Genomic DNA, 72,089 nt, shown 5'->3' on the forward strand with positions numbered 1-72,089 from the left:
GTAAGTGTCATTATTGTCATATTGATTACTGTGCTGATCCTAAAAAGAATGGTACGGGCACACTTAGATATCATATGGTTAGATGTGCTCAAAATTCACATGTTGAAGAAACAAAACAGACACAATTAAATTATCAACCAGCCTTAAAAAATGCAGAGGGCTCAGAGGCAACTCTTACAAATTGGAAATTTGACCGAGAGGCAATTCGAAAGGCATTATCTTACATGCTTACTGTTGATGAATTGCCTTTTAATTTTGTAGAGAATATGGGATTCAAACATCTTATGAAAGTTGCATGCCCTCGTTTTCGAATTCCATCAAGATGGAAAATTTCTAGGGATTGTTATGACCTTTACATGGAAGAGAGGTTAAAGTTGAAAAAGTTTTTGAAAACCTCCTCTCAAAGGGTTAGTTTCACAACTGATACATGGACTTCTTTGCAAAAGGTCAATTATATGTGTTTGACTGCACACTTTATAGATAATGATTGGAAATTGAATAAAAAGAACCTTAACTTTTGTCCAATTTATAGTCATAAAGGTGAAGAGATAGGTATGGCCATTGAGACGTGTTTGCTTGACTGGGGAGTTGCTAATGTGTTTACAATGACTGTAGATAATGCAAGTTCAAATGACGTTGCAATTGCCTACATAAAAAAAAAAGTTTCAAATTGGAGAAAAGACATTTATGGAGGCAAATTCTTGCACATGAGGTGCATTGCACATATAATTAATCTAGTTGTGCAAGATGGTTTGAAAGAAATGGGGGATTCAGTTGCTCGTGTTAGAGACGCAGTCAGATATGTTAGGCATTCACCTGCGAGGTTGAAAAATTGCAAGCGTTGCGCAGAAGTGGAAAAAGTAAAATGCAAAAAGATGTTATGCCTAGATGTTAGCACTTGATGGAATTCTACTTATTTGATGCTAGACATAGCTCAAAGATATGAAATGGCTTTTGAAAGGTTTAGGGATGAAGATCCTTCATTTAGAATTGAGCTTGAGACTAGGGATGGCATACCAAGTAGTTTTGATTGGGAACAAGTTAGAAAATTCGTGATGTTTTTGGAACACTTCTACGAACTCACTATACGAGTTTCAGGTTCTTTGTATGTTACAAGTAATACCTTTTCTGATGAAATTAGTGGGATTGATTCTCTTCTAAAAGAGTGGGAAAATAGTGATGACCTGGAGTTGAGTTTAATGAGCATGAAAATGAAGGATAAATACAACAAGTACTGGGGAAACATTGACAAAATGAATATGTTGATTTTTGTTGCATCTGTTCTTGACCCTAGAAGTAAGTTGGGATTTGTACAATATGCTCTTTCTACTATGTATAAAGGTGACAAAGGTTTATTGGTCGGAAAAAAGGTTCAGGATACAACAATGGAATTATTTGCTGAGTATAAAAAATTGTCACAATCTAAAAATGAAGAATCAAGCAGAAGTGAAACTTCAAGCTTGACTTGCTCCATTGGTCAAGGTGAAGGAGCAGAACGAAAGTTCAAAGTTTTGTATCAAAAGTACAAGACTCAAATTGGAGGTGGAGATAATAAATCAGAGTTGGATAGGTATTTGGGGGAGGATTGTGAAAAGGACGTGGAGGGTTTTGATATTTTGGAGTGGTGGAGGTTAAATAGTCAAAGGTTTCCTATCCTTTCATATATGGTTCGTGATGTTTTAGCAGTACCCATCTCTACAGTTGCTTCAGAGTCTGCTTTTAGCACAGGGGGACGTGTTCTCGATGCCTTTAGGAGTTCTTTGACTCCTAAAATTGTTCAAGCTCTTATCTGTACACAAGATTGGATGCGGGGTTCACATACTCCAATTAAGGTTGAAGAAGACATAGATGACCTTGAAAATCTAGAAAAAGGTAATATTATATTTATATATTGTCAAAAATTTTCATTTGTTCATTGAATGATTAATTATTACAACTTACGAGTGCTTCTATACAATTTTTTAGAATTGTCAAAGGTTGCATCGGAGTCCATAATTGGTGAATAAGACAAAAAAAGAAAGACAAAGGGTTAGTTTCATACTTTCATATTGAGATTATGCTTTAGTGTTTTGTCATATAAATTCCATGCTATCAATTATCATTATTTTGGTTTGTTGCAGACTTACAGGTGAAATAAGCAGAGAAATTGTGCTTTGTATTTTGCAATGTAAGAAGCTGAAAAGTGGGAGTTTCTAATACAAGAAACCATGAAATTGTAGCTGTCACTTGTCAGCTGATGTATGAAGCATTGAAGTCCTAGTTTTTAATTTTAATTTTTTAGAAACAATTTATATTTTATGTTTGTTCTTTATTTTTATTTTGCACAAACTATTTACATTGGTCTGTAATATAATATTATGAACTTTGTACTCTTGAACTCAAATCCAAGTAGACACTGCAGACCTTTAAATTTCATGTTTGGTCTGTGATTATATTTTTTTAGGAAGATTTTCTAGATTGTTTTGGTATGCAGATGATTTTATTTTTACATTTATTAGATTTTATGTAAACAGGGTTCTATACTTCTATTTTTACATTGATTATATTTTATCTAAACAGGGATAAGACACTTAGCTGACTAGTTGTGAGCCTCTGATGGTGTCATTATAGATTTTTTTTTCTTCAAAATTAAGAGTTTCTTAATTCAGCTGACGGTGGGTAACCCTACCCCCAATTCACTCCACCCCACTTCTTTTTCTTTTTTTTTTTTCTATTGAATTTTGGGATTGTCTTGCTTAATTTGCCTTTAGTAGAAACTAAACTTGTGCAAAATACAGATTATTTGTTTCCATTATTCATATCACTATTTCACCAGCTCCGTGAAGAGCGTATTTTTACTTTCCCAGGTCCTTTGAAGCTTCATCTGGCCATACCTGGTTATCACCTTTAGTCATTTAAAAGAGGTAGAGATGCAGGAGCTGCAAAAGAAGAGATTTTACCAGTAAGCCAAACAACCATTATGGTACAAAGAGGAATTTGCACAAATGGTGAAAAATCCAAGTTTCAATACATGGGCAGAGGATAAAAGCCAGTATCAATAATAATAGTAGTAGTAGAAGTAGTAGTAGTAGTAAGTGCCAGAGATGTCTTGAAGGAGTGAAGAGGTTATGTGCCAGGGCTTCCACTAGGAGCGTGAAATTTGGCATCATACCCCACTAGTCAAACAGTTAATAATTTTTATTAAAAGAAAAGTGCATAAGATTGTCTTGATCTGGTCAAATGGACAATCCTAGGAGCGGTCCACAATAAAGCTCTGCTAACATGCAAGTTTTACAGACCAGGAATTAGATCATCTTCCAAAAAGTGACATTATATTCTATACCCTTTTCTCTCTTCAATCAATTGGTGGATATAGTTTTCAGAGTATCTTTTGAACTCTATATAATCCAGCCAAAAAATTGCCAGCCTCTTGAAAGAAATTTCTAAGGCTTCATTTGCAACTGTCAGTCTCTTGAAATATATATATATATAAATCCTTTTCCGCAAATTTTTGCGATCATGGACCATTTCTTTTGATAGATTCAAGGATATTAAATCCTTAATCACTATCTCCTCCCAAATTATACTCGTCATTATTATTATTATTATATTTTGTCGTCGTTTTTCTTGTTTTGGGTTCTTTGTTCTATGGTAAAATATCATTTTTATTAATAAAATTAATAAATAAGGTATTTAATTATGCTGGATTTGGTTTTTTAATTTTTTTGTATAATAATCAATTTTAAATAAAATCGGTTAAAATCGGTTGACCAAATTACCCGTTCGGGTAATTCGGTCGGGTCCGGTTCGGTTTCCACGACCAATTCGGTCGGTTTGGTTAATGCTTTTATTTAACCGAATTTTTCGGTTAATTCGGTGAATTACCCGAATTTGGCCGAACCGACCTTTTGCTCACCCCTACATGTGTTCTTTTCAATGTGTTTTGTCCTCACACACTTCCTAAGAAAACTTTCCAGAAGGTCACCCTTCCCAAGATTACTTCAAGTCAAGCACGCTTAACCGTGGAATTTTTATGAGAAGGCTCCCAAAAAAGAAATGTGCACCTTGTTGATATGGGTAGTAACATCAAATCCTTTTCAAGCCTTTCTCCTGAAGCATCACATTGTAACCACGGTATTCCTCCGCTATATGTGAGGCTATGCAATAAACTTGGGCCAGAGCCGCTATGTTGGTGGCTGCCAACTCTTCTATAGAACTAAGTAATAAAGAGAGGTTATACTTATAAATAGTTAATAAATTTCGACGACGGAATTTTTATAAGGAGGGGAAATTGTAGAGACTCGAACCCATAAAATAGGAAAAAGGAGTAAAAAGGTAATTTTAGCAGGCTTTGTCGACAAAGCCAAGGTTTTTGTCGACGAAGGCCCTTCTGCGCTTCGTCACCGAAATTCAGAGCCTCGGCGACGAAGAGATCCCGATCGACAGGAAAAATATCGGACAAGGGTTCGTCGATGAAGGAATAGGTTCTTTGACGAAGAGCCTTCTTTGGCTCGTCGATGAAGGCACCATTCGTTAACGAGTTTGGCATAGTCAAGAGGTCTATAAATATTGTTGGAAGTCCCAACCCGGAGTATATAGTCTAAAGGGGGGGTGAATAGACTCTTTTCGTGGAATACGTATTTTTCTACAAAATAAAAACTCTTGGTAAGATACAAGAAATTATATTGTAATATAAATATAAATCATGCACAAGATATAAAATAAAGAGTGTAAGAGAGAGAAAGAACAACACCGGTATTTTACGTGGTTCGACACCAAGCCTATGTCCATGCCTTAGCACCAAGCCAAGGATTCCACAATCCACTAAAGATACTCATTCACCGGCGGAGAAGCCTTACAACTCGAGAACAAATCCCTACACTCGGGAACAAACTCCTACCGCACTCACCAAGAGCTTTCGCTTCGGTTCACAAAGAACCTTACAACAATGGTTCACAAAGAACCTTACAAGAGATTGGAAATACAATATAATGCTCCTTAAATGAGCCAATATGAAACACAACCAAATCCTCACTCTATTCTCTCAAGGAATGAATCTTACAAGATAAGTGAGCAAGAGAGGCTTGAGCACTTGTGAAGAATAACTAAAATGTAAAGTGCAAAGTGCTTAGGTTTTGGATAAAATGATATTTTTCACAAATATGATCAACAATGCTCAAAACCATGTTAATACAAGTCTAATAGCTTGTATTTATAGCCCAAGAGCCAAAGGAGCCATTAACTAGCCGTTGGGGGGAAGAAAAACTATTTTATTTGGTAAACTAACCATTTTCCACCCGTTGGAGTGGTTCTGCCCATTGAATTCGTCGACTAGGCCCTACACTCGTTGACTAACCATACACTACACTCGTTGACGAATCCCTTGTGTTCGTCGACGAGGTCTCTGCATCAGAAAAAGTGATTAACATGAAAGTTGTGGCATTTTGTCTTAGCTTTCCAGAGACACTAAGATCGTCCCATTTGGACTTTTCTAGCAAAAAGTTATGCCCAAAATACCGAAAGGTAATCAGGACTCAAGGCTACACTATGGTAGTGACGATTGCTTTGTTTTTCCTGGTCAAAAAGTGTTTTAATGACTTAAAACATTCTTGGACAAAAGTATATGAAATATATTGAGTCTAATGAAGATTAAAACTTACCCGAGTGAGTTTCCTCATAAATATAAGATATCTTGTTTTATGAAAAACATATTTGAAAACTTGTTTCGATATCTTATATGCTTAGTATGTCCTTTGTTGAAAATATGTTTGACTTTTAGGACTTTAGGACGTGGAGCTAGTTTTGTAAAATCGGGACCAAGTTTTGAAAATATTTATAACTCATATATTACTTAACATTTGTCCCATTTTGAAAACTTAATTGAGTATAGGATTATTTTTACAAACTCTTTGTTTTTACTTTGAAAACTATGAATTGTGAGTTTGTTACTTTTGTGCACATCTTATATGCTCATGTGTCCTAGTATGCTTATGCAATGGCTCAACTCTTACTCAAAAATCATGCAAGACACACACCGCAAGAGTTATAATACGCACTCACTCACACAACCCTTATTACAATTAATTTATACACAATAAAAACTCTAGGATGTGCTTTGGTGCTTCTGAGTCAGTATACTTCTGATCTTTTCTATTTGATGTCTACTAGGTCCAATCTTTGCTTCTGATTTGGTACCTCTGTGTATCTGACACTTTGTACCTATACTAGATAAGATCTGCAATGATGGAAAATACTAGAAACAACAAATAGGTTAATATCATCAAAACATATAAACCAAGATAGTGTAGCTGACAGGGCTAACAAATATCATTTTTAATTGCTTAAGGGTGAAGAAACTCTCTCTCTCTCTCTCTCTCTCTCTCTCTCTTTTCGATCCTTCATTGTTCGTCACCCGAATCCACGATCCGACATTATTACGTGGATTAGGGGGAAAACCTCTATGATTATAGTAGATTGAATCTTCGTTTTGAGGACTTCTGGGTTTTATCTTGAAATCAATGTAAGTTTCTAAGTTCGTTTTTGATTTGGTAGATCTGTAGTAAATAGGATTGTATTAAAGTATTGTGCTTCGGTTTTTAGGTTTTGAGAATTCGATTTGTTGTTTTGGAGCCATATAGTTCGTATTTCAGTATTCGAAGAATAGGCAAGGGGATTTGTTTACATTAGTCTTTTTAGAAAACTAAACTGTTAAAAAGTTAGCTTATGTTTATATGTACGTATTGACTGCTTATTTACGAAATTTCACTGGGTAAAAATGCCGGTTTTACGATTTTATAGTTTTGGTAAAAATGAGAGTTTTGGTGTAAGATCTCCAAACTTTTTAAAACTTCTTTATTTATATTAATCTTAATGTAGGAGATGCTTGAACCTCTTATTTTCCATTTAAATGATATTTTTCGAGTTATATGCTATATAGTGGATTTTTGACCCAACGAGTGTGACATGATATGAAATGGAATATGTGAATCTGTTTAAATACGTATATGAACTATGGGAACTGGAGTTCCATTTTGCTATTTGAAAATGTGAAAAACAGGTGTCGGTTATATACCGAGCTTTGTATGTGAAAAGGGTTAAACTGAGAATGTGTGCGCCGGTTTATACCATAGTACAAATGAATGAGTTCGTGAAAATACTGGAACTGTACAGGTGATTTGTGAATCTGAAACAAGTTAATTTATTTTACCATAAATTGTATATATGATATTTGAAAGCACAGCTTGTTACTATCAGAGCCTTTAAAAGCCCACCATTATATTAGAGCCTTAAAAAGCTCACCGTTATATGAGAGCCCTAAAAAGCTCACTGTTATAAGAGAGCTTAAAAAGTTCAACGTTATATGAAGCCTTAAAAAACTTAAGCGCAGTTCCGTTGCTTTATACTAGATACAGTGCAACCACACATCTGATTTTCAGTGTGGGTATTGAGATAGTTGGCTGGATTTGGATTGTGCCACTGGTAGATTAATAGACCAAGTGGTTCCAATCGGACTATAGTAAATCGCACAACCCTAGCCAAGGGGTAGTGTTGCCATGTGTTATTATTGTTTCTAGGCTGGACAGTGTTCTAAATATGCATATAAATGATTTAAAAACTTAAATAGGCAAAGTCACAAACTTGAGTACCGGGCAGAGCGATTGTACAATGTATGGGTATGTACCCTACCCTAACCTCGGGAACTCTCGCTTGCAACGTTGCCTAATTATCTATTGCAGGAAATATATATATCTATATATCTTCTATATTATAGTATTGAGAATATGCTATATATGTAACTGTTTTCTACTGGTTTGAATACATATTGTCACACGTTGATGTAATATCTTCCACCTTACTGAGAAGTGTCTCACCCCAATATACAACCTTTCTTTCAAGTCTCGCAAGACATCGGTACTAGTCAATTATAGGACTTGGAGGGTCATATTGTGTTTAGCTTACATAAGTGTTATGTATATGTAATAGGCTTAGTTCAAAATATCTTTTAGAGATTGTAAGAACATGTTATGTTTTAAGTACGATCGTATGTAATTGAGGATACAATTAGAAACTCTGGTTTTTGTCTATTAGATTCCATATGAATGTTTATGTTTTCCGCTGTGCATGAGTTTAGATTTCAGTATGAAACACCCGTGTGTCCCTATTAAGGGTGGGTTGTATATGTATATTTATCAGAGACAGACGTATTATATAGGTGTAGTAGCACTCTAGGGCCATATAACCGACTAGGGCGTTACAAATATCCACTTTAAGTGACGAAATTGAATCCGTCACTAATAGTTTCGTCACTAAAAACTAGTTTTTTTCTGTAGTGTTGCTACAAATAAATTTATATCATATATATTTCCATAATATTTTTTAAAGTTTTACATATTGCATACATATTATATTATTCTTATGAATTTATCAATATTTGTCAATTATGTTGAACAAATAATATAAAATAATGTGTTAAAAAATGATATTATTGTCAAAATTAATTATCGAAATACATATATATGACAATTAATCTCACTAAAAACACACAAAAAGTTATACCTAAATATTATTTGTATTAGGATACATCTTCTTCTCCCTCTTTCCTTTTTTGTTTTCTTTTCATTCATTTTTTTTATTTTTTTTTATTTTTATACATTACTAGACCTCCAATAGAAAAAAGGAGTCCTACTGCTGACCTCCCTTCTGGAATCATTTCCGACAATTGCTGGTAAAAATTTTTCCCTTTGGTTAAACAAATTTGATAACTTCTTAAAATAATTCCTTCCTGTTGCTAAAATTGTTGGCTAATCAAGGAAGCTAAACTAATATATTTTTTAAGTGATTTAATTAGCGATTAATCGTACAAAAAATATACAAAAAAGTTATACTTAAATATTGTTTATATTCTATATGTTTCAACCTAATGTTTAGTTCCATACTAAAATGATATGTTATTGAAATTTTTTATTTTCCAAGTTTTTTGCCGATCGAGGAAATTAGGTTGATTTGTTTTTGTCGTGATTTAATTAATAATTAATCTCACTAAAAATACATAAGAAACTTATACTTAAATATTTTTATTCCTATTCACCTTTATTAATAGTAAGATTGTATTTACGTTCCAGCTCCAAGTTATAATTATATATTATTGCAATTTTTTATTATTATTGTTGGTCCTAATATTTAGATTTATTTTTTTAACTTATTTCATATGCATTGTCTTCCTAGTTAAATCATTAATATTACAATTTGTGATCATCAAGTTGGAAGTGCGTCTCTCTTTCTCTCTCTTAATGAATTCTCATATAGATTCTCAACCATAAATAAAACTATGTTTGCAATTATATTAAATTTAACATCCAAGGAATTAGTAAAGCTATTTGAAATGAAAATATAAAAAATTAGACATACTACTTAGAATAATAGATTATAAATTAATAATATTGAATTCTTTTATTTGGCTTTATAAATAAAATATATTTATTTGCTCTTCTATTTTGTTTATTGTATAGAATAATATTTAAGAAAGAATGTATAACATAGAGACAATAACAATATTTTTTTATTAGATTTGTAATTCACATATATGTATATATAACCACAATTGATTAAGGGTAAAATGAGTCAATTAAAAAGTCTATAAATTCAATTATTAGTCAATATAATTAGATATTTTGCAACACATCCTGAGAATTATGAGGAGATTTGATCTCCTATATTAAGGTCAACTCAAATTCTTAGTTATCACCTTTAAAATAGAAATACAAAGCTCTGCATTGTGGGATTTGTAATGGAGAATTACTAGCATCACTATAAATCTTGGGGGAGAATTCTTTGTGGTGGGCTTTGTGGAGCCTAATTTCATTTGATCCGAATGATGACGTGACCCGAATTAATGGTGCATGGTTTCTTTAATAAGAGATTTCTATTCTAAAGCTTAGTCCATGGAGCAAAGGCTTGGGCTTAAAATTTTTTGGGCCCGTTTTGTAGCCCATTAAGAACCTTGTGCACAACATATAAAACTATCATTTTTGGGTAATTAAGTCAGGCCGACATAGGTAGAGAGAGAAAGCGAGAGAAATCATTGTACGATACACTCTCTGTATTTTTTCTTCCTAATTATAGTGAAATCCCTGCAACTTCGTGGACGTAGGCAAAATTGTCGAACCATGTAACTATTGTCTTGTGCGTGTGATTATTTTTCTTTGGCATGAATTGTTTCTCTTTTTTTTGTTTCTCACAGGATCAGGGAATTTCATGTTAATTCCCAACAACTTGTTAGGACCGGAGGAGCCCATGGGTGGCTTGATACACATGGGTGAACACCAACTTGACCCAAAAGCTTAAGCTTTTGGGTCAAGTTGGTGTTCACCCATGTGTATCAAGCCACCCATGGGCTCCTCCGGTCCTAACAAGTGGTATCAGAGCCGACGGTTCGTAACTCTGGGTGAGCAACATCGTAAAAGTTGATACGTGAAACTAATTCTCCAGACGTGCTAACAGTTGGAGGACTAAGTGTATGACCGAAGCCAATATGAATCATCTAGGTTGGAGATGGATCCGAATAAGGATAAGAAGTGGGAGGTAAGATTGGTTCAGAAGCATGTGGAATGCAATCTGAGACATGTAAAACGCTAGTGGTAAGGCCCACTTGAGCAACTGTTGGGGAATTGAGCTTACTCCCATAAAGGAGACAGTTTTTGTTCAAGGGGAGTAATTGGAACTCACAAGTGAGGGAAAGATTGTTAAGAATTCTACTTGTGAGCTTATCCCACATTAGAAAATTTGAGTAGATGATGAGTGCTTATATACATGGTTGAGCCCAAGACCCAATAGGCTTAAGCTTTTGGGTCAAGTTAGTGTTCACCCATGTGTATCAAGCCCACCCATGGGCTCCTTTGGTGCTAACACTTTGTTTTGTGGTAAGACGATCATGGAGTATCTACCTTCATGGATTAAATTATGAAAGAGAGGGGTAAAAGGGTAATTGTGTAGACTTCGTCGACGAGGCCATCATTCGTCGACGAAGGCTGAAGGCTCCTCGTCGACAAAATTCAGAGGCTCGTCGACGAGGAGAAGCCGAGAGATTTCAGGAAACCGGGGATCTCAGGATCGTCGACGAGGTCACCGCTTTGTCAACAAAGGCAATGGCGGACTCGTCGACGAGGACGCCAATTCGTCGACGAGGGCGGCTGAGTCTTAGCTATAAATATTAGTTTCCATTGCTTCTAAGTTAAGTAATCTCAAAATATCCTCTCTCTCTCTCTCTCTCTCTCTCTCTCTCTCTCTCTCTCTTTAGAACTTGAAGAACTCTCTCTCTCTAGTTTTCTTCTCCGTTCGTCGCCTGAATCGTAAATCCAACGTTATTGCGAGAATCAGGGAAGGATTCTCTACGTTTCTAGCGGATCAGAATCTCGTTTTGAGCTTTTTTGAGTTTCAGGCAAAAATCGAGGTAAGGCTCGGTTTTCTTTTCTGATTCAGAATATGTGTATTAGTACAAATTGTAAGCATTTATTGTATTGTGGTTTGTAGGTTTTGGAGTCTCGGTTCGTAGTTTTGGGGACCGCAGAGTAGGTAGTTGGCATTCGGGTTAAGGTAAGGGGATTCAGTTTATATCAGTTACTTTTCAAAATCGGGATCAATAAGCTTGTAGGCTATGATCGTATATATGTTTTGGTAACTTATTTGGGGAAATCTATCAGGTAAAATATGGAATTTTCATATTACAGTTTTTGAAAAAATTTGGGGATTTCGGGTATCATCTTTGTTTTGTTTGGAAAACTGTCTGTTTTATTTAAACTGTATTATTGAGATGACTGTTATCCATATTTGTATAAAACTGTATACTTGAATTGAAAACGATATAATTTGCTGTAAATCAAATAAGTGTGGTATGTATGATTGTATGTAATTGTTTCAGGTATTTTGTAAAATAGCTATGTGGCGGCTAATTACCGTACACTGAAATGTATAGGAGTGTGAGCTCCAAAATGATTCTAGGTTTTGTGAAATCGGCTGGGGGTGGCTAATTACCATACGCCGAAACAGCTATATGGCGGCTAATTACCGTACGCTGCGCCATGTACCGGTATGAAAATCGTGGGCGAGAGTGTTTGTCTCTATATCCGAGGGTGTGAAATACCACTACGTATCCTGGTTGGTCACCGAAGGGTGTGAGCTACACTGTATGGCAATGTAATTGCTGTGGAACTTCGGACTCATGGAGTAGTTGCGTATTAGTGTGAGCTACATTGTATTGGCAATGTAATCGCTTGAAGCTTCAGGTTTTATAGCATAGTTGCGTATTAGTGTGACGACACTAACCGTATGTTTTGGGTATCGTATGTACTGGAATGCATTTGTGAAAATACTGGAACTATATGGAAATGTTTTCGAACTGTATCGTATTATATAGTGTTATGTTTGCGTAAAATAATACTGGTATGTCATACACTGATATAACCTACTTTCTTCCATACTGAGAGGTGTCTCACCCCAAATGTACGTACAATGTTTTTCAGGTCCATCAGGTAGCCGTATTTAGCATCCTAGCAATCGGAAGCGGGGGTGTCGTTAGTTGCTATTAGATCCTGATTAGGTACGAGATTTTGTAACCGGGTTGTCTTGGTGGTTTTTGCAGACACCTGGAGTATGTACGGTATTTATGGGATTGTATACCTTAGTATATTGTATGGGTTTGTGTATCCTAGTTTTGTACAGACTCTGGTATGGTATGTTATATAACTAAATGAAGCATTTTTCGCTGCGTAACTGATGAGTATGGATGTATGTGTATATGTGTATAGGGTATCTGTGTACTTCACAGAGTCGGACCCTCTTATTATATTGTATCATGTACGTTTGAATTGATACAGAGACAAGTTAGGTTACTATATTCATACCTAGGACCCATCTGCGGGTTTAGGGCGTGACATTTTATCCATAAAAGACAATGCAGAAATCTCGTTGAACAATAAAAAAACTTTAAGAGAAAAATTTGTAAAAAAGAAGGAAAAAATTCATAGTAACTCATTCTAAAAATATGTATAACCTCAAGACAACTATATATACAAATAATTATTATTAAACGGCCACAAACAGTCAACAACAATGGTAACAAAATGATTAATAATGGCCACAAAATAGTCACAATTATTTTTTTAATAATTAGTAAAATTGAATAAATTCTTATAATAACGATTAGAAAAGAGAAACAACAAAGACTTTTAAAATACCTTTTCAACAAAATACCAATAATATGTATCATCTGAAGAGTTCACTACCATGGAATAGGTAAAGGGTCGCTATTGGGGACATGAAGCCATTTTTGACTCAACAACGCCTATTTAAGCATTGTGATTGTAATTAATTTTATTCTTTTTTCCATGTGAATTACTAAATTTAATCATAAATGAAAATTACAAATGATATGAATTGCAAATCTCTTTCTTCCGAATAATACCTTTTAAGTCATGAAAGAAACACTTTATACCAAAATTCATATTTAAGGGAAGATAAATTTTGGCTCAATATTTCATGATTTTATTAATCATTAGAAAAATACGATTTCACTTCACTTCTACAATTAAAAAAATACTCAATACTGAAAATTTTAAAAAATCAAATCTTCTAGAAAGTATCCCTATTTTTACTTTACAAATTTACACTTATTCTAAAATATACTTATTTTTAATCAATTTCAATTAAAAGTAATTGATGAATTCTCTACTAATTTAGACATGCTTAGCGTTATTTAATTATAATTTTTTAATGGTGATCCATAAATAACATTTCTCCTTTCTCATTTTGATTTGTATTTTATTATTTGGCTGTCACTATGAACGCATTGCATATGCATATATGAATAATAAATATGTAAAATAAATAAAATAATTGGCTTAAATAAACTTTTAAGTCAATAAAAATGTTGGGAACGAATTTGTATTGGAGTGAGAATGAGAGAGTTGGATTCACACTTCACTGCATCAAACCTTACTCGATAACAGATAACGATCTCTCTCTCTCTCTCTCTCTCTCTCTCTCTCTCTCTCTCTCTCTCATGGCGACCTCTGCAACACCTTCAATCTCCTTCTTTTCATCCTCGCTCTTCCTCCCACCTCCTCACCAAAACCCTAAACTCCTCTCAGTCTTCAAAACCCCCAATTGGTTAAAACCCCTCTCAATTAGTCGCACCTCTCGCGCACAACCCACATCAATCCGCTCGGAAGCGACGACACTGCCGGTCCTTTCCTTCGACGGCGCCAGAATCGGAGAAACCTACCTCGATCTCAAGTCGGCACCGCCTGATACGGCTCGTGCCGTCGTCCACCGCGGCATCATTACCGACCTCCAGAACAAGCGGCGAGGCACCGCGTCCACTCTGACCAGAGGCGAAGTGCGCGGCGGCGGCAAAAAGCCCTACCCCCAGAAGAAGACCGGCCGCGCCCGCCGCGGGTCCCAGCGGACGCCGCTCCGGCCTGGCGGCGGCGTCGTGTTCGGACCCAAACCCAAGGACTGGAGCATCAGGATCAACCGCAAGGAGAAGCGCCTCGCGCTGTCGACGGCGCTTGCGAGCGCCGCAGCCGCGGAAAACGCCTTCGTGGTGGAGGATTTCGCGGATAGGTTCGAGAGGCCGAAGACGAAGGAGTTCATTGCGGCGTTGAAGAGATGGGGTATAGACCCGAAGGAGAAGTCGATGTTTTTGTTGACGGAGGTTTCGGATAATGTGAGGCTGTCGAGCCGTAACATCGGGACTCTGAAGATTTTGACGCCGAGGACGCTTAACTTGTTCGACGTCCTGAACTCGGATAAGCTAGTGTTTACGCGGGCAACTGTGGATTATTTGAATTCAATGTATGGGTCCGAGTACGCAGGAGAGACTGGAGACGAAGAGGAAGAGTATGAAGAAGAACAAGGAGAAGAAGAAGAAGAAGGTGAAGATTAGTGCTTTAGTCTAGTTTAATTTTTGTTAATTTCTGCAGGATTGTTTTTGGTAATCTTAATTTTTGGATAATTTTAGCTGAGTTGGTATTCATTAGCTCCTGTTTTAGATTAAATTACACGTTGTTTTTTGTTGTGCTTGCTATTTTTCTGTGTAAAACTGTAAATTGGATAAAGTAATTCTGAAAACAGAGGTTACAAACTGTGAGTTAGCATGAACTTAAGCCTATGACATTTGGGTGAGTCTTGAGATTGCTTGCCTTTTGGTTCAGTCTTGATTGTTTTTAGGCGTTGGTCTTATGTTTCCGATTACAACAATGGACTTTTTGGAAACATCTAGTTTGAAGCAAATGCATATGCATATATATGTTAGAAAACTTTCTGTGGTTATCTTGTGCATAAGATTTTTAGGTAGTAACCCTATGACCTGCTTGTCTGATTACTAGTTGATTACTTTGCTTGGAGTTGTGAACCTTTTTTTTTTTTTTTATCATTAAGGGGTAAATTTGTATTGATCAAAATGCATATATATAAAAAGTACTCTGGGCATACCCAGGTAGGGGGATCAAGCCCCATCACAATTGCATAGCAATAAATCTACAAAATACTAATTTCTCAAAGTCCACCCATTTTAAGAGATTAACTGAGCACTAGTACATCAAAACAGAGTGTAGATCAAATCTATCAAAAACAATTCTAAAAATGTGCCTCTGGATTACCACAATCACCTCCTCAGGTGTAATATCCTTGCCTTCAAACCTTCTCTTGTTCATAAAGTGCCATAGGAAATAAACTATAGTGGCAAGACCAACTCGTTTTCCCACTGCAGGAATGCCAGTTCCTCTAACCTCTTTGTGGAGCCATTTCACCGCAGCTTTCACTGTAGTCATAGCTCTTCGAATTCCCAGCCAACTCCTAATACGATCCCAAACATGTGTGGAGAACCTGCATTTAAAGAAGATGTGGTCGATAGTTTCTTCCACATCTCTGCAAAAAACACATTTATGGTCACCATCATCCCAACACAACTTGTCACTCGTAAGTAAATTCCCTTTGATCCCGAGCCATAGAGGAAAAGTGTGCTTTGGAGTACATCCATTTTTCCGCACTTCTTTAGCCCAAGGAGCTTTGCCTTTTTTGTATCTCCAAAATTCATAGCATTGAGAGGAGCTTTTTTGATCCAAATCCCACCCATTCAATAGGCTTTTTGCAGCTTCTATTTGATTGTCACACCTCTGAAGAATCTGGTTCTTAATATCAATCATCTTCTTAACAAGTGGGGAGCCCTCATGTTTTGAGGCCAGCTCCCAAAGATTATAGCCTTTCAAATAATATTGGTGAACCCATTTCGATCATAAGGAGTCCTTCTTTGCTTGGACATTCCACAACGCTTTGGAGAGGAGAACCTTATTCCAAATTTTTAGGTCAAAAACACCCAACCCTCCTGATTTTGGGAGACAAACTTCCCTCCGTGCCACAAGTGGCTTCTTTCTTCCACCCCCAAAGAAAGCTCTGCACAATTTCACCACGTGCCCTAGTACATTATTTGGAATTGGAAAGATGACGAGCCAAAAACATTCCACACCCTGGATAACAGAGTTTATTAGGTCCAATTTTCCAGCATAAGAAATAGTATGTCTCGGCCAGCTTTTAAACATATTTGCAATTCTGTTTACAAGTGGAGAGTAATGGTTGGAATTAAGTCTGGCAGCAAGGGGGATGCCAAGATATCGAAATGGAAAATCACCCACACTAAAACCAATCATCTGTAAAATACCCTCCAATTCATACTCTCGAATTCTAGCATGAAACAAATTCGATTTGCGGCAATTAGCAACTAATCCAGAGCAGTCTGAAAACTTCCTTAGGCAATCCATTAAGAGTTTTATAAATGTGTAGTTCCCTTTGGAGAAAAGAATTAGGTCATCTGCAAAAGCCAAGTGTGAAATTTTCAGCTTCTCACACTTGGGGTGGAATTTAAAATTTGAATTCTACTCCAGAGACTTAAGTAACCTTGACAGGTATTCAAGACATATTATGAAAAGATGGGGTGATAAAGGGTCACCTTCTCTCAGGCCCTTTCTACCTTTAAAAAAACCACGTAAGCTTCCATTCAAAGACAAGGAATATGTTGTGGTTGTAACACATTCCATAATCCAATTAATCATAGTACTTGGAAATTTTAGAAGTATCAACATCTCTTTAAGAAAATTCCAGTAGATCGAGTCATAGGACTTCTTGAGATCGATCTTGAGCATGCATCTTGGGGAAACCCACTTTCTTGCACACTTTCTCACAAGCTTTTGTACAAGATAGATGTTTTCCACCATACTCCTTTGTTGAACAAAGGCAGACTGAGCTATATTGATGATTCCTTCAAGACCAGGAGTTGTGAACCCTTTGCTCCTATGCAAGAACTAGAGGAAGAATTGGGTTGTTATTGTTGTCTGTTCTAGTTGTTCATGTTGTTAAATGTTTCAATTTCCTTTTAATTTTCCAGATACCCTATGTTTGGAAGGATGGATTCTATGTCTTGAATTTGGATAAAATGTAGTACAAAATTATATTGAATTTTTTTCAAATCCAAATCCAACCTTGAAATCCATGGTCACAACCTATATAATTGATTTGGATATGTTTGTGGAAGATGAGTAGGTAAGTATGAAATGTCATATGTCTTCTTGGATGATAGATCTAACTTCATGTAATTTTATTTTGGGATTCAGGGACTGACGAAGATGAAAATTCTGATGCAACGGAGTGATGATTGTGGGAGAGAGAGACAGAGCCGCCAACCATTTGTTGTGATTTGCAAGGATCCATCCATTCCAGGTAACCCTGAAGAGTGGCCCGATCGCTAGAACCAACAGCCATTTATGTTGTAAACTCAACTTCTTCTTACTGCAGGCTGGTTTGCTTCTTTGTACTAACAATGCACATTTTTCTACATGAGAGTGCTTCCTTCGGGTCATCTACCCTATTGTCTCATTTATCATTGCTTTCTTGTTGTAGGATGTCTTTTTCTGTATAGTTTCCCACTATAGAAGGAAGAAAATGGGTAAAAAGCTTTGTAATAGGTTAACCCATTTGCAGTTTATTGCTTTGTTGTTTTTTATTGCTTTTTCTCATTTATGCAGACCGTTCTACAGCTTAGTCACTGCAAGGTTGTTGTCTTAGGTTATATTTGGTTTACATAATGTCTTTTAGTGAGTGTAGAATTGAATGAAATGAAAATAGAATAAGAATTAGGTAGGACTATAATAATTTAGAAAAAAAAATACTAATGCAGAAGTTTGTTTACTCCATCAAACATGAAATATACTAGGAAGAGACATTTCTATGGTGAAATTTAGGAATAATAACTCCTTGTTTATTCCATGTTTGGATTAATAAAATTTTTCATATTATCATTCTTTCTAAACTATGAAAATTTTATATTAGGATCATTTTATTTCTAGCATGTAAACATTTTGCCAAGTGTCATCATTTTAGAAAATTTTGCTTCATTGGCAACTCTCTGGATTTTAATGTGGGGGAAAAGGTTTATGCCCTTTCTAAATCTTGTAGCTACATATATTTTTTCCTTGAGAAGAAAATTGCATCCATCCTAAATGGAGAATATGCTTCATAAGTTTGTGATGCGAGGGCTATTGTTCTGGGTAGCGGGAAGATTTTACGAGTATTGGTATTGGAAGAGGAACTGATGCTGATATGTGAATGGACTTTGGATTTGGACAGCACATGTATAATTTGAAGAGGACAAATATGGGACTGCTCACTGCAGGTGAACTTAAGATTATCGATGGAGATGCAAGTTCACCCTTCTGGGGTTGAGTCTGCAAAGTGCAAAGCTTGTGTGATATTCTGATACGGAATTTGATTTGGCCAAAAGTTTGACGCTGAGAGTCAGATGTAATGAGAGGGTCAGAGGATCGATCAACCGGTAGCACAGATTTGCATTAGACCTATTAACCCTTTCTGTTTTTTAATCCTTTGAAACTCTAGGGAGACTTTCCAGCCTTCACCAGCCTATGCATTTGCTGAAGGGCAAGTCCCCGTGTATTGAGAAACGGCATGCATTTTATTTTGGGCATTAGGGCATCTTCCTTTCCACTTTTGTGTAGCATTTTAAGAGATCTGTCCATTCTGTTGAGTGCCCATTTGTTGCTCTTAAGTGTTCAATTAGTCACCTTTAGCACATTCTGGCCTACAAACTGCTTCTATTTGGATTCACTGTATTGTGATGAGTAATGTTGTTCATGGGGTACTGCTTGTCCCAAGAAGCTTGGCTCCTTGTTATTGTTCTGTTTGGTTTATTTGTGGCCTTCATGTCAAGCATTTTCTGTAGGAACAAAATAATTATTGTATGAGAACATTACTAACTTTGGCCAATGATATTCTTATGATAATATTTTTTTAAAATATTTTTTTTCTTCTATACTAATTAAAATATTTTATTCTGTTAAGTGTATGTCCCTGCACAACAACACTTGTTTTCCTGGACAGGTTTTGTTTGTTCAAACTTCTGAAAAAAGACATCTTGGATGCTGCTCCTAGACTATCATTTATAGAGGCTCAGATAAAAATTTTTAAAAATAAAAAATCAGCAATCTAGTTAATATTTATAAATTAACAAAAGTTAAAACTTTATTGAACAATTTATTTTTTTTATCCTCCAATTGAATAACAACAAAAAAGGTAATTAAAATTATATATATATATATGAAATCAATGATTTGATTCATAACAATTAATTCTGGATTTTTAAATATTTTGTTGTTGCCAATACAACTAAGAACTATAAAATCTCTTTTTTTTGGATTTTCACTGACATCAACTTGGCTGATCTGTCGTCTGTTGGCAAATGCCAAACATCCCTGCCAAAGCTAAAAGATATATATCTATCACCAGCATATAATTTAGCCGTCCAACAATTATGACCAGCACGTTATTTTGGATAACAAAACCAACCTTCTAATTTTGTTCTCAAAGGATACTATAATTGGATACCATCCCAGCCTGTTCGCAGATTGAAATAAAATTATAAAATTCAAAATTGAATAAAAATGAAGGAATAAGTTTAATTTTATTTCAGCCAATTCCATCCCGCTTGAATTTACCAAGCACAGAACAGATAGCACTAGTTCCAAAACATCAACACAATTTACAGTTTCTTCCACTCGACTTGAGCTTTATTGGTGAATAATGAACTTAAGAATTAACAAAAATAACATGGAATATGCTGCTTGCCTGCTCTTGAGTTCAGACAAAAATTTTCAAAACGGTGTGGGTGTTATATCCATGCAATGCCTATGCATTCTTCGCACGCGTCATCTAAACCATTGCTTAGATTTGGACTTATTTTTGCGATAGAAGAAAGAGAAGTTCGTGGGTTTAGTATACTTCCCAGCCACACAGAAGCCTGGCCATGACTCCAAACCTGCCAAACATGGATCAGCTGAGCCCCATCCACGTAGAGAAGCTCTCTCCCTGTGCAAGCACAGAAAACAAAGGGAAAAGAAAAAGCACACTCCCTACGCAGGCATTATCCTGTTCAGGTTCAAAGGGACTTTCTCAGCCTGATCTGCCTGCACCATTGCTCAAAAGTTGATGCCAAGGCAGAAAAACAGGCACCCCTGGTGCATTTCTTTCGTCAATATAACAGCTTAAAAATAAACATAACTTGGATATGGAACACACGTTGAAGTTTTTCTTATTATTTTTAGAAGCTCTAAAACAAGCAGAAGGAAGATGCCTTAGAAGACACAAGTTACAAAGTTTACTCGACAAACACAAACTTACTCAGCCACAGACTGGGATCAACATTCTTCGTAAGCATTTCATGCGACAGCCCTCAACATTTTTCAAACCCATTCTCCTTTTTCACGGAGCACTGCAAAAAAAAATTGTTGGAAGACGTTTTACGAGAGACCAAAAGAAATCAAGATAAAGAGATCCCTAGGGAAAAAACTGGGACATATTAGATGACACTTAAAGCATAGAGCTACTCTTATTATCAATACTGACTTCTCCATATTAAACCAACTAATATGAGGCTTTGTAAAAATATAAATCATGGTGCTCCCTTGATATTGAAAATATCATCTAACTTGGAACTTTTTCAGCTACTCATTGGTATGCAATTAAATAAATTATGTAATATTGCTACCAACATATAGGTTTGCTGATTTTTATCTAGGAAATTTGCATGGAAAAAGGAACGGGTGTGGGTGTTCGTGTTCGTGTTCGTGTGCGTGTGCGTATGTGTGCTTCTAGATCATGAATTCATGATGAGGTTGTTTTATGTTCGCACTACTTCACAGGCCCAACTGATTTGAACTTTGTTTGACCGGGAAATAGTGGAGTTTACTCACCTTCGCTTCTCCAAAGAGTTTATGTAGCTTGCTGGTAAATAGATTTCTCCACCAGTTTCGCCATGCTGTTCCCCAGTTACGGTTTTATTGGCAGCCAGAAACTCAGCACTCATGGCATCCATTCCATGCTTCACAGCTTCCTCGGGACTACCATAGCCATGCTCCTTGGCATACCTCCGTACATCTTCAGTTATCTTCATAGAACAGAACTTTGGCCCGCACATAGAGCAAAAATGTGCGACTTTGGCACCATCAGATGGCAGGGTTTCATCATGGAAGGACATAGCAGTCATGGGGTCCAATGACAAAGCAAACTGGTCCAACCATCGGAACTCAAATCTTGCCTTGCTTAATGTATCGTCCCATGCTTGAGCATGTGGGTGACCTTTGGCCAAATCAGCTGCATGAGCAGCTATCTTATAGGATATAACACCAGTTTTCACATCATCCCTATTTGGCAACCCAAGGTGCTCTTTTGGTGTTACATAACAGAGAAGTGCAGTACCAAGAGCACCAATGTTTGCAGCACCAATGGCTGAGGTAATATGATCATATCCAGGAGCAATATCAGTTGTTAAAGGCCCAAGAGTGTAGAAAGGCGCTTCATTACACCACTCCAGCTGTTTTTGCATGTTTTCAGGAATCTTATGCATTGGAATATGCCCGGGCCCTTCATTCATCACCTGCAGCAGAGGACAAACTGCATGTCACAATGGTAAGCCAAAAGCAGCACTAGTTCTAACAGAGGTTTTAAGACAGAAGAAATTATCAAAGGGCACAACCATGATGAATACATCGCCAACCTAGGATGAGCACCCTCAGTAATAAATCAGGAGGCATCATAACCGGAATAACTTGAAACATAATCGGCTATGAGATTAACACATTTACTAAGAGACACTGTCAATGACAGTCTATGCCCACCTAATGTTCTTTGAAAAAAAACAGTAATGATTGTGGTACAAAGTGTGAGATGAACTCCTACTAGACCTCATTTGTGTGTATTTTGTTTTGTGTGCGCATATGCATGGCTCCCATTTTTTGGTCCAAAATAAGCTGAAGTTAGATTGAGAAAAAAAAAACATTTTCCTAAGATCGGTAGTTTTTTTCCTTGCTGAGGATGCTTGGAGGTTCAATGGTCAATTGATTTGTCACTTTGTGGTAGTAAATTAAAATAAAAAACATCTCAGAGGAATTTATAGACAGCTACACGCCCAACATCATTGAACATAAATATAGGAGCATGACTGCACTCATGATACTGAAATGGGTCAAAAAGAGAGAACATAATTGATAATTGGGACCTTGAGGGGCACTCGAGATAAAACAGAAGACTATTCAAAGTCTAATATATATAGATAATTAAATACTACTTATACACAATGCCATTACCTGTACATCCTTTTCCCATGCCCTTCGTGTCAGTTCTCCTTGAGTTAAAAGCTCTGCAAATTGAGCAGTGTCGTTGGCATCATAAATTGACCCAGGCCTTAGACCGTCACCTATTGATAGTGCTACGTCATACTGATTACAGATGTCAAGTATGTCATCCCAGTGTTCATAAGCAAAGTTCTCCTTGTGATAAGTTAAGCACCATTTTGCATGAATAGATCCTCCGCGGGAAACAATTCCAGTCATGCGCTTTGCTGTTAATGGGATGTATCGAAGCAGGACCCCAGCATGAATTGTGAAGTAATCTACACCTTGCTCAGCCTGTTCAATCAGGGTGTCTCGAAAAACTTCCCAGCTAAGATTTTCAGCAATTCCATTTACTTTTTCAAGTGCCTGATATATCGGCACAGTCCCTATTGGTACAGCAGAGTTACGTAGGATCCACTCACGAGTCTCATGTATGTGGCGACCTGTAGAGAGGTCCATGACAGTATCAGCACCCCACATTGTCGCCCATTGAAGCTTGTGAACTTCTTCCTCAATGGAGCTCAGAACAGCGGAGTTTCCAATATTTGCATTAACTTTGACCAAGAAATTTCTTCCAACCACCATTGGCTCCAATTCCAAGTGCTTCTTGTTTGAAGGGATGATTGCCCGCCCTCGAGCAACCTCAGACCTCACAAACTCTGGGTCCAGATTCTCACGAGCAGCACAGTACAGCATTTCCTCAGTTATTATTCCCTGCTTGGCAAAGAACATCTGAGTGTATCTTGGTCCACCTAATGCCGCCCTCCTGTCAATCCAGTCTTTGCGCAATTTAGGAAGTCCTGTTAAACAACACCATTTGTAAAGATGGACAGCTTAGCGCTAGCTAAACTGTAATTATCCAAGAAACAGGAAGCAAGAGACATTGAAGAGGCCAATGACTCACTCATTTGACACTAAACAGAGCTACTCATCAAATTAAAATACAATTTTCAGCAGCAGGGAAAAAACTTTCATATGATGGACATGAAAGAAAAAAGAGAAGCCAATTTAATGTGTCCCAAATACACAAAGAGGTATAAAAATCCAGTTCTTAAAAAAATTACAGGACCAATTTGAGCATCCAGAACAATATCTAAAATTTGCTCTCTTTAAGAGAAATTTATATTATTGCAGAAGTAACTTGATATGCATCAAATTATATATACTGTAAATGTATAAGATTGCAAAATGGAACAATCATGTATGACTTTGAACATAAATCATAATGCCATCAAGAGAAGAAATTTGAGACATAAAGTGCCAAATATATCCTTGTTGTGCATACCAACATTTGGGCTGATGTTCTGAGGACCACTAGTGTCATAAGTGTCAAAATGTGGTTCATCCCCTGCCAAGTGGATTCGTCGAAATGGAACTTTTAGTGCATGACCAGATTGTTCATGAACAACTTCCCTGTAAAGCAGATAAATACATTAAAATTTTCACAAACCAACTGTGCATGTGCATGCATGCATGCATCCATAGTCCATACTGTAACCAAGGTTGTCCATCTAAAATGAGCCATAAGAGAGAGAGAGAGAGAGAGATGCACCTATATTCCTTTGAGCTCCTTGGGAAACATTGTTCAAAGGATGGAAGTGGGATGAAGTCAGGGGCAGCAGGATCAATTGTATGCTTTATTTGTTTGGTCTTTTCAGAACCCGTTGTTGGGGGATCAAATGTCAACGTTGCTTTAGGGACCAAACTCACAGAAGAAGGGCATGATTCCTTATGCCACACACTACCAACACAGCCAACCCCATCAAATGCAGGAAAGAAGGTACTTGCCAACCTCCCAGAAGCAGAATGATTTCCATTCTTGCACACAATTGATGTTAAAATAGAATGAACCGATGCCATCTTCAGAACAAGTTACTAAACATTGATAAAATATATATTTGTTAAAAAAGCTGCATAGGAATCATATATCCAGAAGGCACAGATGCAGGACAGCAAATCAATTTAAAACAAATTATGCTCTTTCTGGGAAGAAAAGAGAGAAAATAACGAGTGACTGGATACAGAAACTACTGTTTGGACTTAAGAGCAGTTCACAAAACATAATAGGCCCCCAATATTCTAGTGAACCATATACCTAGTCTATTACAACACCATCAGAATGATGATAGATCTCAAATAATTAACCAAAAGAACAAACAACCAAGCCTTAAAAATAATCTAACCAAGAGAAAAAATTTTATATGTTACATTTCAAATTTGCCATGCATGCCAACCATAAATACACACACACATTGATACACATCTCAGCACATAATGTACCCAAAAAAAGATCATCTAAAATTTAAAAATATATAAAGCAAAAAAATGGTCCCATTGGCGGATCCTCCCCGACGCACTAGCATATATGGAAAATTATACAAGAAACCTGTCCCTTCATGTGTCTATGTCTATTTCCTAAATTCTAAAGATGTTGGAAATGAATCTCCCCTTTATTTGTCCAATATTAAAAAAATGTAGTACCAATTTATCATATATTTAACATCTAAAATATAGGCATACGGACATTAGGTGGGACAGGTTCCTTGTATAATTTATCTATATATAGCATCCTTACTTAACATGCTTAAGATTTTGACATGCAATAGATAAAAGATTTCATTTAAGATGGCCCCACATCATTTAAGTCATATTAGTATGTATTAGGCGTCAAAATCTTAAGCATGCTTTGGACAAGCGCATAGCAAAGGGTTATCTAAGTTTATATATATATATATAAAAGAAAAAACATGAAAAATTTGATTTCGATAGTCAAATTACAGCAGTGTTACGAAGTTACGGGAAAAAAGCTATAAGATAGATGCGCATGAGATGGGACTCGTCAAAGATAATTGATGCGTAAGACAAAAATTCAGCAGAATTAAATAGATCTAACCGCAACAATTTCCATGACTTATTGTTTGATATGTGTGATTCTAATGAATTTATCGTTAAATTCATTACGTTTAGATTTTGATAGTGTCATCTTTAAATCGTAATCGTTAAAAAAACAATTGTGTGCTCAAAAGGTCCCCCAGACAGTATCACAATCTGTCTGCAAAGAAGATGACACTATCAAAATCTAAACGTAATGAATTTAACGATAAATTCATTAGAATCACACAAATCAAACAAAATCTGGAACCATACAAACAAAAATAAAAGTTTCCTTCGTTAACGCGCACACACTCCGCCTACTCATTAAATTCACAGGAACAGTAGCAGATCAGCTTCGTAAATATAAACTAAGATGTGCTAAGCAATCAAGCTAAATTGAATCAACAAAGACCCTAAAAGTGATAACTTCAGTTCCGCAAGCAAAAATCACAAATTTTCAAGAAACGAGGTAGACATATGCTTCAGAATGGCAGGCACTTGAATTAAACTCAAAACTACAGAATCAGTTCCCGGAAATTAACGCAAAATTCTCAAAGCAAGAAACAAAATAGTAAAGAAATATATGCCAAAGAAAAATAATCACACGCAAGACAATATTTGATTCGATAATTTTACCTACGTCTACGGAGTTGTAAGGATTATCGAAAATTGCGGCAGTACAATATTCTCACTCTCAGAAACACAAAAAAAAAAGGGCCAACCCTGATCACCAAAAAACAATAATTTTGTATCCTACCCACACCAAAGGGCTACAAAATGGGCCCAAAATTCTCTCATTAAAAAATCACGCATCATTAATGGTTATCATCCGGATCAACAAAGGCTCCACAAAGCCCAACATCAAAGACTGCAAGTCGAACAAGTTCAGCACACACCTGAGGGTTTTGAACGGGAGAAGCTCCAATATCAAAGCTGGAAATGAGCTTCAGAAACGCTAATATGCAAGAAAATTGTTCAAATTTGTAAGGCGATTAGATGATACAACAACACAAACAGAAAATCATGCAGCGGAAGATTTTTTCAGACCTTCGAAAGAGAGAGGTGTGGAATTCGCAGAAGGCGAGAAGACGAACCTCGTTGAAAGCGTCGTCTTATCTCTTCACGGAGTTCACTCGCGAGCAGGGTACCCGCCTTCACCATTCGCAGGCCTTTGGATTTTATAGCCAGTCGAAAAAGCGATAGGCGACGTGGCACTTTTGTGTTCCGGCGCCTCTGATATTTCATACTCCACTAATGATCACGGGCCCTGTGGCAGTAAAAGAGTGAGAGATACACGATTCCCGGATCCATTTTCACCTCTCCCGTGAAAAAATTGAAAAAAATTATTCGTCACAAGAAATGTATCACGAGAGTACATTTTTAAAATAATAATAATAATAATTATCATTAAATATCGCAAAGAAGTTATTAGAATATTGTATTTAGTGAAGTCTTCAGGAAACGCAAGAACATATTTTGTTGCATAATACGAGAATTAAATTTCTTATTAATGACAAAAAAAAAATTTCCTTAGAAAGATTCCAAATATCTTCAACAGTATATTTTTTCACAAATACTTTCAATGAATTTCTTAACATCATACAAAATAAGGATATATCTCGAATATTCAGCAAAACGAATACCTCTGATGGTCAATGCTTCAATTTGATATACGGAAGAAACATAAAATTTAAAGTCCAAAATCTTGCAAATTTTTTAGGGGAATTTTGTTGTAAGGGAGATGCTTCTTAAGAAATTTATTGAATTATGACTCATATTCAAAGGGTTTTTCACTTGAAGTTTGTTATAAATGAGAATACTCAATGGCTCTACACGCCCCTAAGCTCTCCATACGCGAAATCTTTTTGTCTACTTAAGTCCAACGCTTTGGGGAGGAGGGATGCAGTATGATACAATATGTTTTAATCAAAAAATAAGTATAATTGTATTATCATATGAGAGTATTTTGAGATTTTTATATGGGACTATATATACATATATATAGCAGACAATTGAAACCCCCAAGACAATTTTCTTTTGATGATAGTGAAAATTGTATAGGAACTTCATGGACATAAGCAAATTGTCGAATCACGTAAATTTGTTGTGCTTCTTTTTCTTTTGATTTTTTCTATTTTTCGTATTTGTTGTGTGTGCGCGCGCATAACCTTAGGGCATGATTTCGTAACAAAAATACTCTATCAACATCTAACGAATTAGCATAGGAATAAGGTAGCATATGCTTCCATAATAATTTGTTACATGTTCCACTCCTATTGATTAAGCAACAACGTATTTCTATCTTTCCAAATAACCTAGGAAAATATCACGAGCATGCAAATAACATTAAGTTTCTCAATCAAACTCCAATCCAGAGAATCAATACATTCAGTAAAACTCTACCGGTCAGCAAAGTTCTCTTACTTTATTTATAGTAATGACATAAATTATATCAGTTGAACACAAGATCAATGAAGAAAGCGGCGATTAATATCCTTGAAAATTGAGCAACAAAGAGGACAACTTGTCTCTTCAACATTCTTTAAAACATGATGCTTGAGAAGATTCAACACCAATTTCTAAGGTAAAAAAAAAAAAACTTGAATTTTGGTTTACATCTCAACTTTAAAATTATAGCCAACCATTTCTTTTGAAAGCACATTGCTATCCCACTAAACTGCCAAAAAATGGGTTTGTCAAGGGTCAAAAGGAGATGGTATGCAATTTAAAAAAATATATATATACCATTCTTGGCTAGGGTCCAAATCCAATTAACCTTAGAAGATGAAAGTGGGATAGGAATTTTATCCATAAGTTTACAAGCATTGCAAGATAAAAAGGAATGAAATGAAATGTTTATCCTAAGCCAAAAGATTAAAAGACCATAAACACTCAACATCACTTGTGATTATTTTTCCTATAGTGAACAAAAAAAAAATCCATTTTGGTCAAAGAACTTCTCTTATAGTTGTTAATCCCTTAGTTGGAGTTTTATTGTCTCGTTCATACATTTTAATTGATTCTCTTGTTTATCTTTATTTAACTTTAATATCGTGTTACATTGTTATTCTATTAATTGTAATGAAAAATATATTTTTATTTAATGCAATTATTAAATTTAATATTATAATTTTGTGAGGTTGTACCTTCGTGGGGTCATTCATAGGCAAATTATTCAGCAAGAAAGTTTATAAGCTTTTTTAGATAATTTTATTAATTTTATACAGTCCACTTGGCAAAATAGGTGTATTAATCACTTGACTCATATACCAAAATTTACTAGGGTAGTAATTTACATAAGTAGTCAAGATTTTAATGTTCTTAACATTTCCAATAACCCCTTTGAATTTATGAAAACTATTTAATTTTTATAAGAACTTAAAAGTATTATTATTTTCATGAAAATTTTTATATGTTTAATTATACAACTTCTCAATACAGGTTTTTATGGATTTTCAAAATTTTATATTATTTTTTAATTTATGCATTTTTAAGTTTTTCTGCGTATTTATGGTTTTCCCATTTTTTATTTTTCTCACTCTATTTTTTTTTACATTTTTTTGCAGCATTTTTATTTTTTATTTTTTAAAAAATTTGTGAAGCTCTATTTTATGCTTTTTTTTTTTGTTGTTGTATATTACAAAAACAAAGAAAAAAGAAAGCAACAAAAAAGTAAATAAATAAAGTGGATGGGCATGTACATATTTTTTTCCCCACTATTCATTTATTTTTTATCTTCGAGATTTAGAAAGCACATGATCACCAAAGTCTCGAATCATGATTACATATTAGACATATGCATAAAGAAGATATTAGTCTTATAAAGGCAAATTAAGCATCAACATCAATTGTGAGATGTTTTTTTATGGAATAAATCCATAAAATTGGCCAACACAAACAATTTTTTACTTAAATTAGGTCAAAGACCGCTACATTTAGTATCAAATTATTATGCTATCTCACTAAAAGATAAGGTATAGATAAATCTTGACAATAGAAAGACTAGTGTACGTCTCAACTGTGTGGTGCTCATTTTCAGAAGGGGCAGAATTGTGCATAGAACAAATTATATAGAACAGATAATATCTCACAAAAGCTCTGATCAATATAAATATTTGCATCACAATAGCTAAGCTGAGACTTGCATAATGGGACAGCCTACCAGTGTCATGCATGAAGTAAGATGAGATAAGCAACCAGATAAGAGTGCATTGGGAACTTCCATCTTCAAGAATCAAGACTGTATGGCAGTGTGGTCCTTGTAAAGCATGCGTCCATGGGATCAAAGGGCTCCTCGTTTTGTTTTCTTGTGCCAACAATGGAGAGAGTGGTCACTCTCAGGAAAGCAACTCTGATATTTTGTGCCAACCCTGATCTCTTACACTATGATTCTTCACACCAATCCGTGTAAAACTGAGTGGTGCAAAAACTTTTCTGACCATTCAATAAAATGATTTGGAATGTGAAGTTATGAATAGACATGAATTGTATCCAAATGCGAAAAAGTTTAAAATGGACGAGAAATGGGATTTGGGAACAACGCATTTTTACTTATCAACCAATGTTTGGAACATACATAATTAACAAAATGATGTACATTACAATTTCAAATAGACATATACTGTATTGCAGAAACAGCAATCTCATGTACAACATATTTCAGAACCCAACCCAAACTACTAACTACGGAGGACCCAGACTTTGGTGAGAAACTCATCCATTGCTTATAAAAATGTATGTTGAGAAACTCAAAGGTTCTCGTAGTGTTGAATCTCAGCTTATCTCAGCTTTAGCTGTTTCGAAACTTTCCTCTGTTTTTGAGCTGGAAACTCATGTGATAAAACAAAGAACCAGCTGGAAGATGTCAAAAATACTATTTCACTAAAATATACAAAGTTTTAAGGGTAATTCAGCGCCAATCACAAGGATCTGTCCACAGAGATAACGCAACGGCATGGCAACAGTATACTCCCGCAAGTTTTTTTTTTTACTCAATAGTCAGAAGGTAAGAGTGCAACAGTTGTCATCCAGACCCAATTTGGGATAGGAGAAGAGACTCTTGCTTGTCTCTAATAAAGATGGTGAGTTCTGCAGGTGCAACCACCATTTTCAACCACTCTTGAAGCTCCTTCCCTTCTACTTTCTCCTTTTCTGAACAAGAGTTGTAAATTCAACATGTAAATCCATGCAGTTATCTGTGTATTATAAGCACTTACTAAATTCTCATGCTAATTATAACCCACTCCGTGGCCAAATATTTGCTCTATTAAATAACCAGAGCCCCTATGCCCACTGTGGTTGACCCACCATATGGGCAGTGAAACTGCAACTCTTGCAAGTAAAATAACCCTAGTGCTCTGGCTCAGTCACAGCATGGCTGTGTTTAAGCAACTATCACTACTCTTAATATGCAACTTGGATGGACCACCTCAAATTTTAGTTTCAGAGTTCTATCATAAATATGATTTCCTCGGACTTTCTGCCAAGCCAATTAGCTTTATTACCTTCTAACTGGGACCCAAGCCCCTCCAAAACAGTTGGATTTGCACGGACAACGGTAAGTGCTACATCAAGGGCAGACTGCAGCAGTGCTTTCACCTCTCTTTGTACAAGATCAACAAGATGCCCCTGTCGCATTCAGTCCAAGATCAATTATTTGCCACACATAATGTAAGAACAAGAAAAATTAAAATGATAGTGACTGAACCTGTTCTCTTCCCCAAGGAGCATAACCCCCAGAATCATCCATTCCACCACCAGACAGTGTTGCTAATGACACAGGGCCTATGGTCTGATTAAGACCATATTCAGCTACTGCCTTGTATGCCAGGTCAGTTGCTCGCCTTATATCATCAAGTGCACCTGTTGACACACGACCTGAATAGACAACTTCCTCCGCCGCCCGCCCTCCAAGAAGAGTAACCAAGCGTCCACGTAACTCATCAATGAAGAGCAGATATCTATCTTCATTGGAGGGAGGAGTATAAGTAAAGCCTAATGCCCCTCCTGACCTTGGCAATATGCTCAATTTCTGACAACACAAAAAATAACCATTAACAGTTTTGAGCGAGTGAAATAGCAATGTAAGCATGCATTTGTCTCAAACACACTAATCCTACAAAACATACTATTGAAAACTAATGAGCAAACTGAATAATATGACATTATTAAGTTAATCAAACCTACACTAAGGCTAATATGAGGCAACAAATTCTGCAGTCTTGGGAAAAATAGGGTTATCTGTAAATTTATTCTCATCTATTCTCTCGTTCTTTCTCTTGCAGGACTTCACCTGGTTCTAGAACAAAGAAATATAATTAATATGAATTGCTACCAACAACCCTGGATTTGCATTTAAAAGGTCATACATAGTGATGTCTAAAATAATATCATCCAACAATACAAATATTCTGTTGCTTTCTATAAAATAAAAACAAAAAAAAATTCAATAATTGTTATTTGAAAGGGTTTAAAGTCACTGTAATCTTTGCTATTATATTAAGGAATTCCTACTTTTTGTCTCCTCTTTTCTTAAAAAAACAGCATAAGTAGAAATAATTGAAGGGTGGAATGTTAACGTCTTAACTTCATAACCACTCCATAAAATTACTCTTTCATAACCCACTATGTAAGTAAAAACTATAGACAGATTGGAAGGCAATTGAACTCTTTTTAACTTTAAACGACACCATAAAACTACTCTTGCATAGCCCATAATATTTTCTAAGTCAAATTCCCATAACAATTCTTGAACTTTTATAAACATACTGCATGATCACTGGGCCTAATTGTACTGATGGGGCGACTCACAGCAAAGATATTATCCGAAGGAATCATTAATTTTTACAAGACCATCTATTCTAAAACAGCGAATACGAAGCCTGTGTTTGATGAACTTCATTTTGCCGCCATTAAGGAAGATGATAGGGTGAGATTGGATAGATCTTTCACAAAGGAAGAGGCTCCAGCCACTTTAAAACCCTGCTAAGGGGACAAAGCACCTGGCCCAGATGGCCAGATAGGATGTCTATGACATTCTTAAAATGGCACCAGGATACATTCAAAGGAGATATTATGGCAGACTCATCAGTTTTATGAACATAGCAGTTTCAGAAAAAGTTAAAAGGCTATTTTCATTGTTCATACTCCCAAGAAAGGGGAGCAGAGGACATCTGCAACTTCATGCCTATTGGCTTGGTAGGCAGTAATAATAAATTGCTAGACAAATTCCTCACACCTTAGCTAGAGGCTTCAAAGTGGGAGTGAATTCCAAAAATGAGCTGGAGATTTCCCACTTAATTTTGCAGAGCACACCATTCTTTTATGTGGAACAGAGCCAGAGCAGCTGCGACACTTAAGATGCCTGTTCCTTCGTTTTGAAGCTGTCCAAGGCCTATGGTGAAAATTAAAAGCAGTGAGATCAACCCAAGGGAGAAATTAAGGAATGTGAATCAGCTAGCAGCAAAACTGGCCTGCAAGGTTGGGAGCCTCCCAAGTCCCAACTATGTAATTGAGACTGCCCCATGGTGCAACTTCTAAAGCTAAAGCTGTGTGGCGCAGTGCTCTTGAAAAGATAAAAATAAGAAGATTAGCATATCGGAAGAAGCATTACCAAAGGGAGGTGTGATCCCTCTACTAATGGGCACTCTTGCAAGCCTACCTGATTCCAACAATGTTAATTCTCAATGCCAACCTCCCTAAAACTAATACATAAGGGCCTGTTTATAGGCTTGCAGTACTTGAAAGATAAGCAAACTAATTTAAGAAACCTATATAATCTAAAATAACAGTTTCCTAAATAATAATACCCTAGAATCTTGCTTCCTAACTGATAACATCCTACAATCTTGAAAAGTGGACCCGAACAAATACCCTAAGGCCCCAGTTGGAAGTTGAAAAAGATTAGGACAAGTGAAGGAAATTGTGAAGGAATCCACTGTTTCACGTTTAATCATCAATGATAGGGGCGTAGAAAAATTACTAAAAAACTGAAAACCGTAATCCAGTCGAGTCTTTGGGTTCTCAGTTTTGGTTCCTGTTTTTAAAAATAAAAAATGTAGGTTTTGAATAGCTTCTCCAATGGAAAGGTATTTGGAGAACTTGTGCTCCCACAACATTTCTTTTTTGCATTGCAGGCTGCTTGCAACAAGATGTTGACTTTATTGTTTACAATCAGTGGGCAGCATATGGTCAAAGTTCAAGCTGTCAATAATTTTATTGATGTAATATTGCATAAATCCTCCTTTTTTCCTCCAGTGGCAACCCCTTAGTGCCTCTTAATATAGATTTCTCTTTGCTTCACACACACACACACACACACACACACACATGCATGTGCGCACACACATTACAACACAGTAGCAGATAATATAATTGTGAGGGTCCTCGCCCCAGTTTACTTTGATTCAGACTGGTTTCCATGATATGCAAAGATGTACATTCATCTTAACAGAGATTATAAATGTTTACTACTGATATACTAACTGATGGATATTTTCAGTCGGTGAGAATCTGATTTTACCTCAACACGTGACTGTCCAGGTAGAAGATTTGCAACAGCAGTCCCCACCACAGCATGACCAGCTTCATGCCTTGCAACTACAGCCCTCTCACTTCCCTGCAACTTGGCAGTCTTCTTCTCTATACCCTACGATAGATAAATAAGTTCCTTTCAATATTTACCGAGAGATAGAAAGAGATCCTTCGAAGAAAGCAATAAAATTGCAGGCAAATATAGACCATTCTCACTCAAAACCCTTGGATCACTAGCCAGGAAAGAAAAAAAATTTAGGCTACATAATACAACAACAAAAAGTCTTAAGTCCCTCTAGGTGGGGTCCGCTATATGAATCCTTTTCCGCCAATTCACCCGATCAAAGGAAGCTCATTACATGCACCCTTCGCCAAAATACATGCAGATGACAAGTGAAACCAGTCCTCATAATAAAAATAGACAAATTGCTTATACTTAGGAATTAATGACATGAAATATGAGTGGTAATCCATGCAATACTACTAAATGGAGAACATTACATTCATGTGACTTTATTCTTCAGCTCATGGTTGACCAGCCAATGTCAAAACAATTTCTAAATCAAAACATGAAACTTCATAAAACAGAGCATATCATCTCGACAAAATACGCCCATATGGGTCTTCTCTCACAGTCTCACTTCAAGGAAAATATTTGGTCCCTGGAGAGAAGATATGACAAACTATCAAAAAAAAAAAAAGACTGTAAAATCCTATTTTCTGGCATGATAGAGAACATGTATGATGAGAGTTGTGAGCTTTGAGTAGAACGCTAGAAGTAACGAATAAGGCAAGCGAATTTCAAAATACATGATTCTCACATCAAGAATTGGGTCTTCATACCAATTTAAATAATTAAATTGTAAGATTTACAATTCCATATTTATTTTATTAAATTGTAAATTGTAATATAAATTATTGTATTATATATGTACAAATCAACTAAAATTTTTAATAGTTAGTAACTTAAAGTTTAGATTTAATCCATCATTTATGTAATATTGTTATCTAATTAACTAATTAATTAATTAATTATGTGCCATTTTATTTTTTAATTAATTGATTCTTCATTTTAATTACACTTCTACATCTTTTTACCCATTAAAGTAATGCAAACTATAAAAACATATGCATTTTTTTGTAAACAGCGCACTAAAATTAATATAAAAATCATAATGCCTATTAAAAAGCATTTGTAGGTTGAATGAAAGCCTTCAAAATTCATTAAAAATCATGTATTAATGGATTTCATGCTTATTTTTCGATTTTGGCATGGTTGTGCATGCGTGAAAAAAATTCACAACCGTTACGCCTACTTCGCATTACGTAACACCCGCGTCTCTCGCGTCCCACGACACCCGCGATCGTTACGCGATGTTACCCCCGACTGCGATTCGAACCATGATTAAGACCCTAACATTTTGCAGCGAGAAATTAACTAAAAAAAAGCTGACCCGATAATGAAAATGTGGGCTTGGAATGTGCCTAAAAATCAAGAGGTCATTTCATGTGACTATAAAAAATAACAAAAATGAAAACAAGAAATGGAAACTAATACAAATTAAAAACTTAATTGAGGAAATACTCATTTTTTCCCTTGAATGAAATAATAATTTAAAAATATTATTTAAATTATAAAATAAAAAAAAAATACAAATTTATAAATATATTATAATAAAACAGAAATTATTATAATTATTTTATATTTCAAACTCACTTTTTAGTGCTACAAGAACAATCCTATTGTACATGAAAATTGAAAATTAATAAATGACTTTTTTTTTTCAAATTTTTAGAAATGTTATGTCAATGGTTTATTGGGGTCCTAAACCCAAATGTGCTTAGTTGTTTAATAATTTAATTATGTGTGTTTAGTTTCCTTGTACTAGGATTATGTATGTTGGGGGCTTGTTTGTAGAAGTTATATATTCTAGGACTATGTAATGTAATGTGGCTTTAGGGGTTTACATGTACTTTCATATGAAGAGACTTTCTTAGAAATAGTGTGTGAAAGTCATGTTGTAAGCAGTTATTGTTGAATTTGAATTTGAGATGTGAATGTGAGTTCCCCCTTGTATCCCCTCTCTCCTCCCCTCCCCTTCCTTCCTCTCTCTTCAATTTCTTCTAATATCTCCCATGGCTGCAGATCCTTGATGCTGCCTCTGCATCAAGTATATTCTTATCTTTTAGACCAATTCTTGTGGACTTTGCTACACATTAACTATTCTTAAAATTATAGCTTTTAGTTCAACCAGGGTCTCTAAAACAGTGTATCGTTGTCTAATGGAATAGCCTGATTTAAAATATAAGCAAAATCTCTGATTTGATGTCTATTTCACTTCAGGAAAAATGATGGAATTCACCAATATAACATGAAAAAAAAAAATTGTAACATTTGTGAAATGTTAATAGAGATAAATAAAACAATGCATAATTTAGAGATAAAACATTGTAAATAAAATGCATTTGTGGTGCAGTATCTATATAACCAAGAACACATCACACAAAAAAATCACCAAATGAAAATGAATAAAACTAGAGGAGTTGATGCCAAAAAATAGCAAATGGACTAAGATTTGGCAAGTAACCCTGTTTGTGTGTGTGTTGTTTTTGGGGATGGGAGCGAGAGAGAGAGAGAGAGAGGTTTACAGCTATTGAGCGCTCCACTGCTTGAATAAAATCAATTTTCTCTACAACTTCTTTATCTTGTCTACCAGCTAACAAAGCAGCTTCATTTACCAAGTTTGCAAGGTCTGCCCTGCACATATACAAAATCAACAAGTCACTCCCAACGCATTAGCTGGAAAAAGTGGATAGGGAAAAAAAAAAAAAAACAAGAAGGCTGTGTAACTAATAGGATAAAAAAATGAGGGCGAATACCCAGTGAAACCAGTGGTCATAGACGCAATATCGCCAAGATTGACATCCTCTCCTAAAGGAAGTTCTTTCTTGGAAACATGTACTTTTAAAACGGCTTCTCTTCCAGTCCTATCAGGTGTTTCCACCTAAAATCCCAGACAAGAAATATTATTTCTGAGAGAACTACATTTATAAAAGCACTGATTTGACGAAACCAGATTACAAACCATAACAACACGATCAAATCTCCCTGGACGGCGAAGTGCAGGGTCTAAGACATCCGAGCGATTAGTTGCTCCGAGAACAATCACTGCAGAGTTGCTGTCAAAACCATCCATCTCCTGGAATGCAATTCCACACACATTATTTTGAACAAGAGACAAATTTTATTAATAACCAGGTCAAAGTACAGGAAATCTAAGGATAAGGTGTCAATATGAAACAATGAACTATGATCAATGACTAAAAACATTACAGGAGCTGCCCTCCAATCCCTTTGAAGATCAGACAGTGACAATGCCCAAAAGAAACCAAGAGAATAGACCCCGAAGCCAAGAACACCACTCTATCCCATTCAACGCAAAGTAATTCCAGAAGCAAAAGGGACAATGATGTAGAGAATCTTACAGTGAGCAACTGGTTCAAGGTCTGCTCTCGCTCATCATTGCTGACAACACGTAATCTACCATCGCGGCTTTTTGCCACTGCATCAATCTACAGAAAACAAAAAATTGTAAATGACAAATCCAGCAAGAAAGTTAACAGGTTGAACAGAGAGGCCCAGCGCAAAAATGGATATCAAGATTCTAACTTCATCAATAAAGATAATAGATGGTGCCTCCTTCTTTGCCCGTGCAAAAAGATCTCTCACACGGGATGCCCCCATGCCAACATACAATTCAACAAATTCACTCGCAGAACAACTTATGAAAGGAACTTCAGCCTCCCCAGCCACAGCCTTTGCTAGAAGAGTCTTTCCTGTCCCGGGAAGGCCCACCTGTAAGGCAACCAAAGTGATACTGATCAAATCATTACATTCAAACTTGTGTGAAAAAGAAATAATGGAAAGATCTAAAAGAACATTTTTACAGTCCAGCAACATGCGCTGGCAAACGAAGCAGAAGATTGGACCACTTAAGACATTGAACCTATGTGAAAGAAAATCTAGCCGATCATAAACCCATAACCATCCAATCTATAACAATGTCTTAAGTGGTTTATGATCGGCTAGATTTTCTTTCACATAGGTTCAATGTCTTAAGTGGTCCAATCAATAACAATTCAAAAGAAGAGAAGGACGTATTTATGGACAGGATAGAAATTCCGTAACATATTGGAATCATTTCTGGAGTTAATGCCCTCAAAGCAAGAGACTGAACATATGGTTGATCTTGGTCCCTTCCCTGCATTTAAGCTGAAGTTACTTAAATTTTGCTCATAAAGCACCACGACACTCCCTAAAACATTCACCTAGGCAGTCTTGGGCAGTAAAATTTAGGAAACTTTTCCTTTTTCACAACAAAATTTTGTTCTGTCTCTAGATAACACTCACCAGGAGAACACCTCGAGGAGGACGAGCACCAACACGCACATACCTGTCAGGATTCCTGAGAAATTCCTGGCCAGCAAAAATCAGCACATGAAACCATTTCCTGACTAGGTAGAACTTTTTAAAAAAACAACAATAAATTTTATGGTCCATATATAGTATTAATCAAACTGGTAGAACCTATGACATACCACAATTTCTTCTAGCTCTTCCTTAGCCTCATCAACACCTGCAACGTCAGCAAATGTAATTGTTTCCCCCTGTTCAGACACTTTAGCTCCACCAGGACCCCCAGATTTGCGGTTCCTAAGTTGACCGGCTGTATGCTGCATAAATGCATGTCTTCTCTTAGCATTAGTTGCTGTGTAGCATTAGTTTCAAGTTTCAAAGCACCAAAAAAGGAGGGTGCTGACTCACACCTGAGAGAAGCTTACAGGGAACCGATGGAGAAGTCCTGCAAGCACAGCAATATAAAACAAAGCTATCTGCAAAGCACGATTAAAAATAATAATAATAAATACAAAGTAAAAGATTCAGAAATTTATATGGCACAAGACATTGTAAAGTGTAAACTTCTCAAATAACATAGATAGAGAATATAAGATGATAACTTTCTATTTACAAAAAAAATGCAGTTAGGCTAACTGCAAGGGTTTTCCATGAAGAAAAATAAAAGCACACAAAATAAAAGGTATTTTAGAGGAAGGAGCCATTAACACAATGCAAAAGCATAAGAAGAAGTGACATAGAGGAAGGAAACTTAGAGTACAATACAAGACAACTAAAATGATGGAACACCACAACAAGCAATGAGATCCGGCTGGTACAAAGAAACCCAATCTGCATTTTTGAATTTTTCTGCACTTCAAAGGACACATTTCTGAATAGCATAAAAAAAATTAAGAGCTTTCTACCAAATGGAAGTTAGCATACAACTCAAGAGTCAAACATTAAGGGCTTGGTGACCAGAAAAAAAGAAACCATATAAGCTCAATTGACGATGAGAAGAGAATACAGCTGCGTGACGAACATGATGCCACAGCAACTTAAAGAATGACAAGGGAAACCGACGTTTCTATACAATTATTTTTGGAACAAAGAGAACAGAAAAAGTGGCAAAGGTCCCTCTGTAAAAAAAAAAAATGAACACATCTTATTAGAACATGGACCTGACTGAGTCTAAATATCCAGAAAATGACCAAAACAACTACATTAAGAAAGAATAAATCAAAATCTTGAACAAAACGGGTATTGTTTTGATAATAATTTCTCCCCAGTGCACCGTGTTACAAGAACACTGCAAAATGTAATGTTAACCTCAAACGCAACCTCACAAGAGTACACAGTAACAGTATATTTGTTCCAGATGCACGTACTATCACCAACAATTCCAAGCAATGAAAAACAGTAAAAAAACATCTTAAAAGTTCCAATTTCACATGAATATCCATAACAAATGGCTTCCATGCAGAAGATGTTACACCACATCACGACCAAGGTACATAAAAGAACAAACAAAATGGATCTTAACAATCTAACCATGTCAGCATGTTCAATCATCAAATGGGTAAATGAAACACAATAAAGTCACATATGCCATGCACCTAACCTTTGCAAATGTGCTAATGGAAATCTAACTGCATTGACTAAAATTAACCACTCTGGTAGTATAAGATTGAATCAGATGCATATTAAAGAAAGAAAATGTTCAAACAGGACACACTGACCCACACAGGTAGGCTGCAAAATTAAGCCCCTGTTTGGAAGCACTTAAAAAAAATAATTGCTTATAGCACTTATCACCTTAAAATAAGCATTTTTACAAAAAAGTGGCATTTGGCTTGCACTACATTAAACAATTATTGCTATAAGTGCTTTTTCATAACCACTTTTTTAAGAACTATTTAAGTGAATTTTGATAAAGAATTTAGGATAGCTTTTGAGTCACTTATAAGTGACATAGTTCATAAGCGGGGACAATTTTGTAAATATAAGAAATTTGGTGGCTACTTTATAATTTAAAAAATATATTAAAAGATAATCATATATTATTTTATTATGTATTATAATATATATTAATTATTAATGAAACATAATTCAATTTTAAAAGGATGAAGAAAAACCACCAATTAATTTAAATTGTTGGAAAATGATTCATATAACCAACCCCACCTAGTGGGACTTAAGGTCAAGTTTTGTTGTTGTTGTTGTTAATATGATAATCATATGTTATAAATAAAAATTAAGAACAAAATTATTGTTAATCAAAAAATGATATTATATTATTTTTATTTAATAAAAACATTTAAATTTTAATTAAAATAACAGTTAACATATTTATTAATTAAATTATTAATTCAAAATTAATCATATATTATTTTATTATGCATTATAACTTATTAATTACTAATAAAATATAATTAAATTCTGGAATGAATAAAAGAACCATCAATAAATTAAAATTAACATTAAATAAACTAAAAAATTTAATTTACTTATTAATATTATTTCTAAAATAAATTAATGTGATACTCATATGTTATAAATATGCATTAATAACAAGATTATAGTTAATTAATAAATAATATTAAATTATTTTAGTTAATAGAAAATATTTAAATTTTAATTATAAAACTAATGTAATTATCATTTAAAAAATAATATTATTTTTATCATAATTTCATATGATAGTAATATGTTATAAATATACATTAATAATAAGATTATTATTAATTTAAAATAATAATTTTATATTATTTTTTAATAGTAAATATTTAAATTTTAATTATAAATAATTAGAATAGTTATTAGTGAAATTGTTATTAAAAAATATTAATATTTGTAATTTAAAATATGTTTAAAAATAATCACATAAGACCCTATAATAAAAACAAGTATCTAAATATCACTCATTTTAAACACAACCAAACACCACTTATAACTTTCAGCAGTACTTTTTCAATTCAGCACTTATTATCAGCACTAATTAAATTCAACATTTCTTTTTAAAATCACTTCTGCGTAAATGGTTCCAAACGATCCCTAAGTAGATAAATTTTTGCACTTGCAAAAGGTTAACAACCTTACAATAACAAACACACAAACTTAACACAGGGCCAAGCATTAACCAATACCCTAAACTTCTTAAACACATCCACGCACATGCACACACATGACACACCCCCATCCCAAGTGCACCATGCAATCACCCACAGAAACATGAAAAACCCTAGACTTCCCCCACATTCCACAAAGTCTCATATATTCCTTATTTAAATCATTAGATCAATTCTCCCATGAAGTCTTCTTCTTAGAGGTACGGCCAATTCAGGACTATTTTAGAAACTACATAGTTAAGATTTGATCATTTAATGATATGAACCTATAATTGCAAAAAGGGATCCAGACATTTTTCCCAAATGCAAAACCAACCCACAAAAACCACGTCTGTATGGTATACTAGAACACAGCCTGTAGACTGCACATCAAGTGACATTGCCAGAGGCAGAAATATTGACTGCAAGCACTGGTGTTAAGCTCCTGATATAACAAATAAAATCAGGGATGTGTTGAAGGAAAAGAAAATGGGAATAAATGAAAAAACAAGATGGCCTACTCAATTAATGATAATATAATAATTATTATTAATATTATAGATAAGAAACTAGTGAGGACATAAATTCACAATGTCAAATATGATAAAAAGAAACTAATCTTAAAAATAACTCTCAAAATAACATTAAATTACTAATTCTTCTAATAGAAAAAGAACATTAACAGAAAGAAGAAAAAGTTAACAAAAAAAATGGAGGATAACATAAAAGAAACAAAAGACAATTAAAATACCCCCCCCCCCCTTCCAATTCCTATAAATAAAAAACAACACAACTTGCCCCCCCCCCCCCCCTCCCCTTCCAAAGGAGTGAGCCTAAAAGGAAGCAAGAAAAATAATGATGCTAAAGGGAAAGTGAAGGGAAAAAAAGTACCCCTAAATACAACAACAACAAAACCAAGCCTTAAGTGCTAGGGACGGCTAAAAAAAAACCCTAAATAATGTATAAAAAATAACAATGTCACATGAAGCAGAAGCAAACAAACTTTTGCAAACATGTGGCTTTCTGCTTGCCATCAATCTTCTCAGCCAACAGATGCAAGCTGCATCTTCTTAGTCCAAACATGGAAACTGTACATCTTTTGAGGAAACTATGGCACAAGAAATATCAATCAAATACTGCAACACACTCAACACTTTCCATTCTGATAATCACAGTGAAAAATAAAGCTTTTTATATTTTCTTTTTTATATCATACTGCAACATACCATCAAGTTAGGATGATGGCGAGAAAAACCTCAATTGGAGACAGCTCCTTTCATGCTAAGGGTTTTGTAGTGTCAGTTGTCACTTGTGTTGAGTAGTAAAACTATCTGTATATGATTTACCTTTCCTTTAAAAGAAGAGAAACAATAAGACAGGAACATCAAGCAAGGATTAATTTATTAATACCAAAAGGGGCATTTACGTTTCTTTGGTGGTAAACGGAATACACTTATCCAACAGCAGCCCAGGATAATGCCTACACTGAACACGCAAACAACTTGCATAGCTACATTACAATATCCATTCATATGATAAAAACCAAAATGAAAAAAAATGAGTATCAAATCTCATATCAAGAGTATGATCCAGAAAACACACGTGCACTTTCCACAACAATTCAGGTAAAATAAAAAAAAAAAATTGCAAAATAACCATTAAGACTGATGATTCAACACGTTTCAGTTTCACACTCTAACATCCTCACAATTGCTTAATTTTTCTTTGTAAAGATAAGATTTTTTGTCCTTTGCGGTTTTAAATCCATTCACAAACTCCAGCAGCAGAGATGATAAAATTAAAGAGTTGCTTGTACTGTCAAGGCAAAAAAGTTAACTTCCAGATGTTCACTCCTGCCAAACTAAGTATGCCACGGGAAGAACATACCAATGCGGAGTTCAAAAATCCACCCGACCGTTTGTCCGGAGACCCAAATTCAACATTGTTCTCGAGCATTTTCTCATACGGAGTCTTTATGTCGCTCGGACGGGTAGTTGTGTACACAATCCGCTTCGTCGGTGCCACACTTCGTATCAATGCCTCCGTTTCCTGCAACTTACTCGCGCTGCCCGCATCGCTTTCCACACTACCCGCTTCGGATTTTAACCTAAACATTATATGAACTCCATCAACTTCGACCTTCTGCACCAGATTATTATCAATCCTGCTCAAAAACTCACTGTACGGAACGCTCACAAACACCGTCGGAGTCCTCGGCTCCGACCCTGGCAACGGTAATCCCGGCCGGAGCAACCGCATCACAAACATGACGATCGCCAATTGCGACAACAATATACGGATCTCCTGCGCCTGAATAATCGGCTGCCAGCGCCACTTCCCGCCCTTCCACCAACCGCCTTTTCCTCTCCGCGGCGGCAACTTCGAATTGGAACTCGATGAACTCTTAGCGACTCGCTGGCCTTCGCCGGCCTTCGCTTCACTCTTCTCGCTCGGACTCGCCTTCGAGTCCCCATCCTGAGTATTGGCGCGAATCCTACTCTCCCTCCAACCGCGATGATTCCTCAGAAACCCTAAGTTCTTCGAAACCCTAGCTTGTCTGTACAGATTAATCGAAGGAAACGATACCGAAGTCGAAACAAAATGACCCGGTTTCTGGTTAAGAACCCTAGATCGGTTGTGGAAGTAGCTCGTTCCATTATGGCCCCATTTTGAAGAGATTCTATGGCGAAATACCGGCCTGAATGACTCGATTGCGGGCATTTTCAAACCCAAAATTTACAAAAACGAATAGAATTACGAAATAGCGCGTGCAAGATTAGAGACATCAATGGAGCTAGAGAGAGAGAGAGAGAGAGAGAGAGAGAGAGAGAGATACAGAGAAGAGAGAGAGAGAGTGGGAGGCTGAAGAAGAGAAAGTTTGCAGAGGGAATATGGGCCGTCGGATCGGACCGGTGGTGTGTGTTTATAGCCGTTGATTTTTCCGGTTTAGAGGCTGTTTTGTAATGTTCGCGTTATCCGCTCTTCCTCTATGGTCCACCATTATCGACTGGTCGTCGTGGCAGCAGAAATAAAATCGGGAGGATGTGATTCCGTGTTTCTTTGTACACCTGTGCTTAGGATCTGAGTGCGGGGCTACACGACACGTGTCACCAAATGTGGAAGGGTATGTTTCATGGCAAAATTGCCTGTCATCTTCTTGTAGTATTTTTGTGAATTGCATCTTTTTTATCTTGTGTGGTGATAATTTTTTTAAAAAATATATATATATATATTATAAAAAACTCCTAATTTGATTCAAAAATTAAGTTTTACATTTGAATTTGTCTCTTTAACACTCTGTAGCCCTAGCAATAAATGCAAGGGATAAGGGTACCTAAAATTAATAAAATATAAAACTTTACTTTATTCTTGAAACAATTTTCAATATATATATATATATATATATATATTTAAAATTATTTAAGTTCCCAATGAGATGATAGAATTAAAAAACATACCTCTTAGATATCGTCATTTTTGCATAAATTGTTTAACTGTTTATTATAATCTTGTAAGCACAGTTTCTTTAAAAAATTAGAATATAAGAACAAAATATGATAATCACTATTATATCTTTCGGATGACTCATCAAAAGGTGTATTTCGTTGAAATAATATAACTCATTTAACTGCATTTCAAAGTTGTGTTTGATCTGCTCTAAGAGTGAATGAAACGTCATCCAAAACTATAGATTTGAAATTGTTTTACCTAGAGTAGTTATAAACATAAGCAACATGGTACATGAATTTTTTGAAGTCATTATTGAGGTAATTTGAGATTTTTTTATGACCTGTTTTGCTTTTTATGAACTATTTGTTGAGGTATAGTAACATCATTTAACCAAATGTCTCTCTTGTATAGAAAGTATAAATAAACCTATGATAAGATAAATTTAAAAAATAAGAATGATCAGGTTTAAAATATAAATATGGAATAAAAAGATAAAAAGCTATTGGTAATTACATATGATTGGGCTTTGACTGCCTATATTTCTTTACATATCTTCAAGATATAAGACATCGTATTAAGGTGTTGTCTTGTATAGAATTGATAAGATATTAAGAAAATTTAATTATAAACAAATAACAGAGACTTTGTAGTATATACAATTGTTTAAAATAATTAAATAAATTAAACATATACTTAGTTAGAAGGTAACAACACTTCTTTAAGCACTACATTTAGTGTGTAGCTTCTTAATCAAAATTTTAGTGGTCGACATTGATACTCCTCATATCAATGCTACATCTAACTAACAATAGCTAAAGACATGGTGTGGAAAATAAACCCCAATATTTTTAATAGTTTGTCCTTGCAATTTATTTATAATTAGAGAAAAACTCAAATGTATTGGAAATTGTCTCCTTATAATGACAAACGGAAGATGACTATTTTCTGTGGTCTTTAAAGAAATTATGGGCAAAAAAACTCTTGTTCTAGTAAATTCATCGATTAAAATTGTTGCATCAACCACATTATTAAAACAACCACAACATATTAATCTTGCATCATTGCATGGTCCAACTTTTTTATCTATGTTTCTTAACAACATTACAGGCACACCCTTATTTAGTCTCAATGTATATGTTGGCAAACCATCGAGAGAGATTGAATTGAGGAATTCTTGTTGATATAGATGATGTGTATCTCCTTTTACTTCATCATATGAATGTAAAGTGTATTCATGACTTGGGATTTGACTAATCATCTTCTTATTTCTCATTGATGAGATAAACTTCATTATTCAAAGTTGTTAGTAGAGCTCTTTCAACCATATATCTTGCATCACTCAAATCATTTTGTAAATATGGAAATACATTATCAATCAAGTCTAATGATTTGTGTCCCTCCCATGGTATAGCAATTTCAGTTGGTTCTTTAATCATATCATCTCTAATTGTAGCTTCGGCCCCATTCCCAACATGGATTAAAAATTCTATAAAATGTTGATCCTCAATTGGTCTTATATTTTTGCTTCAATGAAGGACTTTAACTACATTCCATAATAAGGAGTTGACAATACATATATCCAACATTTTAACTTTTGTACCTTTTGAGACAACTGGAAATATTTGCCTAAAGTCTCATCCAAGAACCACCATTTTTTCACTTAATGATATAAATCAACGACAGTAATATTCTTTGCTGTTAAATCCAAAGCTTCAAATGCACGTCAATTTGTCATTGGCGGATCATCCCAAAATAATAAGTGAAGCATGCCTTATTAGTTCAACTAAATCTGATTGCTTACTTATTAAACAGGTCAAGGATGCATCGAGACTAAAAGGTAATTTAAATCTTCAATGTGTTGTCCTTCCTCTAAGTAGTAATGTTGTTGCTATACCAAATGTAGTTGTGGCTAAAACAATATGACATTCTTTTCTAAAACTTGCTAACAAGTTCGATATAGGAATGTTTTGCCAATACCATCAGTTCCATCAACAAAGAAAATAGCTGATTGTTTATGTTGTACAACTCTCTTACTATGCCATAAGTAATTTGCTACTCATTATTCAACATTGAAACCGCTATGAGGTTTTCATCTATAACTAGAATCAAAAGTTCATTTTGTATGATTCTCGATATATATGCATTTTCATTATAAGAATCCGCCAATGTAGATATATCATAATCAACCACCCACTTACCATAATGTAATGACAAAACATTTAGGTCTTATAAAAATCTATTAATATGGTTGCCATTAAGTGCATTTTTGGACAATATATAGTCTTAAACCATATATGTGTAGAACTCATTTCATAAATCTCTTACCCTTCATGGATTGCAAAAGACTAATATTGTTGTAGACAATCTTCTTAAAGCTAATGACATTCTAATGTTTGATGCTTCTATATGGCATTGATGAATACTATTGTCATTTTCAAATAAACATATTGCTTTAATTGCTTACTTAAAAGTGTCATAGGAAGTCCTATTGACTTTTAATATGTAATAACCCGAACTCAGAAAAATAAAAGAAAATAAATAAAATGTGAAAAGGGAAAAGAAATTTAACAAGGGTATAAAGCAGGGACTCATCGATGAATTCGTTCTCCTTGTCAACGAACATCCTTCTAGGCTTTATCGACAAGTACACGTGTCTTGTTGACGAGGAATTACCGAGAGCAGGGAAAATTCAGGTTTTTAAATGCTTCGTCGGTGAACATTTTGACCTCGGCAACGAATATCCTTCTTGGCTTCGTCGGCGAACCCACGTGTCTCGTTGATGAAGGCCTAGTTATAATGGGCCTTGGATCCTATTTTCCGCGAATTTCTCTCTCCTATCTCATTTTCTCTCTCTGGGTCTCGGTTTCTCTACCTATTTTCTTTGAATTCGGTCCAGATTTGGCCCAATTTGATGATCGGAAACTACCACGAGGTTCCTGGGACGTTTCTCAGCAACATAGGCGAAACAGATTTTCAGTTTGGAGTACTTGGGCAACACTCCAAAACCAAGGTAAGTAGGGTATTTTTAAGTTTTATTATTAATATGGAGTACATAGGGTCTAGGGAATGATAAAATAGCATTTTATTGAAGTTTAGGTTGATAAACTCGAGTTTTTGAATTAGGGTTCGGGTGAGTGCCGCAGGCAACGTTACAGGGTTTCTGCAGGCGTAATTTAGGAAACCAGGTAAGGGAAATTAATTATAGTAGGTTTTTATTAATTTTAAACTAGTTAATTTGAGTATTCAAGAAATATATATATTTAGGTATGATTTATCTGAATAGTTAGGCATTTGGAAAAATATTGACTTTTGCTATATATATATATGGAAAAAGAATTTGTGTGGCAGGAATACACTTTTCATAATTCTAATTGGCTGTTGTGAGTATCGAATGATGGAATATATTGTTGGATTGTGGCTAGTTGTGAGTACAGTTTATTTGTGAATAAAGATTTGATTCTGAATACTGGTTGTTTGAGATTGCTGCGTGATAAATAGTGTAATGTGTGTATATGAGTAATTTTGTGTGGTCATTCGTATGTATCATAATATAACGTTGGCAGGCCTAAGGAATTCGTTATATTGCCTAGATGTAATCATGATATACGTTGGCAGGCCTGAGGAGTTCGTATATTGTCATTACATATTGGGATAGAGCATTGGCAGGCCTGAGGAGGTTGTTCTACTAATATACTACGGGCAGGTCATGGGGATTGGTACTGGTGGTTGGTGGTGCCTGTGTGGGCCACAGTATATTTCTGTGAAGATGTTAGTCCTGTGTGGACCAGTCCTGTGCAGACCGTGTATTATGTGAAGATGTTAGTCCTATGTGGACTAGTCCTGTGTGGACCGTTTCTTATATGAATATGTTAGTCCTGTGTGGACCAGTTCTATGTGGACAGTCCTGTGTGGACCAGTTCTATGTGGATAGTCCTATGTGGACTAGACCTAGCAAAACGGGGGGGCGGGTCGGGTCCGAGCAGGTCACCAACGGGTCAGGTCATAAACGGGTTAATGTTAAACGGATCACACACATCCAAACTGTAGTGATCCTAAAAATAGAAAAATAAAAAAATAAAAAAAAATTAATTAATCAATTAATTATTTATTATTATTATTAAGTATATAATATAATATAATTATAATATAATGTTATAGTAATATATGTTATATGGATAAAGGTGAAGTAAATCAATCTTGAGTTTTCAATCTCAGGATTGACACAAAGAGCCACCACCCCACCTCTACGCAATTTCATTCCTCCGTTCACTCCTCGTCTCTTCTCTCCCACTCTCCTCCATCTCGTCTCCATTATTCGGCCGATCAAAAATCCAAAAATATCATTGGGCTTTGCTCGCCACCACCGACATTTCTACTAGAGCGGATCTATCGTGGGAGCAGCGTAGTCATATCTCCTGGGGTAAGGTCAAATCTCAAACTTACCTCAATTTCTCTTAAACTATAAGCCCTATTAACGAACGGAAATTACTAGGAGATTCGTGGGGAGATTCTCTACAATCTAGTCGGAGCGGGTTTTCAAATTAGAGTTCCGGGGTACCAATCCTAAAACTTAGGAGAATTTTAGGAAAAGTTACTCTAGGGATTGTGACGAATGATATGGTGAAATTTGAATTCAGGGTTTAGGGATTTTTGAACACCTGGGGCGTAGGCCGGGGTGTTATCAGGCTCTTTCAGGAATTAGGTAAAGGGATTAAGTTAAGTCAATAATTTTATGAAATTTGAATCAATTAAATTGTTATGTTTATATAAATATATTTATTTATTTATTCATTTGGAAATTTAAAGGCTATTTTGGAAACCAACCGTTCAAAATGGATTTTACAAACTTAGGATATATGGTATGGTATTTTTGAATAAAATGAAAGGTGGAAAGCTTGTTTGTTTATATGGATTTGTTAAAATGTGGAAAATCGTGTGGCAGATGATTTAATTTGTATGGATTATTGTATATTTGGATTTGCGATTTTGAAATGCTAAATTGTTTGTGAAATACTGGAAATGCTTGTGAAAATACTGGAATTGTTTATGAAATGCAAGAGTTTGAACTAACGATCAATGGCCGGGTATTATTTAATTGGCCAAGGGCCTGGATTATTATTTGACGATCGAGGACCGAGTTTTAATTGGTGGCTATAAGCTGGACTGTATTTTGTGGCCGGGGGGCCAGGTGTTTGGAATAACAGGAAATATATATGAATTAATGTTTTAAATGGTGATTTCTATTATTTAAGTTGCATGATATGCTTTAGGAACCCTAGGGACCAGTGTATTGTGAGTACGATACTGTTGCTAGTTAGACCATATGCACCCACACTGTCTGGATAGAAGTGTAGGGGGTCCAGCCGACTGCCTGCGTGAGGTTGAAGTAAGGGCGTCAGACCTGTAGCTTTGCTGTGGATGCCTGTAGATGTGTTTGCAGAGGATGTTGTATTTGACTTTGTTCAGGCTGATCATCTAGGCATAGTCCAGCCTTCGGGCCGAACAACCTGTGCCATGGGGAAGTAAATGGCGTGTTTGTCATAGGGAGTGTCTTATATGCATATCTGTTAATTTATGTGAATACAGTTAATTAATAAGATAACTTCGAGGGCTTACTAAAAAAGGTAAGTGCCTTGGTAGCAGTAATGGTACTAGAGCAGAGGGAAGCTACTTGTATGGGCGAGTAATCTTCCCTATCCTTAGCTAATTGTATGTGTGAGTGTAGAATAAGAATGTTTTCATAAATGTGTTTATCTGATTAGTAAACTGGTTATTTTATGTACACTAATTGCATGTTGGCCACACACTGACATTAACTTAATCTTTCCCTTACTGAGTTGTGCCTCACCCCTACTTTATAAACTATTTTTTTAGGAAATCCTAGAGATCGGGTCTAGTGGGCTAGAGGAGTCAAGCTAGAGGTGTAAATTCATGTAGGTAGTGTGTAGATAAAGATTTTATTTTTGTTTAGTTTTATAGGATGTAGTTATGTGGAAATGGATATATTTTTGTATAAAGATAGTTAGAACTCTGGTAATGTAATTTGAGGATTTTATATTCTATTTCTGATGCGTATGTGTGTTTTATATTTGATGAATAAGGTATCAGGTACACTGACGTCAATAAAGTAGCACTCCGGGCCCATGTGGTGGGTCGGGGTCGTTACAGGTGGTATCAGAGCCAAGTTTGTAAGGTTCTACAGACTTTGAGGATTGATAATTATCAGAGTATAGGTTGAGATAAGATAGGGATAGGAGTGGGTAGGTTTTTTAGTCTGGAAGCTTGGAAGCAGAAATCTATTGACGAACTTGTATGATTTTCTGAATTAGTCACGAGTTTCAGAAAACCATGGTAAATCCATCGATGATTTCGTTTCTAGGTTGAGGAACTGGAACTCAGAAAATTTAGGTTGGAATATTAGGATGAGTGGGTATGTGTGTGAAGTTAATGTTAGGACGGAGATTTTTACCTCAATGGTTTTGTGATAGAATTGGAGTATGAATTATTAAATTAGAACCCGTATATTATATCAATTCCATATTGTCAGATAGTGCCATTGTATTATTTGATTCAGGTGCAACTCACTCGTTTGTGTCTCAAGGATTTGTTAAATTATGTGGGTTAGAAGCTCAACTATTTGAGACTGAGTTAGTAGTGGGCATACCGACAGGGTCAGTGTTAATATGTAGCAAGGTGATCAGGGGTTGTCCGGTAAAGATTCAGGGGAGAATGCTGTCTGCTAGTTTGATAGTCCTTGATATGTATGGTTTTGAAATTATTCTGGGCATGAATTGGCTAGCATCCAGCTACATGAGCATTGACTGTCGCAGGAAGAAGGTGGTATTCAGACCCCCTGGGGAGCAGAAGTTTGTATTTGTCGGATTGTGAGGTGGAATTTGCAATTGATCTGATCACAAGGACATCACTAATCTCCAAAGCCCCATACAGAATGACTTCAGCTGAATTAAAGGAGTTAAATGAGCAACTACAGGAGCTTCTAGACTGGGGGTTTATCAGACCGAGTGTATCGCCCTAGGGTGTACCAGTGTTGTTTGTGAATAAGAAGGATGGGTCGATGAGGATGTGCATCGACTACTGAAAGATTAATAAGGTAACAATGAAGAACAAGTATCCATTTGTCACGCCCCGAACCCCGAAATGGGACCCAGGGGTGAAAATGTAATCTAACCTGTCCCTGTATCATACAAATCACCACAGATACAGTACAAAGGATGAGGGTCCAACCCCGTGGGGTTCCAAGGCACCCTAAACACATCCAAACACAATCATATACGCAGCGGAAAAAGGTCATCTATATACATATGCAATACCATACTAAAGTCTATACAAGAGCAGACACAATGTTCTATCAAAAACGTACAAACGGGTGCCCAACACATCCTAAAATGGCAACCCATCAAAATTACAGTCCTAGCACTTACCTAGCGCTAAATGCGGTACACCAGCCATTACGCTCCCTACACTAGGATGCTAGTTCTGGTTACCCGAAGGACCTGTAAAAATGTACGTACAGTAGGGGTGAGACACCTCTTAGTAAGGAAGAACACATGTTATATTGGTGTGTGGCATTTAATTGTTATCATGATACAACATACACGCAGTTAAATACATTTCAGTACTAATTTACACAGTGCATACACGCACACATACGGAGGCCATTTATACGCAACCCCGTCACAATACATACACATGATCAGTAATCCTCAGTGTCATCACACTCTTCGGCCCGAAGCCGGCCTGCAACATACGGCATTGGCCCATAGCCAACCGCGAACATGGCGCCCCCGGCACATGGCTAGTCCCCGACTCCCATGGCATCGTACTGGCGCTAAACTGATGGATTCACACCCTTCGGCCTGATCTGCCGAAATAGGCTCACACCCTCTGATATAGAGCTGGACACTCTTTCCTACATGGCAGGCGATAACATGCCCTCGGATATAGAGCCGGACACTCTCAGTACCTGGAACAATTTCGGAACCGCGTTCCTACTAGCATTTCAACATATCACACACATATGCATACTAATATAACCAAAAAAACCACACTCATTTGGTAATCTAAATCATGGTTTTCTAAACAAATATAGTTTAAACAAAGTCAAGGCACGACCATCCCAATATCACAGTATAAATCACACATATACTCGATTTTCAACAAAACTCGGGATTCAACCCGTCGCCCACTTTTTCCCAAAACTGTAATAATGAAAATTCATAGTTTTCCTATTAGATCCCCTCCAAATGAGTAGCTAAAACACACACAGGACCTTGGACCACAGTTCCACCGAGTCCGATTTCAAAAATAACCAATATAAACATAGTTCCCCTTACCTTAACCCCGTAAGCAAATCCCAAACTCCAAGGTCTCTAAACAGCGAACCAAGTTTCATAACCTACAAATCACCGTACATAATATGTTCACAAGACAGTTACCTACAAATCTACTGGATCAGAATTGAAAACCGAGCCTTACCTTGATTTTACGCCGAAACCCGAAAATCTCCAAAACGAGTTTTCGATCCGTGGAAGTTGTAGAGAATCCTTTCACGATCCTCGTGGTAGCTTCCTTTTTCCTATTCCGTCAACGATCGGAGAAGAATTCTAGAGAGAAGGAGCAGGGAGAGGTTTAGAGAGAGAGAGAGAGAGAGATAAAAATCTAAGTTTGCTTAGCTTGGAAGAAATGAGAATTTCCTTTTATAGCCCTTTGACCCGGGCAATTTCCAATTTTGCCCCTCTCTTAATATTTAAACCCATTTTTCATATTTTGGGTTCTTACACCATTACCCCAAATTGACGACTTGTTTGATCAGCTTTAGGGTATGCAGATTTTCTCTAAAATCGATCTGCGATCTGGATATCATCAGGTGAAGGTTAGATCAGATGATGTAGCAAAGACTACTTTTCGAACTCGGTACGACCATTACGAGTTCTCGATTATATTGTTCGGGTTGACGAATGCTCTAGCGGTATTCATGGATCTGATGAATAGGGTATTCCACAAGTACTTAGACCAGTTTTTTATTGTGTTCATAGATGATATTTTGGCCTATTCAAGGAGCCCTGAGGAGCATGAAGCTCATCTGAGACTAGTACTTCAGGTGCTCAAAGAAAATAAGTCATTTACTAAACTTAAGAAATGTGAATTCTAGTTAGAGCAGGTTGCATTTCTGGGTCATGTAGTATCCAAGGAAGGGATTTCAGTGGATCTGAGCAAAGTAGAGGTTGTAGTTGACTGGGCAAGGCCAAAGAACATGCAGGAAGTCAGAAGTTTTCTAGGTCTTGCCGGATACTACCTCCAATTTGTCAAGGGGTTCTCCAAATTATCAAGGTCTTTGACACGACTCACGAGGAAGAATGTGAAGTTTGACTGGACCGATGAATGTGAGTAGAGCTTCCAGGAGTTGAAGCAGCGTCTAGTCATTGCCCCAGTGTTGGCCCTTCCATCAGGTGAGGGTGGATTTGTAATTTATAATGACGCATCATAGAAGGGACTTGGTTGTGTTCTAATGTAGCAGGGGAAATTCATTGCATATGTGTCTCGCCAGTTGAAAGAGTACGAAAAGAACTATCCTACACACGACTTGGAGCTGGCAGCAGTTTGTGTTTGCATTGAAGATATGGCGACACTACCTTTATGGTGTAAGGTGTGAGATCTTTACTGACCATAAGAGTCTCAAGTACTTCTTCACCCAGAAGGAGTTGAATATGAGGCAGTGCAGATGGCTCGAGTTGATAAAGGATTACGACTACACCATTAGCTATCACCCAGGAAAGGCGAATGTGGTAGCCGATGCATTGAGCCGGAAATCTAGGGCTATGTTAGCCTCAGCAATTATAGCTTCGCACCAGATCATGATGGACTTGGAGAGGTTGGGTGTAGAATTGGTAGAAGGGAATGTAGTGACCCGAAAAATAATAGTATTTAAATAATAAGAGAGAAAGAGAGAGAAATAGATACAGAAACAGAAGGAGGTCGTAGACTTCGTCGACGAACACAGGGCTTCGTCGACGAACATAGGGTTTCGTCGATCTTTGATTCATTGTCAGATGCTTCATTCACAAATGCTATAAACCCCTAACCTCGGCTCAGGAGTAATCTGCCTGCCTGCACGGCGAATACTAGTTGTGTTGGAGCACGTACCCGTGAACCAACGAATCTAAATTCCTGCTCTCCAAGAGGTCTAAAAATTACTTCTTTCTGGAAACAATCAATGATGACATGATTGGCAGCCAACTAGTCCATACCAAGTATTATATAGAACCCGCACATATCAAACACAACAAGATCTGCTGGTAATACTTTTCCCTAAATTTCTATCGGATAGCCTCTAAATACCCTCTGACATCTGATCACTGACCTTGATGGTGTAGCTACCGACAGTGCTATATCTAATGACTGGGTCTCACTCTCAGATAATTTAACATAAGATGCAGAAATGAAAGAATGAGTAGCACCCGAGTAAAAAAGAACAATAACTAGGTATGATAGAATAGTAAATGTACCTGTCACCACGTCAGTAGTAGCCTCTGCATCTCCCGGCGTTAGAGCATATACCTGTGCTGGGGCCACATTCCTCTGCTGGCCACTCCGAGGCGCCTGATATCCTCCTCTAGCTGCCTGATGTCCTCCTTGATAAGGCCTGGGAGCTGGGACCTGGTCCTGTTGACCTGGGCACTCACGCATCATGTGATTGGATCTCCCGCAATGATAACACACTCCCTTGCCTACCCAACACTCTCCTAAATGATGTCTCCCGCATGTCTGACACACCGGGTAAGTCTGTGCACCCTGGTTCCCACGAGATCCTGCCATCTGCCTCTGGTCGCCCCTATCGCGACCACCTCTCCAAGGACCCCTACTGGAGCCAGCCTGAAAACCCTGAGGCGTAGGCCTCTTCCTCTGACTCTAAGCTGTTACACCCCTCTGAATGCCACTCTCAATAATCGTAGCTCTGTCTACAACCTCTTTAAATGTCTAAGCCCTGAAACCAATCACCTGCTCAAACAGATTATGTCTCAACCCTTCTTTAAACTTCCTCACCTTCTTCTCTTCATCAGGTGCTAGATGTGGAGCAAAACGCGACAACTCGACAAATCGAGCCGCGTACTGGGATACAGTCATCTGCCCCTGTACCAAATGCAGGAACTCTGCTGCCTTCGCACTCCGAACGATAGCAAGGAAATACCGCTTGAAGAACATATCCTTGAACGATCCCACGTCACTGGAACTGGAACCGGACTCTGCTCCTGTATCAGTCGCGCTGCTCTCCACCAGCGCTTCGCCTCCCCTATCAGTTTAAAAGTAGCAAATGCTACCTTTTGCTCATCCGTACATGGAAGCACCGCCAACATCTCCTCAGTATCCTGGACCCAATTATCAGCTACAGTCGGGTCATCTCCTCCAACAAAGGATGGGGGCTTCATACGTGTAAACTGCTCAATCGAACAGCCACGCTCCCTAAAATAGGGGTGAGCAAATGATCAGTTCGGACAAATTCGGTTAATTAACCAAAGTAACCAAAAATTTCGGTTAAAGAATACTCTAAACAGAACCAACCGAACCGTTTGGCCTCACCGAACCAAACCCGATCGAATTTATTTTTTGGGTAATTCGATTAACCGATTTTAACCGTGAAACGAGGGAACTAGGAAGGGGGAAAGGTGTACTAGACTAGTGTATGTGTATGTGTATCTGTCTGAAACAAGAGAAGGTGGGGGAAGGTTGAAGCCTTGAAGTCCTGAGTCATTGAGTGTAGATCCATCGCCATGCCCACGTGAGGGAAGAGCCGATCGAAGAGGGATTCGGGATCGGGACGGGTCACGAACTGGGAAGACTGGAAGAGGGGCTCAGGCAAAGCTGCGAAGCCAGGAAGAGGCAATTCGCGAAGAGGGAGAACCGGAGAACTGAGAAGTGGAGATTGATGTGGAGGAAAGGTGGTTGGTTAAGGAGACGATTGGGCTCGGGCGAGCTTGATGCCAGTGAGGAGGAGCCGTTGAGCCAGGGTGGTTCTCGGTGAACTACTCTGTGCGTGAGACTGTGAGAGAATAAAAATGAGAATGAGAGGGAGCTTGTGTGTTGGTGACAATGGCCAGCGACGATGATGGCAATGGTCGCAGGCGATAGCATCGCGTGAAGATGGTGGTGCGGACTGTGGTTGATTGAGCTCGGGTGAGCGAGAGAGAGGCAATGAGGGAGGGCCTTCTGACTTCTAAGTTTCTGAGAGCATTGAGAGTGAGATGGAGAGTGAGAGGGAATGGAAATATAGAAGATAATAGGATTTTCATTTACTAATTTAAATTTAAAATTTAATTAATTATTAATTCGGTTAATCGGTTAACCGAATTAATGTTTTCTATTCATTGAACCGAAACCCAATTCCCTGAAATATTGGAATGTATAATCGAACCGACCAAACCGATTTTTTTAACCGAACCGAACCGACCAATTTCGGTCAGTTAATTCGGTTTTCCCCAATTTATGCTCACCCCTACCCCAGAACTCTTGGCCATCTCAGCCATCACTTGTTGAGTGACACTGCGCAGCACAGCATCGGTATCTCCTCCACCTATGCTGGAAGGTCCTGGCCTGTTTTTCCCAGCATTCGTGCCGCTGCTTCCTGGGTCCATCCTGAAAACAAGAAACACACTTAAACACTTTATCTCTTATACGGACCTATCCTGTACCAACTCACAATTAATTACCTTCCTTGACTTTAACTAATATCCAGTTCTGTCACCTAGACACACGACCCGACAATAGTTTACTATGGTTATCTGAAATCATCACCCCAGGAAAAACACAGAAACCACCATGGAAATCCTGTACCCAGACATAGAACAAACCTCAAATCCTTTTCCTATACTCTAGTATTGCTTCTGCTGCACTCTAAAGTCTATAGAACCTAGCAAACTTAGGCTCTGATACCAAACTGTAACGACCTGCTTAATTAATTGATGTGTGTGTGTTTTTTTTTTACCATGATATCTAACATGCTCTGACACCATACTGTAGAAAAGCCCAATTATAAAACCTAAACAGCAAGAAGCAGAAACTGAATAAACATAACCATTATATATAATACAGAACCAATACCACTCAATATTAGAGTACTATATGTTTTCCCAATATACCCATATATCTGAATTCCCCAAAATACCCTCAACTAGCTTGGGTAATACAAATATCCTCCCAAAACATACTCACTTTGTTGACAGGGCATTACAAACGCCCCTCTATTTGCGAGCCTGATCTGCTCGCCTACCTGGATCACCTGAAAAATGTTTCAACACTGGGATAAGCCAACGCTCAGTAAGAAGAAATATGCTATTACTAGTGTGTGGCAAATGAGCTACTATATATTATGAAATCTATTTTCATATAAACATGAACAACTGAATGCAAAAGTACAGTGTAAATAATAAAATACACCACCCCTTTTAATGTTGCTTAACATAGCAGTATTATAGGTTATAATTCAAAATACTTCTAGTGTACATAAGTAGAGTCCCTATTTTTGTAAATCCATACGTATGTAATAGTAACTGAAACTGTTCCCTGTGGCTATCTGTGTCATGACATGCCCACTCATGACAAGGTTGTGCAGCTCGTAGGCTGGATTTACCCTGGCTGGCCAACCAGAAATAAATCACTGAACTCCGTCAGTCGACCTGCCAACCTCAACCCATATCTGGATAGGGAGCCTAACCTCTTCAAGGGCCTAGGTGGTCAATTTTACCACGTATTATCTGAATAGGTGGTTGCACTCATAAAGTAACATAGTATCTGTAGCAACGGTACCGTGCTCTGTAGCTGCAAGTCCAACAGGGTCTGATATCATATAATACTTTTCTATACATATCTATCTGATTTACCATGATTCTGAAGTATTCGTAATAACCATGATGCTGCATAACTGTATTGTAATTCATATGTCGTAATACTGAACACTGAATAATTATAACACTGAAACTGCATAATTATAATATTGATATTCATGTAATCATGGTACTGAGATCTGTATAATCATGGTACAAAAATCCATAAAATCATGGTACTGAAATTCGCATAATCATAATACTGAAATTCTTAAAATCATGAAACTAGCATTCGTAAAACATATACCTGTACCATATTCATATTCCCAAGCCACACCATACATAAATACATAATTTTCATAATTAAATAAGCTGTATAGTATTTTAAGAAATACCTAGCATAGCATCTTTCCTTTACCTGACTACTGAAAAGCCCCTATGGAATACTAGCCTAACTCCCGCAGGGCTTCCTACAAACCACCCTGAAATAATATATGCCAGGACATAATATCAGTATTTCTCCGCTTACATTATTTTCTATAACTACCATAAGGCCAAAAGGGGACTAAAAGGCCTTACCTTGAATTTGGGATGAATTTCAACTCTGTTTTCCCGACGATCCGCTCCAACAGATTTGTAGAGAACTCCGCTAGGAGCGTCATGGTACCTTCGGATCGTCGATCCGGCGACTGGTGGGGCCGAAATCGAAGAGAGAAGGGAGACGTGGTGAAAATGATAAAAATCCCAGGTTTCCTCTATTTATAGGGTCAGGTTCATCAACGAGACACGTCACTTCATCGACAAGCCCTTCGTAAAATTCATCGACGAGACCATGTATTCATCGATGAAATTCAGAACAGCCCGAACCATCTTTCTATATTTTCTCATCGACGAAGCCCTGTGTTCGTCGACGAAATCCTTTATATCTTCGTCGATGAAACCCTGTGTTCGTCGATGAAGTCTACAGCCTCCTTCTGTTTTTGTATCTATTTTTCTCTCTCTTTCTTATTATTTAAATACTATTATTTTTTGGGTCACTACAAGGGAATCATCAGGCGTTCATTTTTAGTCTGGTGGTCAACCGACTTTACGGGAGAGAATCAAAGCAACTCAGTTGAAAGATGCAAAGTTGATGGAGATTGTAGAGAAGATACAGGATGAGCAGCACGTAGACTTTAATGTTGCTGAGGATGGAGTTCTCAGATTTCATACTCGATTGTGTGTGGCAGACGATATGGGTGAGCATAATTCGGTTAAAACCGAATTAACCGAATTAACCGGCCGAAATTAACCGGTTCGGTTCGGGTCAAAAAGTTAGTTCGGTCAGTTCGGTTAAAATTGTATGAAATCTCGGTTAATCGGGTTCGGTTCGGTTAACGGTTTAAAAAACATCGGTTAACCGATTAACCAAAATTTTAATATACTTTATTATATATTAATAATAAGGTGGGGCGGGCCGGCGGGGTGGGCAGGCGACTCGGGCTTGGCCCGCTTGGGGTTTGGGGCCTGGGCCTGGTGGGAAAAGGCTTCGTGCGCCGTGCGGGCCGTGCGGTGCCTTCCAGGCCTCCGGCCTGGCGGCCTTCGCTGAGTTCGCTCATTTCACTCCGTGATCCATCACACTCCACAGATACACACACAGACTCACACTCACAGTGGGGAATCGGGGATTTGGGGATTAGAGACTTAGAGAGATAGAGTTACTGAGTTAGGGTTTATCATCGCGAAGCTCTGTTCCTCAGTTTCTCTGTGGTCTGCCCGACTCTGCCGAGTGCTGATCTGCCCCGCAGGCCGTAGCTCTCCTCTCCTGCCTAGCTGCCTCTCCACGTTTGAAGCCTCCCGTCTCGGTCCTCAAAGTCACTCCTCAGCGTGACAGCGTCTCGTCGTGCAAAGCCGCAGCCACCGCCCACCGGCCCGCCACCTCGCCGTGCAAAGCCGAACCCCAGTGGCAGTAAGTCAGTAACTCTTCCTCTCCTCCTCCTCCTCCTGGACCTCCTCCTCCTCGGCTCCTCCTCTTCTTCTTCTTCTTCCACTTTTATTATTATATTTATGTGCATTTTTTGGGTTTGTATTTATCAACATATTTGCTGCTTCATTTTTAATTTCCAGTAGAAATTATTAGAAGGTTTAGAATGGAAAATGTGATTTGTCTTTGAAGTTGATTTTGCATTTAGGATGAGTATTTCAGTTTTAGTGTAAATAGTTAGGACCTTCAGATTATTCAAGAAATTTGGTTTTGTGTTTATTAATGAATTCAGGCATTCAGCTTCAAAATATTTAATGGATGCTCCCAAACACCACCTTAGAGCCGTGAAAATTAGGTAAAATCTGAAAAAAATTTATCCTAGTTATTGGTTAGTTTTATTGGAATGCATTATTTAGTGCTTAAAAATTTTAAATCTTAAAAGTTCAATGAGAACATATTTCATTGAAACATTATCAAGTGTCTGCTTCCATTTTATTTTGTGGAAAGACGTTGTATTGTAATTTTATTATCTTTTAGCCAGAAATAAATGATGCAAATTCATTAAAATGTTATTCACAACAAATGCATCGATTAAATTTCAGTGGGATGATCAACGCGTGCTCATTGCATGCATTTTTAATAATTGAAACCCAGAACCACATTTTTTGAGTTTTTTGCATATAATTGCCACTTGCTAAGTTATGAATATGAATGCAATAGGTAAGCATATTGTAATATGTAAAAGTTTTTAAGTTAAGAAAGCTTTATGTTGTGATTACTGATTAGAGTATTTTTAAAAAAAAATTGGATTAGTACTTTTCTATGATGGACTTTACCATTCTTTTTTTTTTTTTTTCAGATATTAAAGGGAAAATGAGCAATGACTTGCCTATAGAGGTGGAGGTGCCAAACTTGGAAGATGCAATAATGACGCAAGCTAATTCCCAACATCAGCCTTCAAATCCCAGTATGACAAGTGAGAGTGCTACTAATCCTCCTACTCAATCAAATGAAAAAGTTAGGAAGAGAATAAGACCAAGATCTGAAGTGTGGGATCACTTCACTAAATTTGTGATGGAGTCTGGTGAAATTAAGGGTAAGTGTCATTATTGTCATATTGATTACTGTGCTGATCCTAAAAAGAATGGTACGGGCACACTTAGATATCATATGGTTAGATGTGCACAAAATCCACATGTTGAAGAAACAAAACAGACACAATTAAATTATCAACCAGCCTTAAAAAATGCAGAGGGCTCAGTGGCAACTCTTACAAATTGGAAATTTGACCAAGAGGCAATTCGAAAGGCATTATCTTACATGCTTACTGTTGATGAATTGCCTTTTAAATTTGTAGAGAATATGGTATTCAAACATCTTATGAAAGTTGCATGCCCTCGTTTTCGAATTCCATCAAGATGGACAATTTCTAGGGATTGTTATGACCTTTACATGGAAGAGAGGTTAAAGTTGAAAAAGTTTTTGAAAACCTCCTCTCAAAGGGTTAGTTTCACAACTGATACATGGACTTCTTTGCAAAAGGTCAATTATATGTGTTTGACTGCACACTTTGTAGATAATGATTGGAAATTGAACAAAAAGATCCTTAACTTTTGTCCAATTTATAGTCATAAAGGTGAAGAGATAGGTATGGCCATTGAGAGGTGTTTGCTTGACTGGGGAGTTGATAATGTGTTTACAATGACTGTAGATAATGCAAGTTCAAATGACGTTGCAATTGCCTACATAAAAAGAAAAGTTTCAAATTGGAGAAAAGACATTTGTGGAGGCAAATTCTTGCACATGAGGTGCATTGCACATATAATTAACCTAGTTGTGCAAGATGGTTTGAAAGAAATGGGGGATTCAGTTGCTCGTGTTAGAGATGCAGTCAGATATGTTAGGCATTCACCTGCTAGGTTGAAAAATTTCAAGCGTTACGCAGAAGTAGAAAAAGTAGAATGCAAAAAGATGTTATGCCTAGATGTTAGCACTCGATGGAATTCTACTTATTTGATGCTAGACACGGCTCAAAGATATGAAATGGCTTTTGAAAGGTTTAGGGATGAAGATCCTTCATTTAGAATTGAGCTTGAGACTAGGAATGGCATACCAAGTAGTTTTGATTGGGAACAAGTTAGAAAATTTGTAATGTTTTTGGAACACTTCTATGAACTCACTATACGAGTTTCAGGTTCTTCGTATGTTACAAGTAATACCTTTTTTGATGAAATTAGTGGGATTGATTGTCTTCTAAAAGAGTGGGAAAATAGTGATGACCTAGAGTTGAGTTTAATGAGCATGAAAATGAAGGATAAATACAACAAGTACTGGGGAAACATTGACAAAATGAATATGTTGATTTTTGTTGCATCTGTTCTTGACCCTAGACGTAAGTTGGGATTTGTGCAATATGCTCTTTCTACTATGTATGAAGGCGACAAAGGTTTATTAGTGGGGAAAAAGGTACAGGATACAACAATGGAATTGTTTGCTGAGTATAAAAAGTTGTCACAATCTAAAAATGAAGAATCAAACAGAAGTGAAACTTCAAGCTCGACTTGCTCCACAGCCTCCACTGGTCAAGGTGAAGCAGTAGAACGAAAGTTCAAAGTTTTGTATCAAAAGTACAAGACTCAAATTGGAGGTGGAGATAATAAATCAGAGTTGGATAGGTATTTGGGGGAGGATTGTGAAGAGGACGTGGAGGGTTTTGATATTTTGGAGTGGTGGAGGTTAAATAGTCAAAGGTTTCCCGTCCTTTCACATATGGTTCGTGATGTTTTAGCAGTTCCCATCTCTACAGTTGCTTCAGAGTCTGCTTTTAGCACAGGGGGGCGTGTTCTCGATGCCTTTAGGAGTTCTTTGACTCCTAAAATTGTTCAAGCTCTTATCTGTACACAAGATTGGATTCGGGGTTCACATACTCCAATTAAGGTTGAAGAAGACATAGATGACCTTGAAAATCTAGAAAAAGGTAATATTATATTTATATATTGTCAAAAATTTTCAGTTGTTCATTGAATGATTAATTATTATAACTTACAAGTGCTTCTATACAATTTTTTAGAGTTGTCAAAGGTTGCATTGGAGTCCACAATTGGTGAATAAGACAAACAAAGAAAGACAAAGGGTTGGTTTCATACTTTCATATTGAGATTATGCTTTAGTGTTTTGTCATATAAATTACATGCTATCAATTATCATTATTTTGGTTTGTTGCAGACTTACAGGTGAAATAAGTAGAGAAATTGTGCTTTGTATTTTGCAATGTAAGAAGCTGAAAAGTGGGAGTTTCTAATACAAGAAGCCATGAAATTGTAGCGGTCACTTGTCAGCTGATGTACGAAGCATTGAAGTCCTAGTTTTTTATTTTAATTTTTTAGAAACAATTTATATTTTATGTTTGTTTTTTATTTTTATTTTGCACAACTATTTACATTGGTCTGTAATATAATATTACTAACTTTGTACTCTTGAACTCAAATCCAAGTAGATACTGCAGACCTTTAAATTTCATGTTTGGTCTGTGATTATATTTTTTTATGAAGATTTTCTAGATTGTTTTGGTATGCAGATGATTTTATTTTTACATTTATTAGATTTTATGTAAACAGGGTTCTATACTTCTATTTTTACATTGATTATATTTTATCTAAACAGGGATAAGACACCTAGTTGACTAGTTGTGAGCCACTGATGCCTGATGGTGTCATTATAGATTTTTTTTTCTTCAAAATTAAGAGTTTCTTAATTCAGATGACGGTGGGTAACCCTATCCGGCTACCCCCAATTCACTCCACCCCACTTTTTTTTTTTTTTTTCTTCTATTGAATTTTGGGATTGTCTCGCTTAATTTGCCTTTAGTTTAAACTTGTGCAAAATACAGATTATTTGTTTCCATTATTCATATCACTATTTTACTAGTTCCGTGAAGAGCGTATTTTTACTTTCCCAGGTCCTTTGAAGCTTCATCTGGCCATACCTGGTTATCACCTTTGGTCATTTAAAAAGGTAGAGATGCAGGAGCTGCAAAAGAAGAGATTTTACCAGTAAGCCAAACAACAATTATGGTACAAAGAGGAATTTGCACAAATGGTGAAAAATCCAAGTTTCAATACATGGGTAGATGATAAAAGTCAGTATCAATAATAATAGTAGCAGTAGAAGTAGTAGTAGTAGTAGTAAGTGCCAGAGATGTCTTGAAGGAGTGAACAGGTTATGTGCCAGGGCTTCCACTGGGAGCGTGAGATTTGGCATCATACCCCACTAGTCAAACAGTTAATAATTTTTATCAAAAGAAAAGTGCATAAGAATAAGATTGTCTTGATCTAGTCAAATGGACAATCCTAGGAGTAGTCCACAATAAAGCTCTGCTAACATGCAAGTTTTACAGACCAGGAATTAGATCATCCTCCAAAAAGTGACATTATATTCTATACCCTTTTCTCTCTTCAATTAATTGGTAGATATAGTTTTTAGAGTATCTTTTGAACTCTATATAATCCAACCAAAAAATTGCCAGCTTCTTGAAAGAAATTTCTAAGGCTTCATTTGCAACTGTTAGCCTCTTGAAATATATATATATATATATATAAATCATTTTCTGCAAATTTTTGCGATCATGGACCATTTCTTTTGAAATATTAAATCCTTAATCACTATTTTCTCCCAAATTATACTCGTCATTATTATTATTATTATTATTATTATTATTATTATTATTATTATTATTTTATTGTTGTTTTTCTTATTTTGGGTTCTTTGTTCTATGGTAAAATATCATTTTTATTAATAAAATTAATAAATAAGGTATTTAATTAAGCTGGATTTGGTTTTTTTATTTTTTTGTATAATTATCAATTTTAAATAAAATCGGTTAAAATCGGTTAACATCGGTTAACCGAATTACCCGTTCGGGTAATTCGGTCGGTTAAGGTTCGGTTTGGACGGCCAATTCGGTCGGTTCGGTTACCACTTTTGTTTAACCGAATTTTTCGGTTAATTCGGTTAATTAGCCGAATTTGGCCGAACCGACCGTTTGCTCACCCCTAGCAGACGACACAGAGATAAAGAGGACGATTCTAGGGGAAGCTCACCATTCTCTTAATATTGTTCACCCAGGTAGCACGAAGATGTATAGAGACTTGCATGAAACATTCTGGTGGAGTAACATGGAGAGAGAAATTGCTAAATTTGTGGGTCAGTACTTGTCATGTCAGCGGGTGAAGGCAGAACACCAGAGGCCAGCGAGACCACTTCAACCACTAGACATCCCTACGTGGAAGTGGGAGCAAATCTCGATGGACTTTGTATCGAGATTGCCTTCAGTGTTGCATGGACAAAATGCCATATGGGTAGTGGTTGACAGATTGACGAAGACTGCCCATTTCATTCTGGTTAGAACCAGTTATTCCATGGATAAGCTGGCTGAACTCTATGTTCAGGAGATAGTTAGAATACATGGCGTACCCGTGTCCATCGTTTCAGATCGGGATCCGCGGTTCACTTCCAGTTTCTGGAAGAGTTTTTAGGGAGTGTTGGGTTTTCAACTCACTTTTAGTACTGCATTTCACCCTCAGACGGATGGACAGTCCAAACGAACCATTCAGATTCTTGAGGATATGCTACGGGCATGTGTTTTAGATTTTGGGGGCAATTGGATCCGATATCTGCCGTTGGTTGAGTTTGCATACAATAACAGTCACTAGGCCAGCATTGGAATGGCACCATATGAGGCTCTGTATGGTCGCCAGTGCATATCTCCGTTGCACTGGGAGGAAGTAGGCGAGCGACAGATTTTGGGACCAGAACTTTTTCAGCAAGCCTCTGCAAAGGTCGAGCTTATCAGGGAAAGGATCAAGGTAGCCCAGAGTCGGCATAAGAGTTATGCGGATACTTGCTGATGAGAGTTAGAATTTGAAGTAGGTGATATGATATTCTTAAGGATTGCTCCGATGAAGGGGGTTATGAGGTATGGAAAGAAGGGCAAGTTGAGCCCTAGATACATTGGGCCGTTCGAGATTCTAGAGAGGATTGGTTTGACGGCGTATATAATAGCACTACCCCTAGCACTATCCAAGATACACAATGTGTTCCACGTGTCCATGTTAAGGAGGTATATTCTAGACCCCTCACATGTGATCAGTTGTGAATTGTTGGTGATTGGAGATACTCTAGCATACGAGGAGGTACCAGTTCAGATTTTGAATCGAAAAATACAGGAACTGCGTACTAAGGATATTCCGTTAGTGAAGGTGTTGTGACGAAATCATGCAGTTGAGGAGGCTTCTTAGGAATTAGAAATGGAAATACGCCAGAAGTATCCACAACTGTTCAACGAGGGCTAGTGCCAGATGGGTAAGGGTATGCTTTTATATGGAGGGATTATAATAGGTTGTGTAATTAGTTGTGTGTAATTTTAATTATGGATAGTCTTTGGGAAACTTTGTTATGATTATTGTAATTTCCCAAAGGTAGTATTATAACCATGGTATTCCTCCGTCACAAGTGAGGGTGATTACTAAATGTGGGACAGGGCCGCTATGTGGGTGGCTACTAACTTTTCTGTAGACATGGATCGTGAGTTAAGAACGTGACTAGTAATAGTTAACAAATTTCGAGGACAAAATTTTTGTATGAAGGGGAGAATGTAGTGATCCTAAAAAAAAAAAATGAAAAAATTAATTAAAAAATTTATTACTAAAAAATTTAAATTTCAATTATAAAAATTAATTAATTAATTATTAATTAAATAATATAATATAATTATAATATAATGTTATTATAATATATGTTATATGGATAAAAGTGAAGCAAATCAATCCTAAGATTTCAATCTCAGGATTAACACAGAGAGTCGCCGCCCCACCTTTGCGCAGTTTCATTTCTCTGTTCACTCCCCGTCTCCTCTCTCCCATCGTTTCCGTTATTTGCCCAATCAAAAATCCAAAAATATCGTTGGGCTCTGCTTGCCGCCAACAACATTTCTACTGGAGCGGATATGTCGTGGGAGCGGCGTAGGCATATCTCCTGGGGTAAGGTCAAATCTCAAACTTACCTCAATTTCTCTTAAACTATAAGCCCTATTAACGAACGCAAATTACCAGGAGATTCGTGGGGAGATTCTCTATAATCTAGTCGGAGCGAGTTTTCAAATTGGAGTTACGGGGTACCAATCCTAAATCGGGGTAAGTTTAATAATTTAGGCTTTTATTAGGTTATTTAGGGTGTTCAAAACTTAGGAGAATTTTAGGAAAAGTTACTCTAGGGATTGTGATGAATGATATGGTGAAATTTGAATTTCAGGGTTTAGGGATTTTTGAACACTTGGGGCGTAGGCCGGGGTGTTATCAAGCTCTTTCAGGAATTAGGTAAAGGGATTAAGTTAAGTCAATAATTTTATGAAATTTGAATCAATTAAATTGTTATGTTTATATAAATATATATTTATTTATTTATTCGTTTGGAAATTTAAAGGCTATTTTGGAAACCAACCGTTCAAAATGGATTTTACAAACCTAAGATATATGGTATGATATTTTTGAATAAAATGAAAGGTGGAAAGCTTGTTTGTTTATATGAATTTGTTAAAATGTGGAAAATCATGTGGCAGATGATTTAATTTGTATGGATTATTGTATATCTGGATTTGCGATTTTGAAATACTGAATTATTTGTGAAATACTAGAAATGCTTGTGAAAATACTGGAACTGTTTATGAAATGTAGGAGTTTGAACTAACGGCCATTGGTGGGGTGTTATTTGATTGGCCAAGGGCCAGGATTATTATTTGACGGTCGAGGACCGAGTTTTAATTGGTGGCTATAAGTCGGATTGTATTTTGTGCCCAGGGGGCCAGGTGTTTGGAATAACAGGAAATATATATATATATATATATATATGAATTAATGTTTTAAATGGTGATTTCTATTATCTAAATTGCATGATATGCTTTAGGAACCCTGGGGACCAGTGTATTGTGAGCACGGTACTGTTGTTAGTTAGACCATGTGCACCCACACTGTCTGGATAGAAGTGTAGGGGGTTCAGCCGACTGCCTGCGTGAGGTTGAAGTAAGGGCGTCGGACCTGTAGCTTTGCTATGGATGTCTGCATATGTGTTTGCAAAGGATGTTGTATTTGACTTTGTTCGGACTGATCACCTAGGCATAGTCCAGCCTTCGGGCCGCACAACCCATGCCATGAGGAAGTAAATGGCATGTTTGTCACAGGGAGTGTCTTATATGCATATCTGTTAATTTATGTGAATACATTTAATTAATAAGATAACTTCAAGGGTTTACTGGCAAAGGTGAGTGCCCTGGTAGCAGTAATGGTACTAGAGCAGAGGGAAGCTACTTGTATGGGTGGGTAATCTTCCCTATCCTCGGCTAATTGTGTGTGTGAGTGTAGAATAAGAATGTTTTCATAAATGTGTTTATTTGATTAGTAAACTGGTTATTTTCTGTACACTAAATGCATGTTATTCACACACTGACATTAACTTAATCTTTCCCTTACTGAGTTGTGCCTCACCCCTACTTTACAAACTATCTTTTCAAGAAATCCTAGAGATCGGGTCTAGTGAGCTAGAGGAGCCAGGCTAGAGATGTAAATTCATGTAGGTAGTGTGTAGATAGAGATTTTTTTTTTTTAGTTTTATGGGATGTAGTGTGGAAATGGATATATTTGTGTATAAAGATAGTTAGAACTCTAGTAATGTAATTTGAGGATTTTATATTTTATTTCCGCTGCATGTGTGTTTTATATTTGATGAATAAGGTATCAAGTACACTGACGTCACTAAAGTAGCACTCCGGGCCTACGTGGTGGGTCGGGGTCGTTACACAAACCCTAACCCGCTCGTTTAATAAACAGGCGGGTAACGGGTCACCTGTTTAAACAAATATAATTTATTTATTTTAATTTTTTTTAATTCCATATAAAATGAAATTTTTTTTTTTTAAAAAAATTGAATTATATTTATTAATTTCTAAATAAAAATAACATAAAATGTAAAAAATAATAAATCCCTTTGATGAATACATTTTTTTTTAAAATGTATAATTAAAAAAAAAAACACACCTCTAAAAATATTAAATATGCATAATACATGTATAAAATATTTATATATAAATCTAAATTTAAATGAGTCCCACAATATTTACATACAAATATAAATGTAAAATATTTAATAAATTCATTCATCATTCATATTTTTTTAATTCACACATTATGCATAACAGCGCACGACGTGGAGTTGATCATTCGTAGGCTCGCAGCACCGGCACATAGCAATGCACGACATACCATAGGAGAGGAGAGGAGACTTAGGAGAGGAGAGGATTGAGATTTGAGAGAGTGAGAGTTGAGAGGTTAGAGATGAGGAGGGGATCATTCGCAGGCTCGCAGCAATGGCACGTAGCATCGCACGACGCATGAGAGGAGAGGAGAGAAGACTTAGGAGAGAAGAGGATTGAGATTTGAGGGAGTGAGAGCTGAGAGGTCAGAGACAAGGAGAGGATCGTTCGCAGGCTCGCAGCACTGGCACGTAGCAGCGCACGGTGCACGTGAGGAGAGGAAGGGAGACTTAGGAGAGGAGAGGATTGAGATTTGAGAGAGTGAGAGCTGAGACGTTAGAGACGAGGAGAGCCGCGGCACGGGTTAGGGTTAGGGTTAGGGAGTCAGGGACTTAGCGTCTTAGCCTTTGGGTTTTTTTGTGTGGTCCACCGTGTTGACTGAAGGCTGAAGCTGTGAAGTGTGAAGCATCAAGCAAAGCATATAAGCTTAAGGATCCAAATTAATGGGTCACCTGTCGGGTGACCCACCCAAACCCGGCTGAACCCGTTTATAAACAGGTTGACCCGTGACCCACCCAATTATTAAATTGGTTGACTTCTTTAAACCCGAACCCGTTTTAAACGGGCGGGTCCGGATGACCCGATGGGTCATGACCCATTTTGCCAGGCCTAGTGTGGACCGTGTATCTTGTGTGGGTGTGAGTTCTATGTGGGCAATCCTGTGTGGACCGTGTGTTTTGTATGAATGAGAGTCTTGTGTGGACAGTGTTCTCTCATGTGGAAAGTTTGTGTGGAATGTGGATTGATAAGATAAATGGTTTGTTAATTTAATTAGATGTATATTTATGGCAAAAAAAACTTTCTGCCAAAAGGTTGCTGAGAAAGGCGAGTGCCTTGGTAGTTTCAGCTTGGTACCAGAGCAAAGAGAAGCTACTTGTATGGGCGGGTAATCTTCCATATTCTTCGAGACTTTGCCTATATACATAGTTCGAAAGCTTACTGAATAAGGTGAGTGTCTTGATATTAGTATTACTGTAGAGGGAAGCTACTTGTATGAGCGGGTAATCTTCCCTATTCTCGGGTATTATTATTAAAAAATATTTATGAATGCGTGTATGATTTCAAATGACAGTATTGTTGTTAATGATGCGTTTTCTTAGCCGCTGTGGATAGTGAAACACAAATGAATATATATTCTGTATTTATTTATACTCCCTACCACACACTGCTATGATTTATTCTTCCTTACTGAGATGTGTCTCACCATAGTGGATCATTATATTTTCAGGTCCATCAAGAGATCAAGCATAGAGCTCCGGGCAGGGTAGTATTTTATTTTGGCAAACTTTGGGGCAACTATATGAACAATTTGTGTTTATAAATGCTGGAATTTAATATAAACAAATGGTTGCAGTTGTTTTTAGATATATATATACTCTGATATTTAAATTGAGGTTATTTATTTTAATTCCGCTGCATGATTATGGTGTATGGTATCAGAAACAGGTGTTTGTGACACATAACCTTCGGGCCCCACTTGGTGGGTTCGGGGCATTACATAATAGGTCTTTATAACTTATAGACCCTCTTACATGATATAGTAGTAGGTGAAGGTGAAATTTTTCTCTTTCAGTTGGTGAAATTGTATATATCCTTACAATGACCCTTTTACTTGATCTTCTTTGACACCATTGTTTGTGTATATTATCCCCATAATAATGCTCTAGGAATTATCTATGTAGATGACACCTTGCACCTATATCATTATGATTCCTTGCGAAAAATTCAATAAGCATTGTCTTACAATTTCTTACATTATGTATAACTTCTGAAATTATCTAGTACCTATTATAGCGAACTTGATGCCTATCAGGAAGATGGATTTAAAGTCGCTTTACAAAAGAATAAATATAGCATAA

General features: G+C 36.7%; 3 protein-coding genes across 8 annotated transcripts; 2 read left to right on the plus strand and 1 right to left on the minus strand.

Annotated features, from left to right (window-relative positions):
• The first annotated feature begins 13,910 nt into the window (after positions 1-13,910).
• On the plus strand, positions 13,911-18,079 carry LOC131147711 (large ribosomal subunit protein uL4c). The gene is made up of 2 exons (XM_058097237.1): positions 13,911-14,909; positions 17,643-18,079. The coding sequence occupies exons 1-2, from the start codon at positions 14,036-14,038 to the stop codon at positions 17,678-17,680; spliced, it is 912 nt and encodes a 303-aa protein (XP_057953220.1). The 5' UTR covers positions 13,911-14,035; the 3' UTR covers positions 17,681-18,079.
• Positions 18,080-19,983: 1,904 nt separating this feature from the next.
• On the minus strand, positions 19,984-44,649 carry LOC131147712 (phosphomethylpyrimidine synthase, chloroplastic-like). Of its 6 annotated transcripts, XM_058097241.1 has the most exons (14): positions 43,506-44,649; positions 38,943-39,008; positions 38,715-38,849; positions 38,527-38,592; positions 37,786-37,971; positions 37,602-37,688; positions 37,202-37,315; positions 36,996-37,120; positions 36,765-36,873; positions 24,262-24,569; positions 23,995-24,122; positions 22,683-23,509; positions 21,291-21,973; positions 19,984-20,809 (listed from the first exon to the last, which is right to left on the minus strand). In XM_058097241.1, the coding sequence occupies exons 1-14, from the start codon at positions 44,337-44,339 to the stop codon at positions 20,800-20,802; spliced, it is 3,678 nt and encodes a 1,225-aa protein (XP_057953224.1). In that variant the 5' UTR covers positions 44,340-44,649; the 3' UTR covers positions 19,984-20,799. The 6 variants fall into 6 exon arrangements, 4 of the variants coding, with proteins under 4 accessions (XP_057953224.1, XP_057953223.1, XP_057953222.1 ...); XM_058097238.1 differs by lacking the exons at positions 19,984-20,809; positions 21,291-21,973; positions 22,683-23,509; positions 23,995-24,122; positions 24,262-24,569 and adding exons at positions 30,113-30,734; positions 31,088-31,211; positions 31,291-31,614; positions 34,105-34,230; XR_009134900.1 differs by lacking the exons at positions 36,765-36,873; positions 36,996-37,120; positions 37,202-37,315; ... (4 more) ...; positions 38,943-39,008; positions 43,506-44,649 and adding exons at positions 26,480-26,538; positions 26,678-26,799 and having other exon boundaries at positions 19,984-20,552; positions 20,719-20,809; positions 24,262-24,584.
• Positions 44,650-63,218: 18,569 nt separating this feature from the next.
• Positions 63,219-64,002, plus strand: LOC131147680 (zinc finger BED domain-containing protein RICESLEEPER 2-like). Its single transcript, XM_058097198.1, has 2 exons — positions 63,219-63,846; positions 63,940-64,002. Exons 1-2 carry the CDS (start codon positions 63,219-63,221, stop codon positions 63,978-63,980), a joined length of 669 nt encoding a protein of 222 aa, XP_057953181.1. The 3' UTR covers positions 63,981-64,002.
• The last annotated feature ends 8,087 nt before the right edge of the window (positions 64,003-72,089 follow it).

Source organism: Malania oleifera, chromosome 2 (genome assembly GCF_029873635.1).
Source record: "Malania oleifera isolate guangnan ecotype guangnan chromosome 2, ASM2987363v1, whole genome shotgun sequence".
Classification (NCBI taxonomy): domain Eukaryota; kingdom Viridiplantae; phylum Streptophyta; class Magnoliopsida; order Santalales; family Ximeniaceae; genus Malania; species Malania oleifera.

Excerpts from the sequence above, each read along its gene's own strand:
- LOC131147711 (XM_058097237.1), top strand. The coding sequence starts at position 14,036 with ATGGCGACCTCTGCAACACCTTCAATCTCCTTCTTTTCATCCTCGCTC. Across the intron at positions 14,910-17,642 it reads AGGAGAAGAAGAAGAAGAAG|GGACTGACGAAGATGAAAAT; the intron begins GTGAAGATTAGT and ends TTTGGGATTCAG.
- LOC131147680 (XM_058097198.1), top strand. The coding sequence starts at position 63,219 with ATGAATATGTTGATTTTTGTTGCATCTGTTCTTGACCCTAGACGTAAG. Across the intron at positions 63,847-63,939 it reads CCTTGAAAATCTAGAAAAAG|AGTTGTCAAAGGTTGCATTG; the intron begins GTAATATTATAT and ends ACAATTTTTTAG.
- LOC131147712 (XM_058097241.1), bottom strand. The coding sequence starts at position 44,339 with ATGCCCGCAATCGAGTCATTCAGGCCGGTATTTCGCCATAGAATCTCT. Across the intron at positions 36,874-36,995 it reads ATGACCACTGGTTTCACTGG|GGCAGACCTTGCAAACTTGG; the intron begins GTATTCGCCCTC and ends GTATATGTGCAG. Across the intron at positions 24,123-24,261 it reads AGGAGCTCAAAGGAATATAG|GGAAGTTGTTCATGAACAAT; the intron begins GTGCATCTCTCT and ends TCTGCTTTACAG.